This window comes from Lytechinus pictus, chromosome 3, assembly GCF_037042905.1.
Source record: "Lytechinus pictus isolate F3 Inbred chromosome 3, Lp3.0, whole genome shotgun sequence".
Lineage (NCBI taxonomy): Eukaryota > Metazoa > Echinodermata > Echinoidea > Temnopleuroida > Toxopneustidae > Lytechinus > Lytechinus pictus.
Window position 1 is genome coordinate 8,300,115 of NC_087247.1, and position 53,723 is coordinate 8,353,837.

General features: G+C 36.1%; 4 protein-coding genes across 5 annotated transcripts; 2 read left to right on the plus strand and 2 right to left on the minus strand.

The window, feature by feature from the left end:
• The first annotated feature begins 6,527 nt into the window (after positions 1–6,527).
• LOC129256558 (uncharacterized) lies at positions 6,528–7,925 on the plus strand. Its single transcript, XM_054894732.2, has 2 exons — positions 6,528–6,699; positions 6,929–7,925. The coding sequence occupies exons 1-2, from the start codon at positions 6,667–6,669 to the stop codon at positions 7,733–7,735; spliced, it is 840 nt and encodes a 279-aa protein (XP_054750707.2). The 5' UTR covers positions 6,528–6,666; the 3' UTR covers positions 7,736–7,925.
• A 2,922-nt stretch (positions 7,926–10,847) lies between these two features.
• LOC129256557 (uncharacterized) lies at positions 10,848–23,108 on the minus strand. Of its 2 annotated transcripts, none has more exons than XM_054894731.2 (3): positions 22,798–23,108; positions 18,487–18,647; positions 10,848–16,582 (listed from the first exon to the last, which is right to left on the minus strand). In XM_054894731.2, exons 1-3 carry the CDS (start codon positions 23,022–23,024, stop codon positions 15,861–15,863), a joined length of 1,110 nt encoding a protein of 369 aa, XP_054750706.2. In that variant the 5' UTR covers positions 23,025–23,108; the 3' UTR covers positions 10,848–15,860. The 2 variants fall into 2 exon arrangements, with proteins under 2 accessions (XP_054750706.2, XP_063952356.1); XM_064096286.1 differs by having other exon boundaries at positions 22,784–23,081.
• Positions 23,109–25,847: 2,739 nt separating this feature from the next.
• On the minus strand, positions 25,848–35,233 carry LOC129257889 (inactive selenide, water dikinase-like protein). The gene is made up of 7 exons (XM_054896321.2): positions 34,501–35,233; positions 33,549–33,652; positions 31,593–31,742; positions 30,805–30,917; positions 29,648–29,838; positions 28,782–28,994; positions 25,848–27,876 (listed from the first exon to the last, which is right to left on the minus strand). The coding sequence occupies exons 1-7, from the start codon at positions 34,529–34,531 to the stop codon at positions 27,707–27,709; spliced, it is 972 nt and encodes a 323-aa protein (XP_054752296.1). The 5' UTR covers positions 34,532–35,233; the 3' UTR covers positions 25,848–27,706.
• A 4,938-nt stretch (positions 35,234–40,171) lies between these two features.
• LOC129255946 (proteasome subunit alpha type-5-like) lies at positions 40,172–53,432 on the plus strand. Its single transcript, XM_064096287.1, has 9 exons — positions 40,172–40,540; positions 43,020–43,080; positions 43,616–43,682; positions 44,081–44,275; positions 44,996–45,103; positions 48,626–48,684; positions 49,094–49,196; positions 49,852–49,938; positions 51,652–53,432. The coding sequence occupies exons 2-9, from the start codon at positions 43,052–43,054 to the stop codon at positions 51,727–51,729; spliced, it is 726 nt and encodes a 241-aa protein (XP_063952357.1). The 5' UTR covers positions 40,172–40,540; positions 43,020–43,051; the 3' UTR covers positions 51,730–53,432.
• Positions 53,433–53,723: the final 291 nt, after the last annotated feature.

The window sequence follows — 53,723 nt, forward strand, 5'->3', positions numbered from 1 at the left end:
GAGTAGCATTCTCCACTTTTCATTATCATTATTACTATCTTCTTTTTTGGAGGTGGATTTGAATAATCCCAATAGTCATCCGTTTGATCCATTAACTGCCTCATTAGATCTTTAGAGATCGGTCGGTCTGGGATAAAGGCATCTGACGACACTTTCATCTCACCGGTAATTACCACTAATCATCGCGATGAATACCGCTATGGGTTTGACTATTGTCTCATCATCCGATGGGTGGGTGGGTCGCCTGAATGGACAGCGTCTTAGAACCCCCACGGCAGAGGTGTACAAACGATTCTCGTGGATAATCCGTTGATGGGTCATGAGCCTCAGAGGGTCAAACTTGTTAACACAACCACCATTAAAGACATGGACCGATTTGTAAAGATCCAGGATTAGCCAAACCAAACAGAAGAGTACTGGGTTCATTCATCGGAGAAAACATCGCACAAATAGAAGTTTCCCTATTGAAATCGATTTTGGGACCATCTTCATAGTCGAAATATAGCATTAAAAAGTTTGAATGTAAGAATATAACAAAAATAATACTTTTGATATCTACCGGGGATATTTAATAAGTCCAATCTAATAGATCAACTTATGACGATGGATGAAGGGAGCTATATGGCGCATATAACTGACAAAATAACAAAATCCGATGGTTCTGTCATGAAATTCTACAAAAATTAATGATAGCACGCTTTACCATCAACATGGGTAATACTATTTGTCAAAATAAAACGGGAATATGGTTTCTGGGTTATTAAATGGGGTCGGGGTGGGCGGGGAGGTACTCTGAAACCCCTTCCCAATATAAATCGAGGCACTGGCGTTCACGGTTTTAGTAGCTCAATGATAATAGGGTATGGGGTGACAATGGTGTATACAATAATTAAAAATTAAAAACTAAAGTATATAAAACAGAAATCAAGGAATTATTTTCGTGGTAGATTAAAAAATATGATCCAGTTTTATATTCTAAATCGATTTAAACGATATGATCCCGGATAAAATGTGATCTTGATTGAAACATTTCGTCATATTTGATAATGATATGCTAAATTCCCTTTCCATTTTATTTAACTTAGTGTTTATTAAAACATGATTGTACTATACATCTGCGATTGCATTGTATTTCATTATTTTTTAAAGATTTTCTCGAGAATAGTGGCATTTTCACCAGTGATATTGAGATCGTTATTTATTGTTAGTCAAAAATCATATTTATTTTCTTCGGAATTACCAGGGACCGGACCCCAAAAAGTGTTACAGAATTTTGCTCGCCAAGCGCGCCGAAAAATTACAGTTTTTATGATGCCAAATTTGATAATTGATAGTGCTTTCCAACGCTTTTTAAACATATATGTGCAATGCATATCATTTTAATTTCTAAGTTGTAAAAATTGTTAGGGGCAATCGATATGTTCCCCCCCCCCCACACACGCATATATTTTAATGAGGCCGGGCGACCGACCCCGCTACCCAAAGGATCGCCTCTGCCCAGTGGCGTAATGAGCCAAAAAAATTGAGGGGGCTTGATATGGCGTATCACCTAAAATTAATAAGAAGTTGCGAGCTATGCAAGCTAGCGAGCAAAAAAAAAAATCGACATTTTTATTGCAAAAATCCAAGTTTGTAATATATTTTGACATAATACTCTGGAAATGATATCATATTTCACCCTATAGGCATATCCCTTTCATTTCCTTTTCTTTCTTTTTTCTTGGTCGTAAATTTTTTTTTGGGGGGTGGGGCAAGAGCCCCCTCAAGCATCCCCCTCCGATCTGTACGACCATGCCTCTTCCTATAAAAACGTAAAATTACCATGTGATTTTGTTTCCATTGTCAGCTCCCCACCCACTTTCGAAACCATTCTGATGATTCTTTTCCCTCAGAGGAATTCCATATCTGGAAAACGATACTTTTCTTTTCGGAAATGAAGTTGTTTATTTGGGGTGTATGAAATGAGGTTCTTGCAAAGGTAATGTTTTCTCATTTGTCATAACTAAACCAGGGTTTTGTCACCGGAATATCCATCAATACTGTGTGGGTTATCATCCACCAATCACACACGCTCATTTTAGCTGTCACTGCACGCATCAAACCGGCCTGTCAGACAAGACAACGGATTGGGGCTGTCCTCTTCAACAACACTTCCCAACTCAACCATCATCAGCGGCATCCCTCCCCAAACAAACTCGAGTCGCTCTGTGTTCGCCGCCCACCGATTGTCCCCGGTAAACTTGAGGAGGTCGTGAATGGCTGAATGAGTGAAAAGTATTGACACCGGGAACAATAGAAAACCACTTCTCTTGCCGGACAATACCCACTCTCGCCCCCTCGATCATCCTTAGGCTGTCGGGTTTGGACAAAGGCATGTATTATTGTCCGAGGGGAGATGGAAAGTTGACGAGTTGTGTCCTGTTTGAAAGGTATTATTTCAGAAAATGTATAGGTCTTAACTTTATTTTTTTTGGTGATATTTGGTTGAAACAAATTATAAAACGAACCCAGCAGCCATTTCATGATTAATGAGTATATATATACCGATGTATTAAGTTGCAGATAAATCACCAAAACAGAAAGTGAGATAAAGTATATATAATAATGCACAGTGGCAAAGTCATAAATGGACCTTAAAGGGGTACTCCTGTCTGAAAATATTTATATCTAAATAAATGATAGAGTGAAATTCACACAGCAAAATGCTGAAAATTCCATCAAAATCGGATAACAGTGTTATTGAATTTTAAAGTTTAGCAATATTTTGTGAAAAAATTTGCATGCACGTCATCATGAATATTCATTAGGTGGGCTGATGATGTCACATCCCCACTTTCCTTTTTTATGTTCACATGAAATCATAATTGTTTCATTTTTTTCTTACATATTTGAATAATGTGTCTCCTTTATAATGAATTAAGCTGCAGCAATGAATATCTATAATGCACTTAATCAGTTGTGAATCCAATTTTTTTCAGATCTTGGTAGAAAAAAATTGAATAAACCTAATTTCATATAATAAAATACAAAAGAACAAATGGGGATATGACATCATCAATTTGCTCATTGAATATTCATGCCTATAACTAGTTCGCCGGAATGCTATATAACTTTTATTCCTTGTTCGATTTGGATCAAATTTTCAGTGTTTTGTTTGTCTGATTTTCTTTATCTGTTTAAATCATATTATTTTCAGCCCGGAGCATCCCTTTAAAGATGTAAATTCATATATACAAACAACAGCGCTAAGATTCCCCTAAAATTATGTTGATTGAATAGACATGGATCCCAAATTGAGGGAACTCCCCTATGGAGATTTCAACAATTCCACCCTCTATTTAGGCCTACCATGGCAATTACTGGCGTACAGATGGGGGCCCGAGGGGACAATGACCCATGGACATACGCAATTTTTTGTTGTTGGGGGTCTGGACGCATAGACCTTTCCCCTAAAAACCGAAAGCGAGTGAGCGAAGTGACCGAGCTTGTCTTCATTGAGGCACTTTTGCATTTTGTTAAGTGAAATTGAAGTATTTCGAGCATGCTTTGGGTGAATTTAGTGAAAATTTTCAGTAAAGAATGTAAGTTTTCAAAATTTCCCCCGCTGCGTACGGCCATGAATGGACCCCTAAAAACGGTGAAGTACGTATGATACAATAATTTTCTGAATATTATGTCAAAATCTTTCACAAAATTTGTAATTTTTGCATAAAAAGGTCAACATGTTTTTATCGCTCAGTTCGCTCGCTACAAAGCTCTTTCGAATTTTTGCCCCATACGTCATTATCTGGTCCCCCTAATGTTTGGCCCATTGGGCCACTGATCACAAACCAATTACAAACATACTTTTGGTTAGAATCAACCGCCGGGAAAATGAGCCAAGAGGCTCCTCATCAAAATAGCAATTTTCTAGCTCGACAATTACCCCCCCCCCTTCTTTCTTTCCTGTGTGCCTTTGGATCGGAAGTGCCTTCCGAGTAATTTTCAGAAGATTTTTTTTTTACGTTTGCTTTCAGTTGACATTTGCATGGGCATTTATATTTCCATATCTAAATATAAAATTACAGAAGTTACAGGAAACTTCTACAGTATAGGGATCGAAGACAATCTTTACCCTTCGATTGAGGAGGGGAGGGGAGGGGTAAACTCTGTGGCGCGGTACTCAATACCCGAAATAGTGAAATGAAACATATTTTACCACATGACTATCACATCGAGATTACAAATACGAGCTTGAGCCCCCCACCCCACCCCTCTGCAAGAAGATTTTAAAAAATGAGACTGCCATTATAAACGACTGGCGGGGATAAACAAAACCTTATCTCCTTATTTGAATTTTCTACTCCAGATTAAACAAAAAATCTTCATGCAACGAATATATCCATTCTCAATCTCAAACCATGTTTTGAGTATTTCATGATAAAAATTATAAAGAACAACATGCAGACTTTGTAATGGAGTCCACCCCAGAAAAATCAAACAATGCTAATTCCACATGTGCATTGAGGAATTAATCGTTGTTTCCCTCGACAATGAGGAAAAAATACCCCCCCCAAAAAAAAAAAAAAAAAAAAAAAAAAATGGTGAGTGGATGACGTCATCAATCTCCTCATTTACACACCGACCAGGATGTGCATATAAACTGTTTGGCAAAATTTGGCAAAACTTTAAAATGTCATAACTTTCTTATTCTACATTCGATTTTTGATGAAATTTTCAGTGTTATGCTTGTTGGATTTTTTTCTCTTTTTCTTAAAATCAAATTTTTGTTGCAGTGAACTTGTCCTTTAATATTGATGGCGATTTATTTAAAAAATCAACTTTAAATAATGAGTGAGTCAGCGTTGGTGACGAGGGTAAAGATATAGTTTTTTTTCGCAAATTTACGTTAAAAAAATTCGTCTCAAATGATTTTGTTTTAAACTACGCTGCATTTATTTTTATAAAGAAATTCTACATCAGGGTGAAATATTGACCTGTAAAACTCTCATTGAAAAAAACTTCGTCGTCATATTCATCATCATCTTCCTGCTCTTCATCATCATTAATCAGCATCACCACCAACAACTAGCTGACAACAACAACAACGGAGTCGGAAAGAGGAAAGAGATTATCGTTCATCACTGAATTTCGGCAACATCATGCATGCCTTTCATGTTTTTCACATCGATTTTTCGGCCTAATCTGATCAGATCAGAAAATCATTGGCCTGTTCATTCTTGTCGCCCTGTGTAAAAGATTATGATTCAGCAGGAAGTGTATCGATGTATACCATGATCTGGTCGGTCTGGTCTTACCTCCTTGCATCAGCATGCAAGGTTGCCTATTCAAAGGCTTGTAAGGAATAAAGATTAGGCATGATATATTGACCGATTGCATACGACATTTGTAAATTCATTAGACAATTCAAATAGTTCATTGTGGTGAAAATTTCCTGTCAGGTTTGTGATTTTTTTAAATAAAAAAAATCAAAACGGTCGCAAATTAGTGACCGCATATTGCATATTCGATAACATTTGTACATTGGCGACTTTGGCGTAAATATCATGATATAGGATAATAGGGAAATCATAATTAATGTGAACCAATCGTTTGTCAATGGAGCCATCGATAGTATAAGGTTGTGTACTACTACTACTACTACTACTACTACTACTACTACTACTATTACTACTACTACTACTACTACTACTACTACTACTACTACTACTACTACTACTACTATTACTACTACTACTATACTACTACTATCACTGCTAGCGTGTACTAATGGGGGAGGCAGCCCCCCCCCCCCCAAAAAAAAAAAAATAATAATAATAATAATAATTATCAATGAAAAAAAAGGAAATATTACAAAGCATATCGTTTGAATACATTGTCAAAGCCTTTATCACATAATTAGCACTTTGAGTAGTTTTTTTTTGGGGGGTGCTCAAAACTTTTTATTTAGAAATTTTAACACACCATGGCTTGTGTTTGGCCCATGCACTGCGCCCCCGGACTGTGCCACTGTCTACTGACTATTCGACAAGTAATAAATTTATATAGGTATAAAACCATGCATGGTGGTCGTATGCCTTGACGAAACCTCAACTCGTCATCGGGTGTCAAAACGGCAAAAACGTTTCCTCACTCACATAAATATTTGTTTCGAATCAATCATTATTTCGAGCATTGGTCGGTGACACCGCGAGACTTGAAAACGACCATTGCCCTCCCCAAGGTATCCTCCAATAACAACAACAACGCGATCGCGTAACGTTCCACTGTCAATCAGGGACATTTTACACACTCTAGCTGTCAGACAATGCACGGCCAACAGCGAAGCGAGCTCCGTGATTGGTCGAACCGATTCCATTGAGCGCGAGCGGAGTGACAAGGTTTGGTGGAAGAATAGAGATTAGTGGCGGTCGGCTACATCACACGGAGCGCTAAAACACCTTTAATGTGACCGCTGAGGAAGACAAATTACGGTGCCGACTGATGGGCCAGTGGCGTATAAATAGTGGGGGAAGTCGCATAGAGCGTCATTTCTCAAATAACGTTGCTCGAACGTACACGCACATTACGATTTGCTCCTCAGAATTTAACCTGATAGATCATAGTTGTGTCATTTCAGTTAAATCATTTATTTCTGCAAACTTGTTTATTGGAATAACGAACAACATGCTCAATACTGGATCTTCAAAGTATTTGCAGGTATGTAAATGTATCATTATAATGAGTTTTTCATTTACTTCTAAAATCACATGTCAACATGTGACGTATATTCACTCGACATTCTAGATGAGCTAAGGAAAGATAAGTAGTCCTGTAAAATTATTTATAATAGTTGTGACCATTTCATGTGTATATAACTTGTTATTCCTTTACAATGTTTATTTAACTAATACTAATGTGTATTTTCTTGTTTACCTTTCAATTGCAGTTGCCTGCCAATGACTCGACAGACATTGGCAAACCAAGTCCTTTGGCTCTTCTGGCTGCAACATGTCAACGAATTGGTGCTGGATCACCACCGACTTCTCAACCCATGATGAAGTACCGACCAAGTTCTCCTTCCCCGAGCATCAGTAAACCTGAGCAACCGACCAGGCGCCCGACTCCACCTCTCGTCTCTGCACCTGTTCGATCGCCCATCATGGCCGTGTCACCACTCGAGAGAGAGGCTCCTGCTGTCTCCAAGTCTCCAGCCGCTGCCTACCAGCTCCCGCTCACTCCTCCATCATCGCCTTCACAAGTTGAGAGCAAAGTTTCTCCACCTCCCACCAGCATGATGAGTGTGCCCGCTCCAGTCAGCAGCCCAGCCGAACGACTCGGCTTCCCCGCGGAGCACCCGGGTCATCTTCCTCTTCAGCCCGTTCTACACATGCCGAGCCTGCATTACTCGCCATACACGGTGGTGGTCCCCGGTATCACTCCGTACTCAAGCTGTGTGAGCCAGTGCCGTTGTACTCCTCATCTCCCGGCAGTCCACCCCGTGCTCCTGCCAGCCAGCTCCGTCTCCAGTGCCCCACTCCAGCTCCATCCAGCAGCTCAGATGTCGCCACCCTTGTCGTTTGGACGCTATCTGCACCATCACGACTTCGAAGGTCGGTTCATGTCGTCTTCTGGAAAGATCAAGTCTCATGTTGTGAAATCGTCCGAACGATTGTATCGTCCATACGAGCTCAGCAAGCCCATGAGTAGGAAAGCATTCGTTGATGAGGAAATCATTGATGTTGTCTCTGTTTAGCTTTACTAGCAGCACCGAACTTTGATGTACTTTTGAAGTGAAAGTACCTATACTCTATAGACACTGAACACCATGAACTTTATGAACTGATTACAGCTGGACTGGATCTTGTCAAGTTTTTTTTTATGATCTTGCCTATTTATTGAAGATGATTAAAGTTTGGTTTTATTACCATTCTGTTTGAAACGAATATATACCAGATCTCTTTGTCATTAATTCTGCTTCTATTTAGTTTGAGTGTGAACAGTACGTACATGTTGCCCTACTGAGATTTTACGAGTTGGTGATGTAGACCCAAAGATTGATCTGAAGTGAAAGTGGGATTGGCATCTGAGCTGAGAAGTAAGAGAGAACAGGGAAAGAGAGAGAGAGAGAGAGCTTGGGGGAGGGGGGGGGGGGTTATGAAGAGGGCCAAGAGTGAAACATTGAAATAATGGAAGTTGCAGTTGGCTATAAAAGTAGGAATGAGAAAAAGGAGACTTCATACCACTTAGAAGGAGTGAATGTTTGTTGTTTTTAGAAATTGACTGATAGAAACTATGCCATGGAAACAAATTATAGTGTCAAACTGGTTATGTTCATATTAAAAAAAAATTATGTTCACAACCAGAAGAACAAAAATGAAGTTTCTGTTTAAATCAATTTGGAAAGTAATTGCAAGTCACCTAATATTGTTTCTCGAGTGATCATCATTGAGAATTATGAGTAGTGTTATATCATAAAATTTAATATAATAACATAATCATAATATTGTTAAATAATATATTTTGTGTTTAAAAATTGACGGGTGTGATGATTTTGGTTTGAAAGTGAACTTTGCAACTGCAGTTGTCATTAATTAACCCGTCAATTTTTAATTATATGTTAATTATATTGCGTGACATGTGGGTCTGCAGTATGTGTGGGGGAAATGATTCAGAGAGTGCATGGACCTACTGCTCTGTCAGAGTAGTAGGTCCATGGAGAAAGCAAGGTTGGATATATTTATTAGGCAAAATTATTTGAGGGGGCCAGTCATTGAGAGCCAACAATTTTGACCTTTTCGATACAAAAATCTAGATTTTGACATAATATAGTATGCCGTTCCCACCTTTTTCTTTTCCTTCTTTGTATCCCTCTTTTTTTTCTTAGCCCTGAATTTTTTCCCCCATCAAAATCATCCCCCTCATTGGTATTGTTTCCACCCACTCCCCTTTCCGAGGGAATTTAACATTCTGTCCAAAACTAAAGACGAATTTTAATTATCTTTCAGCACTAAAATAATGTAGGTGTTATATTGGGCAGTGGCGGATCCAGGATTTCCCAAAGGGTGGGGGGGGGGCACATTTTCCCGAGGAAAAATTTGACAAGCAAAAAAAAAGGTCTTCACTTTCAAGGGGGGGGGGGACACACTGTTGTTTTAACGCTATTTTTATATTAAAAATTGTAATTGTGTCTCTCAAGGGGGGCACGGGCCGGCTATGCCCCCCCCCCCCCCTGGATACGCCAGTGATATTGGGGAAAGGTTTGATGAAGGAGTGTTGGCGAGACCAGACATCTATCGAAATTGTGTATTTTCATCAAAAGAAAATGATAAATCTAAGATAATCATATCAATCCCAGTGGTCATTTTCGAGGGCTTCTTTTTCTTTTGGATAAGAAATCCTGATTATGATAAAGGACTTATTCGTAATATTTCTGGCTAACTATATAAAAAATCCATCCAAAGATGGTTTCCTCAGCCTTGTAACATGTCAACTGCGAATAACAAAAGCTCGGGGTGTCAAGAGTCCAGCCAGGGCACTGGCGACAGTGGTGTGCTGATTGTCTGCTAAATCCACAATGGACTTCTTTGATTAACGCCGCGCTAAATGGTCCAGTAATTTGAAGGGATTATATCCGCTGTCTCGGCCCGGGGGAAGTGCCAATCATCGGCATTGTTTCCTCTCTGTCTGTCCGTCAAACCATCCTGGGGTGCAGGACGCTTCGCGCTGATTGGCCAACGAGCCGTCACACGTCCACACTCGGACCGAGATTATACCGAACGGGTTATTTTATCGGCGGTATCTGGCTCTTGTCTGGAGAAGGCTTTTTGTCGGCCCACATCAGAGGAATTAATTATTTCCAGTTTTAGAACGGAGTAATTTGAATAGAGAATTGTGCCCGATCGACACGTTTGTAAATGTCAGGAGTGACAATGATAAGTAGAGAGATAGAAAGAGAGAGAGAGAGAAAGTGGGAGACGGGAGGGGGGAAATTCAACATGAATTGTGTGGCTAGTACATTTTGGCAATAGCATGGTAAATTACATGGAGCTATTAAATTAGGTACGTGTAAAAGAACATACTCGCCGAGTAATCATAAACCAAATCTATGAAACAAATTGTAATGACGTCATATAGTTATATTTTAGACAACACATGCCTACTCTGTTTACAAACGGGATCAATCACCACTAATATCCCTGCTTGACCGTTTCTCACATTTACAGAAAAGGATGAGTGGGGGGGGGGGGGGTTCACTCTGGCATTACAATAAAACAGAAACATATTACTACTATTATGGGTTTAGCGAAAATTCACCCCAAATTACAGTCATTTTTAATTCTTTATAATAATATTTTCAAATTTCTGACAATCTTTTTTTTTTTTTTATCACATGACATGCCGGGATCTACTCACATTTGGCATCACAAAAGTACAATTCTGAAAATCCATTATTCCATTACCGTTGATAGAATATTGAAAACGTATTCATTAATAATATATTTCTGTAATTTTCTACTTTTATCAAGATCGAATAGAGGGTGGACTTTCTTTAAAGCATGCAATCACGAAGGTATCTTTACATGGTCATTATGCAGAGCTGCCAACCTGAACATGAACATTTCAGTATTTTGGTGTGGAAATCAGTATTTTCAAAGAAATACTCAAGGACAACAAATAACACTAAAAATTAAGAAATCAGTAATTTTGCATGAAACCATCAGTATTCTTGTCATTTTTTCAGTACTAAATACGGAAACTCGGTACTGCTTGGCAGCTCTGCCATTATGTTTGAGGTATAAACATACATTTTTCAAAATTTATTTTCAGCGCAGTTGGTCACGCAGAAAGGATACAGTCAAATACAGTTTAATATTTAAAAGAAAATTTATTAACACTGGCGATAAAAGACAATATTTCAGTGACTTTAAAATATAAATACCTATATAACTCACCAAAAATTACAAGTCTGTAAATAAACTGTATACATGTAACGCCACACAACATAAACATTAAAGATGTAGAATGCTTTATAGAATTCACAACATGAAATATAAATCATACCTCAGTTCTACAAGTTAGACTCACATGAATACTTGCAATGATTCCCAATAAAATAATGACGACTTAATATGCTCCATGAAGAATCATACAAAGTTCAACACTGGTGGAGGAAAATGGAAATATTTTCATATTTGAAATAATATTTCAATATTATGAAATACAAATAATATGCAACATTTATATTGCGTTTAATACAATGTTTCTAAGCACATAGTGCATAATATAGAGTGTGAACTTGAAGACTAGATTCCCACGTGTACTGTGGCTGCTCTAGTCTTATTTGACAGGTAGAGGGTTTGGAGTCTAGTTTCCACTCTAGACGTAGGCCTACGTGATGCTATTTTCTAAATTGCGAATTTGAGTCTGGGCTTAAAGACTAGATCTGTAGAGGCATGGACCTACTACTATGGTTCCATGGAGCTGGTCCATGGTAAAGATCAGTGAACAGACCCTGATTTAAACTTTGATCAACAAGTGTGTCTCCACGCAAAGACCAGCACATACAAAACTTGCAGTTAGAGGGCCTTTAGTACACAAGTCATGAGTAGGCTGCACATTCAGACCCTTAAAGGGATGGTCAGTGCTGAAAATATTTATATCTAAATAAATAGAGTAAATATAATATCATAGAGTAAATATAAATATCTCATCAAATAGAGTAAAATTCACAAAGCAGAATGCTGAAAATTTGATAAAAATCGGATAACAAATAAAGTTACTGAATTTTAAAGATTTGCATTATTCCCATGAAACAGTTCTAGGCATGTCTTTATGAATATTTATTAGGTGGGCTGATGATTTCATATCCCCACTTGTTCTTTTGTATTTTATTATATGACATTACGTTTATTCAAATTTTTTCTACCAAGAACTAATACAAATGGATTGACAACTGATTAAGTGCATTAGTTATTTATTGCCACAACCTATTTCATCATTATTGGAGACACAGCATTTACACACATTTATGAAATAATGAAACATTAATGATTTTATGCAATAACATAAGAAAAAGGAAAGTGGGGATGTGACATCATCAGCCCACCTAATAAATATTCATGACAATGTGCATATAACTGTTTTCACAAAATATTGATAAACTTTAAAATTCAATAACTTTGTTATTTGTTATCCGTTTTGATGAAATTTTCAGCATTTTGCTCTGTGAATTTTACTCTATTTATTTGAATATCAATATTTTCAGCCCGGACCATCCCTTTAAACGTGACAAGTCTAGAAAGTTCCAACTTGCTGTGACATTGTGAATCTAGACTAGAGTATATAATTCCATTCAGCCAAAGTGTCTACAAAATTCAGATCATTATAGAATATTTGGATAATGGGGTTTGTGCTTGCAAAACATGAGGAGTCACAGTAGGAGAAGAAGGAGGCTTGCATAGAGTAATTCCCCTCTTCATGCTCTTGTACACGAGCTCAAAAAAGTTGTTTAACATATGATTCTGCCAAAATTTGGTTTACAAAGTCAAATTCGTTTTTAATTTAATCAGCAGTTTGCAAGTAATGTTTTAGCCATCGTTTGTTGTTGGAGTGTAGTCTACAATTTAAGACCCCAAGATTGCATGTTAAGAAAACAAGGGGCTTGCATCTCCCAACAAAGCAATGTTTTGGCATATTCATCTCTAACATATATATTATCAAGGTACACGTAAGATATTTAAAATGATGTAAAACATCTGACCCGAGTTCCTTTCTCATTGCACATTGCATTGGCTGAATAAAAATAAGAACAAGTGGAATGCCTCTGGCCGTCTCACCTGCATCACGCGATTCAATATAGCAGCAGTGCTGATTTTGAAAACTACTATAACTCGCACAAGATGTTCAGTGATACTTGGTTACTCGTATTTCCACGTTTTATGAACTAGACCAATACACTTATAGAGATATGATGGCAATTCAACAAATACCCCCAACGTGGCCAAAGTTCTTTGACCTTACATGACCTTTGACCTTGATCATGTGACCTGAAACTCGCACAGGATGTTCAGTGATACTTGATTACTCTTATGTCCAAGTTTTATGAACTAGACCAACACACTTTCAAATTTATGGCTGTAATTCTACAAATACCCCAATTTGACCAAAGTTCATTGACCCTAAATGACCTTTGACCTTGATCATGTGACCTGAAACTTGCACAGGATGTTCAGTAATACTTGATTACTATTATGTCCAAGTTTCATGAATCAGATCCATAAACTTTCAAAGTTATGATGGTAATTCAACAGATACCCCCAATTCGGCCAAAGTTCATTGACCCTAAATGACCTTTGACCTTGGTCATGTGACGTGAAACTCATGCAGGATGTTTAGTGATACTTGATTAACCTTATGTATAAGTTTCATGAACTAGGTCCATATATTTTCTAAGTTATGATGACATTTCAAAAACTTAACCTTAGGTTAAGATTTTGATGTTGATTTCCCCAACATGGTCTAAGTTCATTGACCCTAAATGACCTTTGACCTTGGTCATGTGACATGAAACTCAGGCAGGATGTTCAGTAATACTTGATTAACCTTATGGCCAAGTTTCATGAACTAGGTCCATATACTTTCTAAGTTATGCTGTCATTTCAAAAACTTAACCTCAGGTTAAGATTTGGTGTTGACGCCGCCGCCGCCGTCGCCGTCGGAAAAGCGGCGCCTATAGTCTCACTCTGCTATGCAGGTGAGACAAAAACCCTGCTTTTGAAACCTTTCTAAAACTTTACCTTTTGTAATGTGAATTATATCAAGTATATTCCAATCGTACAGTAAGTGTAGTTGCCATACATGTAGAATGTTGTTTCATCCATTGATTCTATGTGCAAAAAAAAAATTTGAGGGGGATTTACCCAAACTGAAATATGTTTTGCTAAACACCATGATGACTTGCAACAATCATATGAATATGTATAAACAAGAAAAAACATATTTTGATTGAACTTAACATAAGACTGTAATCATGGGCATTAAAAGGTATGAGAAATGATATTGACTTCAACACTAATTCCAATTTACTTTAAGAAAACATTTTCATCAGATTCTCATAAATTGATAAAGATCATAGTGTTGAATGATATAAACTTTACAGACTAAATAAATTTTCCTCTTCAAAGTTCAAACAAAACAAGAACATAATAATTACTCATTTACCAAGGGTAGCCACTTCAACTACGATCTGATTTTTAAGCAAGCCATGCATAAAATGACATGTTATTATTACCCTTCTCCATTCTCAAAAAGTTGAGTGCCTGACAAGCAGGCAGAAGGTCCCGCTTTTCTGTTTTTCCAAATCTTTGCCATGACTCGGCCAGGGATCATACCCACAATCTCCTGTTCAAGAGGCGAGCACTAATCCACCATAATGAAACATGAAAAACACAATTCCCTGAATTATTTTCTTATGATAGTCTATAAAATAACAAAATATAGTTGTTGAGTTAGATCTAAGAGACTGATCTTTAGTTGATGAATACATGTAGCCTCGTGTAGGTAAAATAATTGATTGCACGCAGTATTTCCAGAATAAGTTTTGGAGAATTGTTCCTGAATTGATGAATTACTTAATACATGAAATTCTAAATGATATCATCTAAGTTTAAATATGATATGCTGACTGGGTCTGTACAGCACTCAGATTCATTTGATTCACTTCTAATTTTAATATCTTTATTGTACTTTTGTTGTTTCACCATATAAAAGTGTCCATAGCTACAGTGTTATGCACTTTGAAATAATTATTAAAATCATTATCATCATAATCATTGTTATCATTATTAATTACATTATTACCAACAATATTCATTCAAATGTAAAACAGAATTTTCATCATGTTTTTGAGCAGTTTGTGTCTTACTGGTACAAGTGTATTTACATAATGTGTAATCTTGGAACCACACTCCCCGGCGTCGCCCAGTCAAATATTTTGCTGTACACACACGAGACCAAGTAATTTCCAAACACCCCATAAACAAGTTTTTCTCTTTGTGCAAAATAACCCCCTAAACAAGTTTTTCTCTTTGTGCAAAATAACCCCCTAAACAAGTTTTTCGCGTCTTTATTTACACATTTTGGCCCCTAAACAAGTTGTCGCCTCGGGAAAAAGCTTGGGGAAAAAAAATACCCTAAACAGGTTTGGCTAGTCTTTTAAAAAAAAAGTTTTGTGGAAAAACATACCCTAAATATGTTTGACCCCGCGATTGACCATTGACCAGTCTTTCAAAACCACCCTTTTTCTTGAAAATTGTTGTTTTTTATACCCTTATGATAGATCGAGTCCACGCGCGGATCGCGTCCAAAACTGTAAAAAAAAAACTTTAAACCAGTTTTTTTTGGTCACGCATGTGTACAGCAATATATTTGACTGGCCCCCCCCCCCCCCCCCCGGGCAAATTTGGTCTCAAAAGTTGCGTGAGACTTGAAAGAGTTGAGTCGTGAAACAATGCACCTTTCACATTGCAAAATTATCACTAGAAAAATTCGGGGGGGGGGGGGAGCTATTAGACCATTATTCCATAGATCCTTAGTCTTTTTAAGGTTAAAGCTATCTCACTGAGTAAGGAATGCATGCAAGGGGATGAATTGGGAGTTTCACCTATGTTGAAATGACAAGATGGAGAAAGAATTGTGATTGGAACCTTGACTGTTACAGTTTATAATGCTAAGATAAAAGGACTTTCAAAAGAGGTTCATATTCTTCCCATAGTCCCACTTTGTGGATTGAATTCTAATTTCACACAGTTATGAAACTTCTATCAAATCATTTCTTTTACTTAGTCAACAAAGGTAGGTGTCACCTAGTAATTTTACAACTAAGCAGCAATATCACCTGAGAAATATTCCATTTGTATCATGGTGATCACTTCATTCTCCTTAGAAAATGCAAAGTTCAATACAAGAGGATTATCTTCAGATTCCCAGCATTCAACAAGGACTCTGTCCCCGGGTCGTGCATCCTTCAGGAACAAGAACGAACACCGCTTTTGATCAAAAGTAACCAACTCTCGATGGAAGGCTGATAGTCGATTCTGCACAGCGGCAAAACTACCACAGTCAACACACATCCGACACATATCAGCTTGGTTTAAGTGAGAATTAAAGTCTGTATCGCTCCAGTTGACAACAAACTCATGCTGGAATGTTTGCTCTGGTTTGAACTCTAGATCGAATGCCTTTGGCGGAAATTCCCGCAGGTTCTGTGGACAGAACTCCTTGAACAGGTTTGCAGCTGGCGTTGGCTTTCGCTCGTTCATGTCCACAGTGACCATCTGGATTGAGTAGTTTGCCAGCTCCTCGTCGGTTTCCACGTCCAAGCACTGTGCTTCCCAACACACTGTGCTCTTCCCCAAGTAAGTTAGGCAGATTTTGAACTTGAGAGCTTGCTCGAATCGAATCCTCCCTTCGGTGCCCTCTTTGAAATTGACCTCAACGTTGCGAGCAAACAATGAGAGATGCTCGGAATCTGGTAATTCAGTCAGGAAGAGATGGATGCTGGCTTCAAAGTGATCAAGCATACACCATGGATTGAATCTTCCTGTGGATGAAACATAAAAAAAGAACAGTTAGCAAACCAAAAATAGTGTCTGACATGGGTTAAAAACAATTAGGGTAGAATGGATGCTCAATGCCCATTTCAAAATGCTTGGGGGTGAATTCATCTTTGAAATGTATTTCGGCATAGAAAATCAATCTTGATACGAGTTGTATTCATATTTCATATTTATAAATTATGATTCTAGCAGGCAAATAGAACATGATGTCAAAAATGTTTTGGAAATTTGTACGGTATGCCCATTGCCATGTTTAATAGGGGTGCAAAACTAAGTCGAGTAAGCAACCAAAGAGGTTTTTTCATGTATCGTCCAATTTGTGAGAAATTTGAAAATGCCTGTTGGTACCTACATTGCCATCTCATGTCAAGCTTTGTTTGATAAAGAAACCTGGGGAGCATTTAATCAAAATTCATGTACAATACGTTGTCAGATCTGACAACTTTCCTTGATTTTGATTAGCAAAGGAGAACAGTTCGTATGTTACCAAGCAGTCGGTGGATACAGTTGGGGCAGGAAATTCCACTCCTTGCTTGAAGAGTTGAAGCTTTGAACATTCATCACATTTTAAGGAAAGTTAACTTGTAGCACTACATGTATCATGTACTACTTAAATGGAAATTTCACCCTGAAGAAGGGTTTGTTGTAAAAATAGCAGAAAAAAATTATAAAATACTACATTGGTGAAGGTTTGAGGGAAATCCATTTATAAAGATTAAGAAAATTATTACAGTTTGAAGTTTTGGATTCGTGATGTCATAAACGAGCAGTTGCCCATGTTATTTATGTAAAATAAAATGCATGAATTTCCTTTTTTTTTATGGTTCGTGATGACTTATTTTTGTTTTCTTTTTAGAAACGGGTGTGAAATGATATGTCTCTTGGTACAGTAATAACGTACCATTTTCAATTTTCTGAGAAAAAGACTTTTCATTGATTTTTACCATACAATATGAGAAAGCTGCTCGCATATGATGTCACAAATCATGGGCGGAAATCCCAGGGGGACAGGGGGACGCGTTCCCCCTACCATTTGGAAAGGGGAAACAATATCAAATGTCCCCCCTACTATTTGTGGTCTTTTATGATAGAAAAAAAGCCGGCTCATGCTCCCCCTTTTGAGAGCCATAATAAAAATTTGTAATAGAAAAAAAAAAAAGTTTTTTCCAAAGTGTGCCCCCACCCCCTCCCTTTTGAAAGTGATGATTATTTTGGATGAAATGACCTTACATTTTTTTTGCTTGTCAATTTTATTTTGGATGAAATGACCTTAGGCCTACATTTTTTTTGCTTGTCAAATTTTCCTGGGGGAAATCCTGGATCCACCGCTACCTTTGGGGAGAGATTAATTATCAAAGTAATTAATATTCTAATAACTCTTTTATTCTTTGAGGGAGTTTTCTCAAACCTTCGGCAATATCTTTTATTATTTTTCCTGCCACAAAAAACTTTTTGTCAGGGTGAACTTCCCTTTGAAATTCTCACATTACATAAAGAAGGAACATCCTTGTGAGAAATGAGTACACAAATTATAGGATCAATGATATGAAGTACTGAGGATATCCTCCATCCATTACCTCACACTAAACAAGAAAGTTTTTAAGTTTCATCAACTTTTAAGGGACTGGAAACAAATTAGGATACCCATTGTCTCTTACAATTTTTACAAGCTAATGTATGATCAAAGAAAACGATTGGGGTGACAGCATTGTATTTTGAGCATGATGCAAAAGAGGTATGAGATAGATGCAGATTTCAGTTCAATACCCAAATTTGCATGAATGAAATATTTCCTTGCAAGAAATATGTTCGATTTGATTTTCCTCAGAGTGTTAAGACACCAGCGAGTACGGTAGCAAACTAGCAATGATAGTCATCACAATCTTACCAAATTTGTTGAATTCTCCATAGCTAATGTCACTGTTGATGAAAAACCTGGCAAGGCCATCATGTTGAGTCCTCGTTTCCTGGAAGTTTGTCATGAATTTTCTCCATATAGCAGGTACATGTATGCTTGCAGCGGAAGACATCCTTCTTGGAATGATGTGTCTGAGAAGGTAAAAATTTAAAGGAGAATGAAACCCTTGAAACCAGCTGAATCCATATCAAAGAGAAAAATCAAAGAAACATTTTGTTGAAAGTTTGAGGAAGATTGAATGAATAATAAGAAAGTTATGAGCATTTGAATATTGAGATCACTAATGCCATGTTGTTCCTCCTATTGGCAATGCGACCAAGATCTGTGATGTCACACATGTACAACTCCCTCATTACTTTAGTACTTATTTCATTTATATTCTCACTTTTATAGAGTCTATCACAAGGTGAGGTGTTCTCTTTATGAGAGGACAAGTACAGAGGTTTCACAACATTATATCATTGATGAATCGTTTGTCATATGATTAGAATGAGCAAAAAGAGATGTTTTGGGGTATATTTTCAGTGTCCAAAAGGGGAGAGTTGTTCATCTGTGACATCATAGATCTTGGTCGCATTGCCAATGGGAGGATCTCCATAGCATTAGTGATCTCCACATTCAAATGCTCATAACTCTTATATTGCTAGTCCTATTTTACTCAAACTTTTGTTGATCTCATTCTTTGATTTTTCTGCTTTCACAAAAGCTAACTTGCTCCAAGAGTTTCATTCTCCTTTAAGAACTCCATAGGCCAATAAAACGGAACGATCAACAAATAAAGAAAGTCCCTGACCGACGGTCTTCCATCCGTTGAACAATTAATTATTTATTAAATAATCAATCCTGTATTATTATGCAATTCACGACTTTATCACATGGAAATGTCACATGATTTGAAACACTTGATAATCCTTGTGTACACATATGAATCAACAGTCTTACCCAAGCGAGAACCTTGTAAATGTTTAAGGGGTGGAGCAGATCATATTCTTGCATCTATAGGTAATTGCTGAAAGATTTAATCCAAAATGCTGTTCAGATTGTCCCATTAAAGTATAATGTATGCTAAGTTTTACAGATATTAATTGTTAAAAATTAATGAAACGTTTTGAAATTTAGACCAGTATATTTTCTAACCTCAGAAATTACGGTAGTGGAGGATGTGGGGCAGTAATGCAAAAGTGTATTATTTTTACCCCAAATTTTTCTCCCCCCCCCCCTCGAACGCCTCTATGCTTAATATAATCAGGATATTTTGGAAAATGTTTGTACTTGCTCCTAAACAGATCATAAAAAAACAATATTTTGTATTACAAATGCCTTTTGTGACTTTTTGACAAGTTTATAATTAATTTCACCCAATTTGTGACATTTAAAAACATTTATCACAACTTTCATTACATATTTTTGATATTATGTTTTATTGATTCAAAACGACTTCAGGGCCCCATTTCATAAAAAGTTGCTACGATTCCTAGTCTTGCTTGAATGTCAACTACCATGGCAACAGTAAAAGTTCTACTTTTTGATTGGCTCTTCCAATAAAAGGTGATATTCCAGCAAACGTTGCGATCTTAACAACTTTATACAAAATGGGGCCCTGAACTATTTTTAGTGACTCCCATTTCTCATCAATATCAGACATGCTTGGCCCTCCCACAACGAAGCTAGCCTGCACACGTGTGCAAATCATATTGTACATGTACATGTAGGTATCTTGTTTTTCCATCCAAAATCACTGTGATCTTCTCTAGAGTCAAGTCAAATTAGTTAAAAAACATTGACTGAAATACACATATGTTATAGCTCTGAGCTCTCTATGAACATGTATCAACTTTTTGCCTCACATTTTTTCTCAAATTTTTTGAATAACTTATTGATTATGAAAATCAATGCAATATGATGTGGAGATTAATACCATACCCAAATTAATCTAACAAATTTGCACTGACTTTTATAATCAATATAGACTTACTTCTTCTTTAAACTATGGAATAAATAACTTTGTGTGACTAACTTTTCATTTCTAGCAATCTAGGCCGGGGGGGGGGGGGGGTTACGAGGCCTCCCTTAACAATTTGCAGCAATATTTTTGCTGCAAATTTTTTGTTTACTTTTACCTTCAAGTCTTGTGCATCTTTTGAGACCGAATTTGCAACTCCTGAAATCACGCAATATTTTCGAAGTGGAGTAAGTGCATGTCTGACCCAAAATTGCTTGAAAACGTGATTTCTTATACAAATAAGTCAATGCAAATTGTGTTTTCAACCAAAAATCATAAATGTATGATTATTATTAGCTTTTGTCTAAATGCAAATGGATTTATTTTATTCTGACCTCAGAGTCCCTGACAAAGTTCATTGAAAAACAATGAAAAACAAAAGGTAAAAAAAAAACACAGTTCTAAAAACATAAATTGTAAAAAACAATATAATACATAAGAAATTGAACTGATATTGCAATTTTTTCATGACCATTTGCTGAGAACATCACTAAGAATTTCTACACCAAAAATTAAGGCATTTGGAGCTTTATCTAGGGAATTAGGGGAAAAGGAATGATTTTGCATACATATTATGCATAAATTAGCATAATCAATTAATAACAATTTGCATGAAATAAATTACTATACAATTTCGTACATTATGTCCAAGACAACCTGTGTGCCAATCTTCGGCGGCCGAGAGACGCCATCGAGTGAGGACATCCCAGTAGCTCCCCACTCGGCGCCATGGTCTACAAGTAACTTAGAAGCAACATAGAATTAGTATTCCTGTATCTACCGTGTGGAACCCTTAGTACAAGTGTCAGGTGAGTATCAGTTGTTGTCCGTGTCTTGTACCGTCGGTAATTAACCCATTCGTGAGTTTCGTGAGTCGTAACCCTTGTCAGTGTTGTACTTGTCATTAATAACCACTCGCCATCGTAACGTATCGTATCTCGTGCCATCACATCATCTGTAACCCACAACTTTCATTTTTACAACATTGGCAGTACAGAGTAATTTATTTCATGCAAATATACCGCTTTAGATAGGCTTACACTGTAACTTATTTGCACCTCTACTGCTAGGCTAGAGTTCTCATCCAATTTTAAGATTGTGATGTGATCTTGTCCAGTTGGTAACCATGTGTGCTGAAATATTTCAAAGGTCAATGTTTGGAGAAAAAAAAAAAAATTTGCAGTTTTTACTTTTTAGTGTGCCATAGCCCAGAACCAAATTGATTTCTTCAAAATATTTTCTTCTTTATTCTAATTAAAATAAAATATTTTGCCCTGCACTTTTTTTTTTTACATTCCACATAAGAGGGCCTTACAAGATTATGCTCAAATTATTAGTCTAATGTAAGTGAGAAATAGCCTATGTGTAATTTTCTACAAGTTTGAAGCCTAATTTCTACAGACTACAAGCTCTGTTTTTTATTCAGGCTCCTTGCTTTTATTACTGTAGTGTTCCTTATATTTGATAATTAATTTCAAACACTTTAAAATCTATATGGTCATTATCATGAAATAGGGAACCACAGTTCACTTTGTACAGCAGCGCTTTATTCAGTCACACCCAATACATTAGTTCCCTATTTCCACCTCCATTCAATTAAGTGCACATGTACAAATTGACAAGTGGTTCTCTAAACCACGATTTTTCCTACATGTATATAAATTTGTTTAATTGGAAAAAACAATTCCATTGATTGATTTTAAAATTTAAGACATTTGTCTCAAAATTATGCCAAAAATTTACTTCTCATTTTCATAATCATATTCAATTTCACCATACAAATCATTGCATGGGGGGGGGGGTTCTAAATCTAAGATTATTTATTTAATTAGGGGAGGCCTGGGGCTAGCTGGGGGTATACTAATACTAACCTCGCAATACGTGTGAGTGGGGGCCTCCATAATAAAAGATGGGTTTTTTCACTAAAAAAAGGCATGCCCTCACAATCATCACAACACTATTATTTCTAATCTAATGACAATCATCACCACGGCACTATCACCACATTTTTCATTCATATTCATCATTCATAACCACGATTTCCCACGACCACGTACCGTACCGCGGTACGGTACCGGTATACGATTTCAGGATCTATTCATTATCATCATTTCTCATAAAATTCACATCATTGTCATCCCTTGTCACTATCTTTCTAATCGTGGCAAGTAGTTAGTGGCATAGGCCTAGTACTAGTAGTAGTATAATATATAAGGCAATATGCGATAGGCGCAGGCCTACATAGCCATAGGCATCGTGCCGTACCGTATTCTACTCACCTCGCCGCCTCGTCCCCGTCGCTCAAGTTCGTGCTTCGGTAGCAAACACATGACGATGAACTTGAGCTACCGGTACTTGCACGACTTGAGAAGATCGAGCTCTTTCCTCTAAATCCTCTTGCCAATAGCTCTCCGTTCTCAAGTGATCGATATTCCCATGTATTTCTCTTCAAACCCAAGCGAATCAATCGAAGAGGGTGATGATAGTTCTTGATTGCTCGAAACATGATCTTCTCAGGTTATTTATTTTTATTTTATTTTGTAAACATAACCTTCGTAATGACAAAGAGGGCGCTTGGGGCCGAGGGGAGATCGGAAGGGTGCAAGCGGGCACGCTCCCTGGTAAAAAAAGAATAAAACCTGCACCTGTTTGTATGGGGATGAGGGTCTATTCGTAATGGATTTTTCATGTGTCATTTAAAAACAAGATCTATTTTCATATTCTTATTGATATGCTGTGATGCATAAATGTCAACATGTGCTTGGAAAAGAGGAATGGCGAGGAAATTTATCAATATAATCTTAATGTATTTTCATCAATCTAGCTACCCCCCATGTTGAGCTGTAATTTATATATCATCACTGAATTTATATACACATTCTAAGAACTTTGAACAGTAAAATGGTGCAAAAACTCATTCTATTTTTGTCTCACCTGCATAGCAGAGTGAGACTATAGGCGCCGCTTTTCCGACGGCGACGGCGGCGGCGACGGCGGCGTCAACACCAAATCTTAACCTGAGGTTAAGTTTTTGAAATGACAGCATAACTTAGAAAGTATATGGACTTAGTTCATGAAACTTGGCCATAAGGTTAATCAAGTATTACTGAACATCCTGCCTGAGTTTCATGTCACATGACCAAGGTCAAAGGTCATTTAGGGTCAATGAACTTAGACCATGTTGGGGGAATCAACATCAAAATCTTAACCTAAGGTTAAGTTTTTGAAATGTCATCATAACTTAGAAAATATATGGACCTAGTTCATGAAACTTATACATAAGATTAATCAAGTATCACTGAACATCCTGCATGAGTTTCACGTCACATGACCAAGGTCAAAGGTCATTTAGGGTCAATGAACTTTGGCCGAATTGGGGGTATCTGTTGAATTACCATCATAACTTTGAAAGTTTATGGATCTGATTCATGAAACTTGGACATAATAGTAATCAAGTATTACTGAACATCCTGTGCAAGTTTCAGGTCACATGATCAAGGTCAAAGGTCATTTAGGGTCAATGAACTTTGGCCAAATTGGGGTATTTGTTGAATTACAGCCATAAATTTGAAAGTGTGTTGGTCTAGTTCATAAAACTTGGTCATAATAGTAATCAAGTATCACTGAACATCCTGTGCGAGTTTCAGGTCACATGATCAAGGTCAAAGGTCATGTAAGGTCAAAGAACTTTGGCCACGTTGGGGGTATTTGTTGAATTGCCATCATATCTCTATAAGTGTATTGGTCTAGTTCATAAAACGTGGAAATAAGAGTAACCAAGTATCACTGAACATCTTGTGCGAGTTATAGTAGTTTTCAAAATCAGCACTGCTGCTATATTGAATCGCGTGATGCAGGTGAGACGGCCAGAGGCATTCCACTTGTTACTCAGACATAGATGGTTTATGGATCCAAGAACTTAACAATGGTTAAATGTACTTTTAAAGATATATTTCTAATTATATGCATTCTCATGTTAAATTATTGATTAAAGGACAAGTCCACCCAAACAAAAAGTTGATTTCAATAATAGAGAAAAATCCAACAGGGATAACACTGAAAATTTCATCAAAATCGGATGTAAAGTAAGAAAGTTATTACATTTTAAAGTTTTCCTTAATTTCACATGAGTTATATGCACATGGTCAGTCTGCAAATGAGGAGACTGATGACGTCATCCACTCACTATTTCTTTTGTATTTTATTATCTGAAATATCAAATATTCTAATTTTCTCCTCATCGTTAAGTGAAACAATGTTTGATTCCTCCCTGAACCTGTGGAATTAGCATATGGTTCAGTCAAGTTGATCCTTATTGTCATAAATGCAAAAAAAATGAAAGTGTATAATTCAAACAATGAAATACAAAAAAATAGTGAGGGACATCATTGTCTGTCTCATTTGCATGTCACTGAGATGTGCACCAGATGTGCATATCACTGTTTGTGAAAAATAAGCAAAAGTTCAAAATGTCACAACCTTCTTATTTTACATCCGATTTTGATGAAATTTTCAACGTTATGCTGGTTTGATTTTCTCTATTAAAATCAGCAATTTTCTGGGGTGGACTTGACCTTTAAATTTTGCTTCATCACAACTGAAACATTGTTACATGTACTTATTTTCAAGCAGGCTTATCGTTTTTCATTCCCGATATCAAAACTAAGTCAAAACACAACATACACAAAATATAGTTTTACCAAAATCACTGCAGGCAAGGTTATCAGCTGCAGTACACACACATCATTTTCCCAATTTTTCTTGGGGTAAGTCCACCCACAATAAGCAAAACATAACAAATGTCATCAAAATCAGAGGACAAATCACAAATAACATAATCTTTAAGTTTTTCATAAGATAAATTTTGAGAAGCAATGATAACCAAGTCAAAGGTGTCTGAAGCTCACCTTTTCTTTTGTACTTGCACAGTATTCAAATTTCAACATTTTCTTTTTGAAATGCTATTGCTATGTAATATTCATATATATATATCCCTTGCATCAAAATAAGTTTGATCAATGATGATCTTACACATTTCTTAAAAGTTCTAACAAGTTGGCACACACATTGGGGGACTTGTTATTTCATCCTCATTCAAAATTCCAAGAGTTGGGTATTTTCATCCAATGTTAAATGAAAATGTTTTGCTTGTTTAATTCTACACTATGCCAGGACTTGACCTATGTGAGATAAATGCCAAGAGGGGGGGGGGGGGGGGGTGGTCATGCAGATATCAAATTTTAATAAAGATTTTAGCCAAACAGTATGAACAGAATAGCACACCTAAAAGAAGAAAATGCTTCTACATACACACACATGATCACAAAAATGTTTTTGACAGCAATACATGAAGTCTTTATTGAACTGTAATGCCATGATAAGTGTACACTGGACATTTTTGCAATGATTTCTTGAAAAAACAAAATACATTTATAGAAATGACGAAAGGAAAGTCGCAGGTCAAAAATGACAAGAGGGACAGATAGGGACCTCATCTACATCACAGCACCAGGCTTGGTGCAAGCTCGAGAAAGATCCACCACATCACCCCTGCCGGGAAATCCATCCCGGTTGGTTTACGGATGCAGCTTCATGTAGAGCTTGGCCAAGCGAAGGTGAACTGCGATGGAGACCCAAAAGCTTTACAATCTAGAGCATGCATGCAATTGTACTCCACCGTTTGCTCAATACGCGGACCAATTGGCATGCAGGCCAGCTTAAGGGGGTGCCATCCACTCCATTCAATAAAAAAAATCATTAAGAATTTTAAGACACAAACATATTTGATGCATCCTATGCATTGAATACAACACAATGCATTCAACTCAAGTTCCATGGCTGCTTTATAACAGCATCAAGATCATACAAAACAAGAACTGTAAAATTAAGAAACCATCATTGTCCATAGGAATGTTCTGCCAAATGACGAAGATGTTATGTTGACCCCCAATACTAATAGACATCAAATGGCAATTAAAAAAACTCACTACATGCGATGAATTTATGTACAATTGAGTAGGTGAGTGATTTGGCCTAATATGCATGATATACTACAATGATTATCAATAATCAAATTTCATGGTTTCATTGCTGTTTTTTTTTTTTTTTCATTCAAACCATGATTTCGTTATCTCAGAAAAATAACTTGGGTTTGCTAAGCTTTGACTGGAACACAATACTTTCAAAAGTCTTGATCCATCAGGATCTTCTGAAGATCCATTGATTCCAACAACAGGAATCTTATAAACAATTATATTTGAAGTAGAAGTTTCAATGCGAACTGTGGATAGAAAAGGGACAAGCCAATATTTTTCATATACATGAAATCCAATAGGACATAATTTGCAGTTGATGTGTAATAAAAGCGTTTGGGACTTTATACATAGTAAAAGATATGATTTATAGGAAATTCTAAAAATTTTCTTTCCTCAATTCATTAACTAACCTCAAGAGAATATTTCAGGATTTTATAAATTAATTTAGTAGGAAATTTGATCATTCTTACCAGTTCCCTAAATTGGTTGAGAAATAGAGTCATCAATCAACAATTACTGGGTAGGATGCATTGACCTTGTGGAAGCTTTGAATCTGTATTCAGTTCCTTACTACATAACTTTACACATACATTACCTGAACTTGGAAAGTCATAAAGGATACCCTTATTATTCTCAGATTACAAACAATCTGGCTATATTTCCTATGACTTGAACTAATAAATAATGCGAAACTGTACATTTTCATCATCGCTGTAATTCCAAAATAGTGTCATTCTACAACTGCATGTCAACTTTATCCAAAGAAACTTATAATTGACAAGAATCCTGTTTGGCTGTCCAAATTCAAGTTAACACGCATAATTTTACACATAGGTTTTATGAAGCATGCCTAATCATATGTAATGGTAATGCCTAGTAAAAACAAAGAGATGCAAACTTGAGCTTAACTGTAATTCATTTAGCAAATGGGTTTCCATTGGGTTTTGTATCTTTCATTATTACATGGCACAAGACCGTCAAGAGTTGTTTTTCCCCTTCGGAATCTGCCTCTGAAGCCTCAGAAGATCTTGAGATGAAAGAAAGCACCTGCAAAGCAGCAACTCACTGTTCATTGATGTTTATTATCAGTGTTCAAAGCGCAAAAGAATGCGGTATGTCGTCCTGCCGATTCTTCTGTGTCAACAAGTCCTCTTTAACTCAACTTGGTAGTAACGGCGATAACACGAGGCTTCTCGATGATCTGTGCAGTGCGTTGACCCCTGTCTACGATGCCAATGATCCAAGCTTGATGTCCAGTGGTCTTCTCCATTTCACGGCAAAATGAAGCAGCCTGCTCACGGGGGAAAGCGATCAGCAGCCCACCTGAAATTGCACCCCAAAAAAAAAACCCAAAAAAGATAAATAAAATTAAGAGCAACCTGTAGACGGGGCTGTGGTACTGTACAAATTAAGTGTCGATAAACTGTCTTTATTATTGTGTGATAACTAATTATTATGTTTTAAACTTTGTTTAAAAGGTAGAACTTCAGATGCTTGGATTTTTGCACCCTTCATTCATTTCCTCCAACATTCATGATTCAATGAAACAAAAAACATACAATTTAGAAAGGGATGGACTCCACTCAAGAGATTAACAGCCAACTTATTGGGATAATCTAAGACACCGCTCTCACCCGACTGAGAGCGTTTCCACAGCAACAAGATCGCTTTACGTGAAGACTCAGGGTGCTACATAACTTTTTGGAAGGACTTGCCCAGTCGGTCGGGCAAGTAAACTTTTGAATAGTTGGAATATACTTGCCCAAAAATCTATTTCACTTGCCCGAAAAAATCCTTGAAAAAAAAAGTTTTACCTCTTCAAAGGAAAGTTTTGCGTTTATTTAAACCATCAACCTTTTATGCTCTTTTGGCATGAACTGATCTATCTTGTTATTGCATTTCTTTTTCCAAAATTAGGGTCAATGTCATATCATATCAACCCTAATTTTAGTCATTCTACTGTGAGAATTTAGCTTGCCCAATCGGGCAAGTAGTTTGTCTTTACTTCAAAACACTTGCCCGACTCTAAATTTTACTTGCCCCGGGCAAGTGCTTATGTAGCACCCTGGAAGTGATTTTGAAAACCACTTTCGTGCGATCATATGTGAACGCTAGCAAAGCGATCTTCCAAACTGGTTTACTGAACCGGTTTCCAGTAAACTAGTTTTAGAAAGTGTAATGAGAACGATGTCTAACTAATCCAACCAAATGATTGGAATCAGACCTACCGGATGTTTCAGCAGAGTAGCCCTGAAGCAGCTTGAACTGATTTCCGCAAGTTTTGGCAACATTCTGCATATTGGCGATGACCGGCAGGTTGTGGATGACAAAGCGTACCTCATTCTTCTGTTGCTCTACCAAGTTTTTGGCATGACCCAGGATACCAAAACCAGTCACATCAGTTGATCCATGGGTATTGTATTTCTTCATCAGGTTAGCAGCTAAGTACAGGGAATGACAAACAAATACACACAAAAATGATTTATGTGCTTACTTACATAGTTGAAGCATACTAGTCAGGATATCAACGCAATAAAAGTCTACAATACATAGTAACAAATCATGTATCCAAACTGACTTCTGAATATTGTAATCAATTACAAAATTATCGTCATTTCCAGGGGGGTGTTTCACAAAGATTTAAGTATGACTTAGAGTCGCACTTAAATACCAAGTTGCGTACGGTATGAAAGGCTTGACAGCATTGGTCAGATCGTGTCATGAGGACGCGCACTACTGCGTGTCTATCAATAAGATCGCGCGTTCCATATCATTTACGCGTAGGCATTTAAGTGTGACTTAAGTCATACTTAAATCTTTGTGAAACACCCCCCAGGACATCTTAGTATAAATATAGATTTCTATGACAGGCATATATGTTTTTACAGGGCTTAAGGGAGCATTATGCCTGCAATGAAAGCAGCCACTAAAAGTTCAACTATTGTTCATGTTATATACCGCATCAAACAAAACCAGAGGATTATTGCCCTAACTTAATGTAAACGATGTGAAAATTGATAAAAATTATCATAAATCATGGGATATTTTCCCTTACTTCTCAATGTTCCCTTTTCTTCTATGCTATCATTCTTACCAGTTCTGTTGAGTAGTGCCATATTGTACATGGCCTCTTGGTACGCCCTCTCTACCTCCTCTGGTGTTACTACTGACTGAATTTTCTTCCATTTCTCGGGTTCATCTAACCACTGATGGGCATTGACAGCTATCTGGGTACCTAACGGCTTTGTCAGCACCAGGACATCACCAACTACTGCATTGTTGGGGCTGATAAAGAGAAGAAATTAAATATTAACTGGACAGTCTTGTAGATACAAAATCTACTCCTGTTTGTTGAAGATGAAAATCCATATTTTATTGTTCGAAATAAATATGAAATGAAATACTCCGAAAATTGAACTGAAAATATGTTGCATAGTGTTAATATTAAGAAAAAAAAAAACCCTCCCGAAACAGGTAATTTCTAATGAAATATCCTTTAAAAAAATGTATTTTCAAAACTTGTTTAAAAGAGCAGACAAAAATCTTCCTTGGGTTGTGAAAAAAAAAAGTTGTTTTGCCAAGCAATAACCAAAATTACAGTACAATTTGGTCTTTTCAGGTGTCACTCTGATTACAGTAGGTACGTTACATTTAATGCAATGCGTGTAGCTAAGAAACCATTTGGACGCCATCATCATATTTTCAATTAACCATGGAATGGTCACAAATTATTTACTAGTACCACAATGCATTAATTTTGATTGAAAAGCAACAAAATTCCAATACAATGTCCTTAGAATTTTATTTCCCCTAACAATCAAACCCCTTTAGGTCATGCAATAACAGCTTTACATATTGAATCTCAACAGAAATATTAAACATCTTCGTTGGTATTCTGATGGCCATGGTTTAGTCAAACCTGGGTTAACTTAGACCACACTTTTATAGAATGCCAGTTGTCTACCAATTCAGCAATTAAGAATTATTCTTTGAAAAAAGTGGCAAATAAATAACTGAGCCATGAAATAGGAAAAGAAAAATACAAAAATATAATGAATTTAAATTATTGATACATGATAATCACCACAAGAAATATTATGAAACCCAACATTCCATAAAAGTGTGGTTCAAAATTCTAGTTTAAACCTACATGTAGGTTTACTTTTCAAGATACCACCCCTTGGTGGCAAGGGCCCTTCTGTAATTCATTGATCAAATAAATGGAAAAAAATTGGTTTTTCTTTCAATTACCTCACAATTTCCATTGGTTGACACACGCTTGTAGCCACACCACCAACTAAACACCATTTGTTGATTACTGTCTGACCACCAGTCACAGTTGCTTCAGCTTCTGCGGCTTTGTCCTGAGAAGAGCAGCAAAATATTAGAAAATGTTTCAGCCTTGTGTCACGAACAAGTATGTTACACGATTTAGACCAAATTTTTATGTGATGCTGTGCGCCTTGGCCCTTTCTGAACCCAAGACCAGTGAAATCTTGTAGGAGCCATTCTGCTTCAAAATTGCAGTTCAGAATTAGAGACTAGATTTCAGATTATTCTATCAAATACGAAAACTGAAATAAGCTTTAAAGCATTAAAGTGAATATCAATCTTGTGATCACATTCACTGTATACCAGCCAGATATGTGATTATATTACACATAAATGCCAGGGTGGTGTTTCATAAAGCTGTTCGTAAAGTTACGCACAACTTTACGCACGACTGGAACCTGTTCTTAGGCGCTAAATCAGTTACATAGGGATATCATTTAGAACAAGAAATGGTCACCAGTTGTGCGTAAAGTCATTCGTAACTTACGAACAGCTTTATGAAACGGGCCCCAGATGTAGTAACGATCACACACTTGGTTCTAATAGTATCAAATAAAATGTTCAGAAAAGTGCTTTATAATTACGAGCCAAATGATTCTGGCCAGCTGAGGATTTCATGATTTTATAGTAAGTTTGATACAAATATACCAATGTAGGGTAATAATAAACCCAAATTTTCAATACTTTATTATTTGTATTAACATTACCTTGAAACCTCTCATGATGAGGGGCATAATGGCATCTCGTTCCTGATCGGTGAATGCCTTGGGTACTCCTAGCAACATCAGCATGTTGTCACATTCTGTCACGCCCATGGCATACAAATCACTCAACACATTGGCACAGGCAATTTTACCCTGTTAGAAGGTAGGAAGTAGATACAGGAAATATCACAAGTGAACAAGCAATAAATATATTGATAAAACATTAGTATATTTACAATATTATATTAATTTAGGTAAAGATATGGCCCGTATTCTGAAGTCAGGTTTAACTTACCGGTAGACCATGGTCTAACTCTGTGTTAAAATTATGGGAAGCCAAAAGTGTTAAAATTTTTATTAAGTTATGTTTCTTATGTTAACTGTGCTCTTTCCTGATTCATCGATGGTGAAGACAATCATCTATTTATACTTCCTAGACAATTATAAAAGATTTGAGAGCCAAATGAGCTGAAATATGATATCTCTACTGTTAGAGATTTATGTAACAATTGGCTATCCATACTTAAACCACAACTTTAAACCTGAGTTTAAGTTAAACCTGACTTCAGAATACGGGCCATTATATTTTGAAGAAACATACTGCTCACATACCGGGTAATAATTGGGCATTATTCAACATCTTGTTTGGTTTTGTTTTGCTCAAAACTTAAAAAACAATTCCATAGGCCTATTTATCATGAAATACTCTCCCCAAACAATAAGCCTACTCCCCCTTAAAGGACAAGTCCACCCCAACTAAAAATTGGTTTGAATAAAAAGAGAAAAATCCAACAAACATAACACTGAAAAGTTCATCAAAATCGGATGTAAAAAATAAGAAAGTTATGACATTTTAATGTTTTGATTAATTTCACAAAACAGTTATATGCACATCCTGGTGGGTATGCAAATAAGGAGACTGTTGACGTCATCCACTCACTATTTTGTATTTTATCATATGAAATAGGGAATATTCTATTTTTCTCCTCATTGTCAAGTCAATCAACGATTAATTCCTCCCTGAACATATGGAATGAGCATAGTTTTATACTATATGATTCAGTCAAGTTGGTCCTTATTGTCAAATCTATAAAAAATGAAATATTATATAATTTAAACAATAAAAAACAAAAGAAAAAGTGAGGGACATCATCGACTTTCTCATTTGAGTTGTGCATATCACTGTTTTGTGAAAAATAAGCAAAACTTTAAAGTGTCATAACTTTCTTATTTTACATTCGATTTTGATGAAATTTTCAGCGTTTTGCTAGTTTGATTTTCTCTATTTATTCAAATTAACATTTTCTGGGGTGGACTTGACCTTTAAATTAAAAGTTTCTTCTTAAAGGAGAATGAAACACTTGAAACCAGCTGAATCCATATCAAAGAGAAAAATCAAAGAAACATATTGTTGAAAGTTTGAGGAAGATTGAATGAATAATAAGAAAGTTATGAGCATTTGAATATTGAGATCACTAATGCCATGTAGATCTTCCCATTGGCAATGCGACCAAGATCTGTGATGTCACACACGTACAACTCCCTCATTACTTTAGTACTTATTTCACTTATATTCTCACTTTTATAGAGTCTATCACAAGGTGAGGTGTTCTCTTTATATGAGAGGACAAGTACAGAGGTTTCACAACATTATATCATTGATGAATCGTTTGTCATATGATTAGAATGAGCAAAAAGATATGTTTTGGGGTATATTTTCAGTGTCCAAAAGGGGAGAGTTGTTCATCTGTGACATCATAGATCTTGGTCGCATTGCCAATGGGAGGATCTCCATAGCATTAGTGATCTCGACATTCAACTGCTCATAACTCTTCTATTGCTAGTCCTATTTTACTCAAACTTTTGTTGATCTTATTCTTTGATTTTTCTGCTTTCACAAAAGCTAACTTGCTCCAAGAGTTTCATTCTCCTTTAAGTAACAATTTACTGGAAACATACTTGCATGTAGGGGTCATCAACAAGGGGAAAGAAGAAATCTGTTGTTTGTACGAGGCACAGACCATCGTGACGGAGGGGGGTCACACTGCAGTCCATACCAATTCCTGCGTTCATAATAAAAATACATGTTGGAATGAAAACAATGAATCAAAGAACTTATCCAGCAAGCAGATTCCTCATGCTTATGGTCTCGTCAAAATTTGCAATTTCCACAGTATACATTTGGTAACAGATAAATAAAAATGAATTTAACCCTTAGGAAATTGACCTCGATCTCCTCCCTTTGACAAATTTTGCGACTATGCTGTCACACAAAATTTTGTAACTACGTCACTTATTGAAGTAAACGTGAACATTAAATTCAGTTTTTTTCTTACTGCTTGTCTTTAATTCTTACTATCTTTTTTTTTCTTCCTTCCTTCACTTCAAGTTCAATGAAAAACAAATGTTAAAAACACAAAGAAATGCAGAAGGAATAAGAAAAAAATATAGGGCCTAATACTATAGGATATTAATTCTGGTTTAGTAATAGTATCTAATGAGAAATGTTTTGAAGATCAACTAGCCTATCTTAGAAATTTCTTTTTGGGGGAACTAGCCTCCTATAATTATAAATTGTCCCCCCCCCCCCACAAATTCCTTCCTTCTAATTCTAACGTTTTTCTTTCAGTTCCAACGACAAAATACACTCAAACTTCAAAAAAAAAATTTTATTGTATTCCCAACCTTACAACCAGCCCCACACCCACAAAAGGGTCAATCATGTGAAGTTAAACTACGGAGAACGGTGTCGACTTTCTTGAGACTTGACTTTCTTTAACTAGTCTTATCATGGACCTATTATTTATTAGTATTATGAATGGTCTTATTAAGTTTGAGTCACATTTTGATTTGTCATTTGTGACAGTTGTCCCGTCTTTTTTAATTTTATTTCATTTTTTTTGCTACTCACCGAAATTGGGGATACCGAACTGCACTTGCATGTATTGTGCTTTATCTCCTTGTTCCTGTTCCCCTTCATTCGGATTGAGTCCCTTCAGGAGGTTGAGCAGAGCCTCCCGAGGGACCTTGGCCCCTCATCCTTTCAACTCAGTGTAGCGCGTCAAACGAAAATCTTTGTGCAATTCGTGAGCTTCTGGGTCGAAGCGACGAACAACCTGCTGTTGTTGTTGGACAACAACGGGCTCTGTCACTTCAAATTGCGGCTGTTGTTGCACAACGATGGCCTGGTGATGCTCGGGGATATGCTGTTGCTGCCCCACGTCTGGTGGCAATCCTGCCATCTTGAAATATCTTGTTTTATGATAGATTTCTCTCACAAATCTTTGCCAGCACAGCAGTCGTCCACAATTTTCAAGTCCCTGGCAAGAAGATTCTACCACGGGATGGCCGCGTGGTAAATGCGTACCCAGAATGCACTAGATTTTCAGGCTCGCCCAAGTAAAGTTTTAAATTGTTATCCCTTCTTTGTAATATTGATAAATTTCAAGACAAATATCAAAGAAATCTCAAGGTAAACAGTAATTTATACAATTTCGAATCATAATTCCATAAGAATTCACCTTTTCGTGCTGAAAACATTTGCCGATAGGTGTGTGGATGAGCGTTTCAGGCTAATAATTATTGAGAAGTTAGGCAGTCAATCATCTTTATACACTTCTTTAGGCGGTACCGATGTTCATCGCATGGGATTGGTTGATTGTGAGATAGCATGTGGCGCGAAAATTGAGGACTTTATCAAATCCATGCAGAAATCATGCCTTTTTATGGAAATTACGATTTCCAAATGTTCCATAAAGAACGAAAATTTGTTGATTGGACTCCTGTTAATTATAATGAAATGCACGTTATATGAGTTCACCCTGACAAAAACTTTATTGTAAAAATAGCAGAAAAAGGAATTGGCGTACGTAGGTTTGAGAAAAATCCATCAATCAAAAAGTTATCAAATTTTACTTATTTGATTTGTGACGTCATATGCGAGCATCATTTTTACATAGCGAATGGTAACAAAATCAATGAAATGTCATTTCTCATAAAAAAATGAAAATGGTTTCTATACGTACCTTTTGTATACTCAATAGACCAATCATTTCACACCCGATCATGAAAAGAAAACAAAAATCAGTCTTCAGGAACCATCAAAATAATGAAATTCAATCATTTTATATTACATAATATATGGGACAGCTGCTCGTTTATGACGTCACAAAAACTGCAGAACTTTCTTAATTTTTAACGGATTTTCCTAAAACCTGAAGTTCACCAAAACGATAGGCCCCCGGATAGGCCCTATTTGTTATTAGTTTTTCTGCTGTAAAAACTTTTCTTCGTGGCCGGTGAACTTCCCCTTTAACGAGGGAGGCGACATTGCCCAATGCAATGAAGAGAAATAATAAACAACTTATTAGGACCCCGATCTGATAGGAACCGAAATAAGTCACTATCCAATTAAAAAAAGGCAGGCCGCCCTGGCCTGCAGTGAAAAAGGTGCACAGTAGGCCAAACTAGCGAAGTCGTGTTTGTTTGATATATTAGTGGTAGTAAGAGTGATGGAGATAACTTTTCGCAAAAACTGATTATGAGAAACGTGATGGAAATTGGACTTAAAAAATAATAGGTAACCAGGAACGAATAAGTAATTTTGTATTGAAAAGAAAAGCATAGATAGAATCTCCAAAAGAAAGAAAGTCAGGTATAGTGTACTGTATGATTAGTTGATCTCAGACAAGGTCGGTGAATCTTGAGAAAGGGTCCCTACGCTTATAGCACAATGTTGTACTGTCCATCTTTCTTCCCGCTCTTTACTTTCAATCCTCGGCAGCCCGGTCGTGTTATTATGTTTTTTTCTTGCCCAATTTCCTTGTTTTCCAATTTAGCTTTTGACTAATTCCATTCTACCTTCGTTTCCCGCTATTGTTTGCCACTTTGTCATCTTTTGATTTATTTCCCATCGTCATGCTATTGCATTACATATATAGGCCTATTTCGGAATGATTTGTTCTTTCTCAAACGTTCTTCTTTCGTTCCTTTTCCCGCTTAATTCCTTCCTTTTTCATTTAATTTTTTTCTTTCTTAATTCGTTTTATTTTCACTTTTCCCTTTCCCTTTCTTTTCCTCCTTTCCCTTTCCCCTTTCCTCCCCCTTTCCCTTTCTTTCTCCCTCCCTTTTCTCTTTTCCCCCGTTTTTTTTATTTTCCCGGTGAAATCCGCCAGGGGCAGCTTGCCCCCCTGCCCCCGCCTGTTATGCCACTGGGGGTGTCCCCAACATTTTGAATATTCAGGTCATTATACAGCTATCACCCCCCCCCCCCTGCTCGGACCGGATTTTCGCCAGTGCATGATATACGCATGGGCGTCGCTAGGCCTTTCCTAGGGGGGGGGGGGGGCACTGATTGCCTACAAATATTGGTACCATTTACGGCGGCCGACGACCATCAGCCATCGGACTGAGTTCACCATTCTCCTCAGTCACATTTTTTTTCGTCATACCCAGGGGGAGATCCAGCTTTCATCAATTTATATAGGAGGGGCGGAAAACTATTTTTATTCACATTTTCCCCGTCGCGGCCGCCAAAATCTGATTTTTTTCTTCGAGGGATTAAAAGTCTTTACAATATTTTCATTCTTATGTATAGAAGCAAGATAAGGCATTTTATGTGGCCTGAATGTAAATTACCATGCGAGCGCAAAGCGCGAGCTCAATTTTTTTAAATACAAATTATAAAAATTTTGAGCAGCTTTTCATGAACCAGATTTGAATTTTACTAAACGATCCGAATTTTTGATATACTGGCCTGTAAAATGACCTGTTGACTGTTCGTAGTGATCAATGAATAGAATACATATCTCTCCAATCCAAAAATGCGAGGGCGAAGCGCGAACAGAAAATTTTGATATTTCGACCAGGAAACTGGACATTCTAAGCACTTTTTGAATGAATAATATGCGTACATAACTCATTAATAAATTCATGCGAGCGCGAGCTGAAACTTTTAATAACTATTGTAAAAAAAAAAGGGGGGGGGACGTGTAGGCCCTACTGTTTGCAGTGATTCATGAATAGAAAACGTTTTCACGAATCAAATAGAGCGAGCTGAATTTCTTTTTCATAATTATTATATTCGACCAGAAAACTAAACTGGTTAAGCACGTTTTTCATAAAGAACACAGTTAACACGCGAAAAGCGCGAGCTGATTTTTTTTTCAGATTTTAGAACTAAAAACAGTATTCGAAGCAATGTGACCATGAAGAGGGTGGACATAGAACTAAGGAATTGATTCCATGCAGTTTTTCTAATCATGAGAAGAAAGGGTATCAATGAATGATGCGAGCGCGAAGCGTGATCTTGAAATATTTGATATTTTGACTAAACATTTTTACACGTTTTCATGTAAAGTCAAATTTTTATATCATTGAGCGCGTATCTCAATAAACATAATGCGAGCGCGAAGCGCGAGCTGAAATGTTTGATTTATTATAACCCGAAAGAAAATCTTTTAAGCACTGTCCAACATGAAGGAAAATTGTGGAGAGGATATGTGATCTCACTATTTAATATCCCAGCTAACACATAACGTTATAATAACATTATTGAAAGATCTTAGAAATGCTTTCGAAAAACATTTCTTAAAAACATTTGCATAACATTAATGAAACATTATTCCCCTTATGTTAAACATTAAATAAACGTTATTATGATATAAAGCATATAATGTTTTGATGGCCTGACAAGAAACATTTAAAAGACATTTTTTTAAATGTTATTAAAATATCTTATTAAAATGTCTAATCTTGATGTTAAAATGACATGAAATAAACATTCTTAAGAAAACAAAATGATATTTTTTCTAACGTTTTTATAATGTTTCATAATGAATGTAAAATTAACATCTTAAGAACGTTCTTAAGAATAAAATCTAATGTTATAAAAAGTCATGAAAATATGTTTTCAGAATATAAATGTTTTTCTGATGTTTTTTAAAATGTATCAGAAGTATATTAATTTTGACGTTTTTGTGATATCATTATAACATTTTAAGACAAACACTGTAACATTTTACTGACATCTTTAAAATGTTATATCTTGGATGTAAAAATAGCATTTTAAAAACGTTGTTAGAATATTATGACAGTAATGATAAAAGTTCTTGAAATGAATTGAAACTACGATTCTACAATGTTTTAACAAAATATTTTTGAAAAATGTTTTTCAAATGTTTTCCAAAAAAAATTAATAAGATTATTAAAAAACATCTTTATATTAACATTTTTTGAGAAACAAAATAACATTTTACTAACATCTTTTGAATATTATAAATTGGACGTGAACTTATCATTCTGTTAGAATATTCTAACAATAACATCAAACGTTCTTGAAATGTTATGAAACTATGTTTTTAAAATATTTCAACAAAATATTTCAGAAAAATGTTTTTCTGATTTTCTCTAAAAATGTTTCAAAAATGTATCAGAAGCATATGATGCGAGCGAAGCGCTAGCTTTTTTTTTAAATTTCTTTCTTTCTTTCTTTCTTTTGAGATTTAAATCTCAAACCACTCTCGGTACCGAAGCACGAGCTGACATTTTTTTTCAATATTTTGACATGAAAACTTAACATTTTCACACTTTTTATAGAAAGAACAAATTCAGATTCCGTATGTATAATTGAACAAGCTGTGTATCTCAATGAATAAACATAATGCGAGCGCGAAGCGCGAGCTATTTTTTTTTTAAGAGAGAGGGGGGATCCAGAATTTAAACCACTCTCGGTACAGAAGCACGAGCTGACAACTTTGAATATTTTGACATGAAGACTTATAACTTTTGCAATAAATTATATAGCTAGGGCCTATTATGTTGTCACGACCAGACTCTTGTCAGAATGAGCGCGGGAGCGGAGCGACCGCACGAGAAATTTTGCGTTTTTCGAATGCAAAAATTAGGCCAATTTGAGCACTTTGATTCACATTAGAGAATCCACACATTAAGTTAATAGTAGTATTAACTATTTGATGATGATGATGGCTCAGTCGGTATAGAGCGGGGGTTTCGGATTCCGGTGACCCGGGTTCGATTCCCAAGTGGTGCGCTAGTGCCCTTTGGTAAGGCATTTATCCTCATTAACAGGTCCCTCGGAGAGGACCTTAAGCTGTCGGTCCCCTGGTTGCTTGCTCACAGGCATTCGTGCTTTCTTAGCAGTCAGGTAAAAAACCTCGATATAACATAACATAACATAACATGATGAATTTTTTTTTTGGTCTTGAAAGTGGGGAGGGGATGATTGTACACGCCACCACCCTCCGAAAAGTGGGGGGAATATCCCCCTCCCGGATTTACGCCCGTGGCGTACATCATTACCGATCCATAGGCTTCCCTTTTGGGGGACGGAAGCCCACTCGATCAGCCCCCCTCCCATCAGTCAGGCTGTCGTCGTGATATCACCTTGCTTTGCAGGGAATTCGAAAAGTACCATCCTGCAGACCATATTTTCTCGTGTGTCATGACCAGCACTGACTATTAAACGATAGAAGTCTCTATATACATCATTTTCAATGTACGAAGATAGGTTATGCTACCATGCAAAAAATTGCTGTTATGTCTGTCCTTGATGTAACGAAGACATTGCCAATTTCTATACCAATGATGACTCAGGGCGTATAAAGGTCTTCTCGTTTGAACATATTTTTCAACCGATATTAGGTATATCATGCCATGAGGAATGATCACTGTCAACTGAAAATACATAATGTGCAGGATGCACTCAATTTCAATGTTCAATGTTACTCCACATGAACATACTATGTGCAATTCCACATAATGCGCTCCCGTGCAAAAAGAGGGACCACACCCCGTGACGTCAATCTTTACCCCGAATCGCAAACATGTAAAATAAATATCCCACAATGCAACGGCAACATAACATACTTCCGCCGAAGACTGCTCAGCAAAAAAGAGATCTTCTTAGCCTGCCCATTTCAAGTTAAACGACGGTAAGATTAGAATGAAATTGCTTTGGGTTGAAAAAATAGCCTTTAATTGAAATTTTGAAGGTGATATTAACAATCATGATGCCTCAATTTTGGCTTAATTTGTCTTTAGGTCAGTGTCTTAGTCTCAGTACGGTCCCACACATAGATAATTATGTTGGAAAATATTCCGTAGGGGCCTATGTAAATTGTGTAAATTATTCAATCGTCCAATGCAACGCCATCCCCACCGCAACAGTCAGTCGGCAAGCCCTGAAAAAGTAGCTTCTTTTATCCAAGTGATATTCATGACTAGAGGGTTTTTGTATTGTTAATTATCCTGATGCTGACGAAAACACCTCTTTTTATTCGGCCATTGGCATTGCCAATCCGCATTGCTGCTCTAAAAATAATATTAACCAAATTTCATATTTTTGGTATCTTTGTAAAGAAGAAGAATCATTCTTTCAGGTCATGTGTTTGGATTTTTAAAAGGATTTTGTATACTAATATAGGGGAAACTTTTGATCTAAAACGTGAAACAAAATTTTTTCATGCGACAAAAGTTGTTGTTTTTTCACACTTAATTTCTGTTTGAGCACAAATGATTTTTAAATCATGATAAAGCTGAAGATCTAAGCTTTAGTATGATATAATTTTTATAAGATGTATTTTAGATGGGTCAGCAGCCAGCTTTTCATAGGCCAAGTACATTTAACAGCTCAAAAACAAGAATACTGCGCTCTGATTGGTCATAGAGACCACACACCCACGCAAATTCCAATGTTCCCCACACTGGGCTTCTGCAAGGTCACACTCACCATGTGGTAATCTCTTCAAATTACCCGCGCCTGTTGTTTTGACAACATTATTCAGCCAATCAGAACTCTGGATTTTATGTTACTCAGAAATTTCAGAAATCTTGTCTTGCATCTTGATGGAAAAAGCTGGCTGCTGACCCATCTAAAAGATGCCACATATCAAGAGTGACATTGTAAGAAAGTATACAGGGGTGTGAGAGTTCAGATTTTTATCTGATTTCAAATATTTTTGTTTTGATTTTCAGCTTTCAGCTTATTTTTGACCTTCCTCTGTACAAAAAGTATGGGAGCTCTTTCTATTTCAGACTTTTTCAACACTCTTCAGCTTTTTTCAGATCTTTTTATTTGTGACCACTCACACCCCTGAGTATAGAGTTTGAGCTTTCTGATGATATAAATAATGTTTGTGCCTAAAACAAAAAATGTTGCATAATTTGCAAGTGAAAACAGAGGAAGAAAATTCTGTTTGATGCATCTTTTCAGGTAAAAAAATCACTTATTTATCAAAATATTTTATTAAAAAGAAATGACCAATATTAGCAGGATATGATCACTCTCTGATCACCCTACGTCTACGATAATTGTACGTAAACCAAATATGTATTGGGCCGGAATTTAAGTGATTGATGGAGCATGTAAAATGTGAATGGGGCATGCCATGATCAAGTTACATTATTTAGAACTTAATCGTCATTTATAAGGTTTTTCGCTAATCAGAACCGCAATGCGTTATGGGATCGAAAAGGGGGCAAGCAAGCTAGCTCTGCGCACTGCAGACAGTCCGCAGTGCGCGGAGCTACATGTAGCTTGCTTGCCCCCTTTTCAATCCCATAATGCATTGCGGTTCTGATTAGCAATAAACCTTATTGAGCCGAAGTCGGAGGAGATGCGCCATGGCATGCCATGAGTGTTCCAACAATGTCCTTCTAATCTTAAGGCTGCCTTAGGCTCTTTATATGGTGTTCTATTTGCAGGTTATTATGAATTGGTAAATGGAAGACACTTTGTTAGTTACATATATAAAGGTAAAGCCCTTGACACTCAGAAACTAAGATTTTGATTAAGAAAATGATCATAAGCGAATAATATGCGTTTTCCTTCATTTCATGTTGAATCGATATTCATTTTGTATATTTGTGGTCTATTATGTTACATTTGGAAAAGATATACGTGTTGATTATTATGTATTTACATTTCAATAAATATCTTGGCTCTGTTGTGTCCTGAGCAATTTAAATTTAAAGCATGAGGATCAGTGGTGGTGTTGTATTTAAAATCAAAATTTAGCAGTTTGTGTGAAAAAAACGAAAAGTCTTCCAAATTCCTGGCAGCTGAAATTCATTAAACTTTCCCTGGAAATTTGTTTATAAAATCTATGAAAACTTTCCAGCCCTTTGCAACCCTACTCCACGGTCTGAAGTTTTGAGAATAGATCCCACTTGATTGAGGGAGTTGGCAGGAGTTGAACGTATGATTTGCTATGGCCCATGCTAAATTACCGTAATAATTTGGGGTAGTCCGGTGCCAAGTGCCAGAAAATTAAAAAGAGTACAAGGGCATATATGAAAATTACTTGTGGTCCAAAAATATTAACATAAAATAGATGAAAGATTTGCCCACTCTTAAAATAGAAGTATTGCTGTCCATCACATTACTCCATTGGTTTTTGTTTCCTCCAACAGGTATTTAGTGTTGTCAACATTCTCATTTCACTATGTTCCAGACCAGATCAGAATATGACAGGTACGTAAAGTAGTATTCAGGTAATACTTATTTTTTTTATCACACTCCGAACAATAGGCCTATGTTCATTTTTATATGATTCAGAGGTCTGCATTGTACAACTGTCATATGGTGCCATGACTAAAACTATTTGCTATGCCATAGTGTTGAGTAGCTAGGACATTATTTCCTGTAGAAAATTGGCATGTAGTTGCCTTTGATACACAAGAGAATGAATAACAACCAATGGACAGGTACATATATATGGGTCATACTTCACATAAAGAAATCCAAAAGATTTTCTGTGTTAGAGTTTGCTTTGGATGGAAACTTTCAAAGTCTACAGAAAATGTTATGGATGGTTGTAGAACAGGAGTTCATTATACAGCTATGATAGGGAATAATCGTTATTGGATCGACCATGTTTTTCTTGTCGGGATATATAAATCAGGGTCAGTTTTCACACCTAACCAACCTTTCCCCTCCCGGTGTATACCGTTTCTAACCATCTTTTACATTGCTCTAATTTCTCTTTTCCATACTTTTATTTTGGCAGGGGAGTCAACACGTTCTCTCCTGAGGGACGTCTTTTTCAAGTGGAATATGCAATAGAAGCTATTAAGGTTTGTACACAGCATTGATTCGTGTTATTCTTGTTATAATGAAACATAGTTAAATCAAAGTGATTAAAAAAGTCATTAATATGAATATAGAGATGAATGAATAAGATCAAGGTTTCAGATAGTTAGATAGAAATGTATAAATTAATTGTTGAATAAAAAGAAAAATGGATCATAGAGACAAAGATTACAAGAGGATTGAGAAATATTTTTTTTTTTAAGAATGAACATATAAAAAGAGGATAAAATAGATATTGCAATTAACAAAATAAAAATTAAAAAATAAACAATGGATTGATTGTTAATGAATCAGATGTAATAAATCTCTAGCCAGATATTTCAAGAATTTACGTCTGCAATTTACACTGTTATGTATGTTTCCAACTTTGTGTTGTTTGCAGCTTGGATCTACAGCTATTGGAATCAGGACCAGTGAGGGCATTGTGTTGGCTGTTGAGAAGAGAGTGACATCACCTCTGATGGAAGCCACGAGTATTGAGAAGATCGTGGAGGTCGACAGCCACATTGGTTGTGCCATGAGCGGTCTTATAGCAGATTCTAGGACTATGATTGACAGGGCAAGAGTTGAAGCACAGGTAAGGATGACAAGTTACCAGCACAGATCTCAAAATATGATAACAGAAAAGGAAATTGTACTAGATCTCTTCATTTGTTAAAACAACTGTTTGTTGTTTGTTTGTTTTTAGAACTTGGGCCATTCGTCTACCCCACAAGCCTTTTCTTAAATCTCTGCTCAAGTACTCGGCTTAGTCTTAATTCTAACCCCAATCTAATTGAACTCAGTCACTGGCGGATCCAGGGGGGGGGGGGGCACAGCCGGCTCGTGCCCCCCCCCCCTTTTGAGAAGCAAAATAAAAATTTGTAATGTAAAAATGCTGTTTAAACAGAAGTGTGCCCCCCCCCCCCCTTTTAAAGTGAAGACCTTTTTTTTTTTTGCTTGTCAAATTTTGTATATTCAATATTGTATCTTTGAATCTGCTTTGGCTGATGAAACATCTTTGGATTTAGAGGATATTTGACTGACATGACTAAAAGAACAGAGATGAAGGTATCAAGTGAATGTACCTTTAACTTTGCTGAGACCAACCTCTGCAAGTTTGCCTGCAATTTATTTCAAATGGTTGTGTGTTATTTGCCAACTTTTGCAGTGATTTCATCTTACTGCTGATAAGACTTTGTAATATGTTAGATTGAGCTACATGTACATCTATATTATACATAAGAAAGTCTTGAAGTCAGCCTCTAGTGAGTTCATGATTTCATTCTCTTTTTTCCAACTTATTTAATTTTTCCAGAGTCACTGGTTTACGTACAATGAGAAGATGTCCGTAGAGAGTGTAACTCAAGCTGTATCTAATCTTGCTCTTCAGTTTGGAGATGATGAGGCAGGAGTAGGGGCCATGGTATGTCAACTGAATGTTTTACTCTCAAAAATAAATCTTTAGTATGAATTGTATTGCTGACACTGGAACAAGAAAGATGTTTTTGGAATCCGTTCTGACGTTCCAGTGTTCTAGACTCGGTCCAAACCTTGCACATCTTTGTTAAAATGCTGATAGAGATTATGAGTTCAGAGTGAATTGTGAAATGTGCTGAGATCAAAATGCAGTTTACAGGGGAGCTTAAACACCCATCACTCATAAATACATTTATGGTTTATAGCATTTCACCTGACTCTGTGCATATCCACATTGAGTACTGCACAATCTGGTTGTTTTCAGCTCCTTGCCTACTAGAGTGGCATCAATAATATTCCATTGTGACACTTTTAATCAGAATTTTTAATTTGTTTCAATATGCTTGTTCTTCTATAAGAAATTAAACATTAATGCACCCTTTCTCAGTTACTCTCACTTATCTCACTTTTTTGTATTGTTGTGTTATTTTTTTTCAATTTCAATTCATTTTATTCAATCATTTAGAAAATGAATGTACAAACCAAAATATATACAAAATCATACACGAATGTACAGTATAGTTTAAATAATTAATTAAATTCAATTCAATTTATTTACACTCTCAATAAAAACATGAAAAACATACATAAGGTACATAAGTAAAACATTGTGACATTATACAAAAAACATATTTATGAGAATGAGGGGCCGACAAAAAAGAGCAGATAGCCTTATTGAGCATTGACCCAACAACTGTAAGACAAAATCAATAAATATTACAAAAAAAGATAACATAAATGAAAACATATATTAACACATACATTCAAAATATATAGCGTAGTTATACAAGCAAATTAAGAATACAAACTTAAAAGATGTAATTTGTAATAACGTTTGAAAGAATTGAGGGTTCGGCATGTTTTAATAGAATGCGGTAAATTATTCCAAAGAATAGGTCCTTGAAAATAAATTGAGTTATGAGAAACTGAGGTACGTACTCGTGCCCCTAAAAGCAAAAGCTTGATGAGTGGGACACCCATAGTACATTATTTCATAGTACATGTGGGCATTTTCACGGTAACTGACATTACACGGCACAATGTTTTCACACCTTCCATTGTGTGTATCTCTAAAACAACAAATGATGGGAGCTTGCTTTTGATAGAGTTAATAAAGTGAACCTTGCTGTATAACCTGATACTAAGTTTTTTTATGTAACCACATTTTTTTACGCATCAGCAAGCAAAAATGTGTCGGTAACTGACATTACGCAAAAGGACATGCAATTTCAGGGTGTTCATTAAAATTGAAATATCTCATGTCCCTGAGTAGATAGAGTAATAATTTGAATATGTAAATATACCTCTGTTACTAGGTTAAGATGTGTCAAAATATTAGACAATTCGTTTTTGTCTTTTGGGGGCTATGATAATTTTTCCACAACCATGCTGGTAACTGACATTACGGTAACTGACATTACACTTAATTTGCCATAGAGATAACACATGGAAGTCAAATGTGTGGAATCATTGCATTGTATCTTCTGTGCAGGGCTTCACATGAAAGTGAGCTTGATGTGGAAGTATACCCGAGTTTCTAGGAACATTTCAATGAAAAAACTTTTTCTTTTTCTTAATTCCTTTCTTTGATTTGAAGATTTTTATCATTACTTGTTGGTAACTGACAATACACATTAACATTTACCAGTGCTATATGATTTTCAAAGGCATAATTTTCTTGGTACTTATATGTAAGGCTTTTTAAAATCATAAAAGTTTCATAATACTTCACATTTTTAATTATCAAAAGATAAGAAATGTATGTTTTACTTACTCGGGGGGGGGGGGGGGGGGTCATAGCAGCTACATGTTTTCCTATAGTAATTTAATATTGCATTGACTGTACACATGGATTTTTCTGACTATACACCCATAATATATTCATCAGTTTTATATTGACTATTTAAACCTTTTCCTTCTCCAACCTCCCCCTCCCCTCAAAAAAGGCAAAATGAATAAGGGTCTCCTCCCCTAGGCTACATGTACCCCTCCCCTGAATCTCATGCAGCCATGTAGTTTTATTGATTTCTATTCTGGTCAGTGCAAGCGATGCTTCTTCATATCTGTCGGATTTCAATTCTCTTCATAATTTGTTTAATCATTTTCTTTGCTAATTTCTTTTTTAAGCTGTCAACAAAAAATAAACTCCAGCTTCTAAACTGAAACTGAACTATTTGTAAATTAGAAAAAAAAAAAAACAGTTTTAGTAGATCCATGCAACATTGATCAGAACTGTCAAATTTCACTTTTCATCTATACTTGTAAACCAAAAACAAAATTGTATCACACATCCACACTACTAACAGGTATAAAAACCAGGAATTTACTTTTAGCGAGGCAATGCTCAAAAGAATCCTAGAAACTAAAAAAGGGACCCTGGAAATCCCCTTCATCACAATGTTAAGCTTAAAAAATGTTGCAGATTTAGGCAATAGGTTGGGAAAAGTACCCCCTACCCCCCCCCCCCCCCCCCCCCCGAAAACCAAACAAAAAATTGTCTGATACAATTAGGTACTTGGTAAGTGCATGTACAAAACAATTTCATAGTAATTTTTTTTTGCCTGATGGGAATGCAACTTCCTTCATAATTTCATATAGTATTCCTTGTGAACTATACCTTTTAAAAGTCAATAGCAAGCTCCTTCTGGTGTGACTTTTAAAGTGAAAGACTTAAATAACAAGTATACAATATTTCTTCACCATAAAATTGACCACATATTTGCATTTCAATATTGGTAACCAACGTTTTATCATGGTAACTGACATTACATCTCGGTAACTGACATTACATTTTCCACTTGGTAACTGACATTACATATATTTAATGGTACCCTATGGCTTCATTGTTCATTGGTAATCTTTAATTTTGGTGTAGAAGGGAGGGGTGTTACCTAGAGAGGAAATCTACCAAGTTTCATTTAATATATCCTCTTTTCCAGGAAATTAGAAAAAAAAGTTCATGTTTTCGGTAACTGACATTACATACCATATCACATACTTCATCAATGTTTTTTTATCAGATGAATGAATTACTGGTGTTCCTTTCCATGGGATTTTAAAAAGTGTTATAATAACAAGCTAAATCACAGGCGAAAACATCATGATCAAACCTGTTCTTTAAAAATCTGTCAAAACAAAATATGTATCAATATACTATTTTCAACACTAATTTGTATCCATACTTTGGCAGCCATTTTGAAATAAAAAATGGCTGCCAGAGTCAGAAATTTTTTTGTCTCGGAAACTTCAGGTCTTGTTTTATTAAAAAACATAAAGCATTTGACATGAATATCAACTTGATTTTTTTGCCTCTGTGTCCATCTGTGGTGAAAATGCCCATGTATGTGCAACACTAAGCTTTTATTTTGAGACATTAGAAGAAAAGCTATCACCAGTTATTCAGATAGATTCATCTCTAAATGCCATACCCTTTCTCTCTTTCCTTGTCTCTCTATCTCTGCTAACACAGAGTCGACCTTTTGGAGTAGCCTTATTGTTTGCGGGTATTGATCAGAAAGGACCCGTTTTGTAAGTATTTGATAATCTATATGTTGCTCGTGATTATATAATTTCCAGTCATTTATAATACAATTATTTGGCCTATTTAAAGTTGCCTTTCCTTGTTTAAAGATAGCGTGAGTCTGTTGACAAGTCAAATTGATAAGTGGACTAGTTCCAAGTGCACAAACCAATTTGGTGGGTGTTTCTGTTATCTCGGTAACAGCTCGTATTTGATGTACCAGGTCGATCATGACCTCTCCTTTGAATTTGAATATGTATTTGCTCTTGTGAAAATGTTGACTAAGTGGTTTATTTTGTCAGTTGCTAAGTTGTTGGGGAAAAAGATTGCAACAAGTTTCCTGTCAATTAATCACACAATTATTGTTAATAAAGCGTGACAGTAAAGCTTTTATTTTGATGTATAATTTTTTTTCAGATATCACATGGATCCCTCTGGTACATTCCTTCAGTTTGATGCCAAAGCTATTGGATCAGGGTCAGAAGGAGCCCAATCACAATTACAAGAAATCTATCACAAGGTGAGGACTGTGTGAACCCAACATCTGATTCCACATTTAAATTCATGAACACAATTTTTCTATGTTCATACTATTTTTCTGTTTATAATGTACGGAAAGTTGATATTTTTGAGCCACTGCATTTAAGGTATTTCAGGTTGTGTTAAAGTGCATTCTAGTTTTGTATTGCCTTTTTTTCAAAAGGGAGAGGTGGGCGAGGAGCAGGTCATAAAGTCATATGTATGACTTAATGTGTAATTGCCATATATATTTATTGTCATTTTTTATCACATATTTTGAGTGTATTTTTACATATGTCACTATTTTAATGATATACTTTGCATTAAAATGTATGTTAGAAGTCACTGCTAATCCATACAATGTCATTACGGTATTCAACTTTAGCTAGTGTGATTTAAAATGACTGAGAAGCCCATTTGGCTTGTTCTTCATAAAGAGGTGTTTGAGATGTCTAACTTTAAGATCAGCTTTATGATCATTCCTAGGAGCCTTGTGTCACTTGTTGATTTTAAAAAATGCTGAATTAAGTAGAAATTAATGTCATGGTCATGATAATTTGACCTGCAACTCAAAGCTGTTTGCTGCACTAAGAACCAAAAGTGCTCGTTATTAAAGCAATCTGACTCATGAAATATATTTTCTTCACTTCTTACAGTCAATGACATTGAAAGAGGCATGCAAGGAATCACTAGTTGTACTCAAACAGGTCATGGAGGAAAAACTTAGCTCAACAAATGTAGAGGTGAGTAGTAGTTCTTATTATTAATATCATTATTTTATTTTGCATTTCAAAACAAAAGAATAACGAGTTACATATATATATATACACAAATCAATGAGATGAACAATTAAAGCAATGCATGTTGCATGAAAAGGAAAATAAGAACTGGATGAGAGTTGAAGAGGCTGCCTGGGTATTGAAAAGGTTAACTTGAGTCAATGGCCCGTATTCTGAAGTCGGGTTTAACTTAAACTCAGGTTTAAAGTTTTGTTTTAAGTATGGGAAGCCAAAAGTATCAAAATTTTTATTAAGTTGTATGTTTCTGATGTTTACTGTGCTCTTTCCTGATTCATCGATGGTGAAGACAATTATTTATTTATACTTCCTACACAATTATGTTTATGAATGATTTGAGAGCCGAATGAGCTGAAGTATGATATCTATACTGTTAGTAATTATGTAACAATTGGCTGACCATCTTAAACCATCTTTAAACCTGAGTTTAAGTTAAACCCGACTTCAGAATACGGGCCAATGACTATAACCTGCTGGTCTTCCTCCCAAACTCCATCCAGGTCAGAATAGGAAAATTAAAATAAAAATATTAAGAACAATGGGTCAACATGTGACTGCCATTTCAAGCAAGCCCCCCAAATGCCCCCATCCATCATTAAAGGGATGGTCCGGGCTGAAAGTATTTATAGCTTAATAAATAGAGTAGAATTCACTGAGCAAAATACCGAAAATTTCTTAAAAATCGGATAACAAATAACAAAGTTATTGAATTTTAAAGTTTAGCAATATTTTGTGAAAACGGTTGTCATGAATATTCATTAGGTGGACTGATGATGTCACATCTCCACTTGTTCTTTTGTATTTTATTATATGAAATTAGGTTTATTCAAATTTTTTCCTCCAAGAACTAGAAAAATTGGATTGACAACTGATTTAGTGCATTAGATATTTATTGCTGCAACTATTTCATTATAGGGTAGACATATTATTCACACAAGTATGAAATAATGAAAAAATTATGATTTTATGTAATAACATAACAAAACGGAAAGTGGAGATGTGACATCATCAGCCCACCTAATGAATATTCATGATGACTGTTTTTACAAAATATTGCTAAACTTTAAACTTCAATAACTTTATTATTTGTTATCTGATTTTGATGAAATTTTCGGCATTTTACTCAGTGAATTCTACTCTATGTATTAAGATATAAATATTTTCAGCGCGGACCATCCCTTTAAGTATCTACAAGCATTAATATGATGATCTAACAAGCATAAATAATAAGAGTAGTAGTAGTGACTGTAATAGTAGTAGTAGAAGAAATTAGGCCAATGACTTAGAAGAGCTGAATAACATACGTTGTTATGAGTTACTGGGGGAGTGGTAATTCACAAAGACATAAGTGAGACCTAAAATTGCGCTTGAATTTTCAGTTGCATGCAGTATAGAACACGTCACTACATTGGTCAGATCACTCTCGAGGGCGGACACTAATGAGTATTCATCAATGAGATTAGTTTACATTTCAAATATCATATGCCTATTGGCTCTCATGTACGATTTTAAGCCAAGTCATTCTAAACTCTTTACGAAACGGCTCCGCGGTCTGAAAGATTGCTTTGACTTCTGCAAGTTTGGTATGTGCAGACGTAACTGTATTAGCAATTTTATGTTCATCACATTTTATTTTCAATTTGCTCTTCTTTGTTTTAGGTAGCAACCATCACACCACAGAAGAATTTCCAGATGTTCTCAAAGGAAGATATTGAGGCAATCATAGCAGAGATGTAGATAACAACAGTCGATATCTGTATTCCTCCGTTACTTGTTGTATTTTGCATCCCACAACTCCAACAGATTACTAAAACAAAGTCACCGGTTCCTCTGCAGATGGAAATTTGTTCAACCAGTAACTGAATGAATTTACGTGGAAAAGAGGATAGAATAGTCGCCCATCTACTGTGTTTTCTTGAACTGCTTTGTTCTGACATCTATACCATTGGACACTGACTATCAAAGGAAGTGTTTCTTGTTCCTGTGAAGTTTACAGTTTTTTCTTTATTTCATGACGAATCACATGCTGGAAAGATTCGTTATATTTAGAGCGATTTCATACAAATATGGATGAATATACATGTAGTTGTTATTAATCAGATTTTCAGTAGACTATCCAACATGGTATCTTTGAAGCAGAGTCATAGATGGCGCATAATAAATGCTGTGTTTATTATTGATTTTTACCCATTCAAAATGACTATTGTAATGATTTCCCCTATCGGTTCCATTCGCTCCGAAAGAAAATTTGCATGTCAAGCCAAACATAAAATTCAACCTCCATAACTGAATAACCCCCAATCATTATCTTGGGATTATTCTGAACCAAAATCTTTGTTACTATCCCAACTCTAACTCTATGCCCTCTGGGATATCTAGATTGGAGCAAATTTTGCAGGAACAACAGTCGGTTTGTTTTGGTAGATGATAAATACAACTTCAACAGTGACACACCCTCAAATGGCATTATTTCAACCGATTTGTAAATGCGTTTATTGTAAAATGAATAGTACATTGACACACATTCTGGGTACACTATGTGGAAAGACCCCATTGATTTGTCTTTGGATTTACCAAATATTAAGAGTAGGCTTTAGATTTAGCACATGGTGCGTGACGCAGAATGGTCTCTACCCCAATGCTGTGATCTCCTCCGATGCGCAGTAAGACTTATTCCCCTAAAATGGAAGATTTTGTCTGTCTTTTCAAAAACCTTAGAATACTGTTAATATTGTGGAAGCGCCGTGGTGTAGCGGTTCTGACTCTCGCCTTGTAATCAGAGGGTCGTGTGTTCGAATCCCACCATGGCTTAGCGTCAATCTACACTTTGCCACTCTCAACCAGGTAATTGGGTACCGGTAGGAAACAACCTTCATTGTGGTTGGTTTAGCAAGTGTGCGCCTAACCTGTTGCTTGAAATGCTATGAATCCAGTGACCGGGTAATAATAATTGTGAAGTGCTTTGAGCAGTCGTAGATTGATAAAGCGCTATATAAATGCCAATTATTATTATCACTATACTTAATCAATTTAACTCCGGATTCAACATGTACACCTTTGAAATTGGAATTAAAAATCTATCTTCAATAAAGTCCTTTCCTTTTAATACAAATATCATGTTTCTATTATCAATTCAAATATATTTCATGAGAACAATTGGATCTGATTTTTAATGAAATGTTGACTGTGTTTAGGAACCCTTGTCGGTGTATTAAATAGTTTTACAATAACTTCAAAGTTTGTCAAACTGTAGGGCCCAACTGCGTGGAAAGTCTATTTTAGTCTTAGGTAATCTGTATGGGGTTGTGGAAAATAATCTTTTCCTGTACATATTATTTTCATACGGCAACATTTCTTTGTTAAACTATGATTGTTAGTTTGTTCCAAGTACATGTAGAATGATTATGTGTAACATTAAAATTATCATTAAATGGTATAAATGTTCTTGCTTGTGTTTTATTCTTTGGAAAGAGCCCCCCCCCAAAAAAAAGTTTGAGGGATGGTGGACTAGAGGTGGAATGGAGAGTTGTGACACAGAAAAAGAATCCCTTCAAATATTACATGAATGGTGTTCTAAGAAGTGTTGTGTGAGATTGGTGATGTATGGGAGTGAGATATGGGTGTTTGAGTGAAAATAAGAAGGGCATTTTGAAGAAGATAAAAAGAGCAGTGGTGTTGTAATCATGTGTGGTGTGAAGTTGAGGGATGACAAGTTCGATGACTTGATGAAG

Coding starts and splice junctions, on each gene's coding strand:
- LOC129256558 (XM_054894732.2), top strand. CDS start 6,667: ATGCTCAATACTGGATCTTCAAAGTATTTGCAG. Junction 6,700..6,928: donor GATCTTCAAAGTATTTGCAG/GTATGTAAATGT, acceptor TTTCAATTGCAG/TTGCCTGCCAATGACTCGAC.
- LOC129256557 (XM_054894731.2), bottom strand. CDS start 23,024: ATGTTTCGAGCAATCAAGAACTATCATCACCCTCTTCGATTGATTCGC. Junction 18,648..22,797: donor GACGGGGACGAGGCGGCGAG/GTGAGTAGAATA, acceptor TTACCTTCTCAG/ACACATCATTCCAAGAAGGA. Junction 16,583..18,486: donor TGGAGAATTCAACAAATTTG/GTAAGATTGTGA, acceptor TTTCATCCACAG/GAAGATTCAATCCATGGTGT.
- LOC129257889 (XM_054896321.2), bottom strand. CDS start 34,531: ATGCAAGTGCAGTTCGGTATCCCCAATTTCG. Junction 33,653..34,500: donor GTTCGGTATCCCCAATTTCG/GTGAGTAGCAAA, acceptor TTATGAACGCAG/GAATTGGTATGGACTGCAGT. Junction 30,918..31,592: donor TCATCATGAGAGGTTTCAAG/GTAATGTTAATA, acceptor TGCTCTTCTCAG/GACAAAGCCGCAGAAGCTGA.
- LOC129255946 (XM_064096287.1), top strand. CDS start 43,052: ATGTTCCAGACCAGATCAGAATATGACAG. Junction 45,104..48,625: donor AGGCAGGAGTAGGGGCCATG/GTATGTCAACTG, acceptor CTGCTAACACAG/AGTCGACCTTTTGGAGTAGC. Junction 48,685..49,093: donor GATCAGAAAGGACCCGTTTT/GTAAGTATTTGA, acceptor ATTTTTTTTCAG/ATATCACATGGATCCCTCTG.